At 38.9% G+C, this 72089-nt stretch overlaps 3 protein-coding genes and 2 pseudogenes across 3 annotated transcripts; 3 read left to right on the plus strand and 2 right to left on the minus strand.

The window, feature by feature from the left end:
* The first annotated feature begins 3368 nt into the window (after window positions 1-3368).
* Window positions 3369-4315, plus strand: LOC124225431 (olfactory receptor 2AG1-like; annotated as a pseudogene).
* Window positions 4316-9696: 5381 nt separating this feature from the next.
* On the plus strand, window positions 9697-10617 carry LOC124225825 (olfactory receptor 2D3-like; annotated as a pseudogene).
* A 13311-nt stretch (window positions 10618-23928) lies between these two features.
* On the plus strand, window positions 23929-24858 carry LOC124225148 (olfactory receptor 2D3-like). Its single transcript, XM_046637612.1, has one exon. It carries the CDS (start codon window positions 23929-23931, stop codon window positions 24856-24858), a length of 930 nt encoding a protein of 309 aa, XP_046493568.1.
* Window positions 24859-32433: 7575 nt separating this feature from the next.
* Window positions 32434-33384, minus strand: LOC124225147 (olfactory receptor 2AG1-like). The gene has a single exon (XM_046637611.1). The coding sequence runs from the start codon at window positions 33382-33384 to the stop codon at window positions 32434-32436; it is 951 nt and encodes a 316-aa protein (XP_046493567.1).
* A 16692-nt stretch (window positions 33385-50076) lies between these two features.
* LOC124225446 (olfactory receptor 2AG2-like) lies at window positions 50077-51027 on the minus strand. The gene has a single exon (XM_046638122.1). The coding sequence runs from the start codon at window positions 51025-51027 to the stop codon at window positions 50077-50079; it is 951 nt and encodes a 316-aa protein (XP_046494078.1).
* Between the last annotated feature and the right edge of the window lie 21062 nt (window positions 51028-72089).

Raw genomic sequence — 72089 nt, forward strand, 5'->3', positions numbered from 1 at the left:
GGCTCTCTTTGGTGGATTCTGATCACTCCACAACACTCTACTTATCCAGGGGTTGAGAGGTGGGCTTGGCATTCTCCTTGTCTCCCACTAGCACTTTCCAAACCATTACATCTCTATTCTCATATAATGTTTTCTACTCCTTCAGGCAATTTTATTCCTTGTCATTTTTAACTCCCAGCCCTCTGGTCATTCCTTCATATCTTTTGAAGACTTTGGCACTTAGATCATAGTTTTCTGATTCCTTACTGCTGTCATTTGTCTTGGCTATAACAAGTAACTTTTATGTTTAGACAATTTAAGTTACCCATTCCAATGGATTCACTATGGCTTTGTCCCCACTGAATACTGCTCCACCTCTGACTTTGAAGAACATGTTCAGCTCTTCAATTATAACCAGCTGCTCTTCCAATTCTCACATGTCTTAGTTTTTGCCACAATTTTTCAACCTCAAAAGTAGTAAATGTTTCCTGATCCTTCTATTATTTCTTTTACTCAATCTTCTCTAGATCATTCTTCATCCTCATCCAGCCTGAACTCAATGGTTGAGTTTTGAAGGTTCTCTCACTAATTCTCTCAGTTCCCTTGCACTTCTTGTCTCTCATACTACCTCTTTTACAAATCTCCAACTTTACGTCAGTGCCACCCACCTTCTCTGATTCTATACCTAGGATTAAGAAAAAAATATCTGCACACAACCCAAAACATTGGTGATATTTCCTGCCTTTCAAGCTTAGTTAATCTCTCAATTCCATCAAGAAATCCTTTTGATTTTACTTATTTAGCAACATCTCCTATTCTTCTCACCAAGCATTCAAAACTTCACCCTCTTCTCATGCTTCACTTTTGCGCCTTTAGCAGATAATCATGTTTCCTTCTTAACTGAGATTATTGAGTTCAGATGTAATCACTCTCAAATCCACCAGCCCTGCCTTACTAGCTTCCCTTGATCTTATTCCTCCTTTTATTAATTGATAAACATTTGTATCCATCCTCACCTCCTTGCCTCCAGTCTAAACATAAAGTTCCCATAATTTTATCTGATTCCAACTTCTCAATTACACTCCTTTAACACATTCCTCCTGCTTCCTCAACTTCACAAATTTGACGAAAGAAATCAACATCCAAATTCAAGAAGCCCATGGATCCAAAATTGGGCTCATTGGAAATAATCCAAAGAAGTCCTCACTGAGATACATCACAATCAAATTGTCAAAAGTCAAAGACGAAGAGAGATTTTCGAAGGCAACAAGAGAATTACTCATACTTAGCAAATTAAATACTTAAATTAAGATTCTACTCTGTGATGACAGCCATAAAAGTAAAAAATTTAAAAATTAAAAAAATATGATGACAATTGTGTAGAACTTCTATAAGAGATCTCCGAGATAGTCATGTAGGGTTAATATTATTCCCATTTTATAGGTGAGAAACTTGAGCATCAAAATGTTTAGATAAGATCATGTCATCTGTGGGAAAGATATAATATAAAGCCCAGGGACTTTGACTACTTGAATTGTGTTTTATTCACAACATCTTAGATAAGTCAAAATATGAGGTATAAATCATTATCACAAAATTTCAACAAAAAGAGAATGAGGGCTAGGATGGTATTAGTAAGAAGGACACAACGATGTAGAATCAGCAAACTATGCATTTTGCAAGAGAAAACAGCCCTTGCATTCCATGCTTTCCCACTAAGTCAGTACCTTGTGCCCTTCCATCTATCCCATTCATCTACTCACGCTGAGCAAATAATCTTCATCCTCTTGAGAGTTTCCAGTTCCTTAAACACTCTCAATTCTTGTATTCATCACCTCCCAAACTGGCTTCTTCTGCCTGATTTCCATTGAAAATATCTAGTCGATCAGATCACCAATTGTTGATTCTACTTCCAACATGTATCTTGAATCCATGATACCTGTGCCATTTCCCTGGTCCATCTCACTTGGATGACCACAATCATCTCTGCACATCTCTTCCTCTGTGTACTCTTGTCCATCTTCTACCTTTAGTACTACTTCTACCTATTACCTATTACCTATCTACCTATTACCTATACCTACCTACCTTCTACCTATTACTTCTCCACACAACTGTAAGACTTATCTTTTTAAAATATAAATTCCATGATGTCACACCTGTATACACATATGTATTAAATAGCTTTGCATTGCACTCCGTATACCCTAAAAGGCCAAGCATGATTTGGAGCATGTCTCTCTCCAAATTTATCTCAAGTAGTACCCACCTCATCAGGCTTCCTTTAGCTCCTCAGAAATTACAAGCTCTTTTCTATTTTGGAGACTCTACACATGGTGTATCCTCTGCCTGATATCTCTTCACCTCTCTTCATTTGGATAATTTATGCTTATCTTTCAAATTGAGCTTAAAATTCACACTCTCAGAGATTTTCCTTAATTACCAATCTATGTGAGAATTACTGTCTATTCTTTCCCTTTGTGATACATTTTACAATTTGTAATTACACCCATTTTTAAATGTTCCTCACAAGAGTGTGACTGGTATCCCACTGTACTTGGGAACTATCATAGTGCCTGGCACACAATAGGGGTGAGAGGGGATGTAAGATACCTAGTCTTGACTCTCCCCTTATTTCTTCCCAAGGGAGGGGGAGGAATATAATCAAATTGGAGAATAAGCGGGAATAAATTTCTCTCTTTTGGGGGGAAAGACAATAGACATTACTTGGCTTGTTCTCTTCCCCTGTCCCACTAGCCCTTCTTTGTGGGAAGTACTGACTTGGCCCTGCATTGCCTTGATTGCAAAGATAATTATATCCATTTGGGGGTTGGTATTAGGGATCCCATTGTCCGCTGACTTTTAAGCTACATTCTTCAGTTTTTGCTTTATGAAAAAAAGAGATAATATTTGGGTCTGCACAAATAACTTTCTCAATTGGTTCAAAACCTGGGGGAGAGAGATGGGGATGTGTATCAAGCCTCCTTAATGACCTTTCAACTCTCAAAAAGAAGAGAAAGAGGCTGCATAGTATTTGCCCAGATTTTCCCTTTAATATTTCCCATTAATTTGCTCCCTGTTTCTCAGAAGAAGTGAGTGGGATGATGAGGCAAAGACAAGTCCAAATTTATTGCACAAATGGTACTCCTTTAACACTGAAGGAAATGTCAGAAACGGGGAAGAAATGTGCTGTTTTAAAAATAAGTGATCAGTACATACTTGGCGAGTTAACTGATGAATGAAAGAGTATAATATGGTGCCATAAACTGAGCAGTTAATTCCTGCTGACCAAAGGCTGTAACACTGTAAATCCAGGGAGTCCCCAGTGATCACATCAGACCTACCTTACCTAGATTTTGTAAAATCTCAGATAACTAAAGAAGCACAGAATGGAGCTCTGGAACTCCACCTTGGGAAGTGACTTCATCTTGGTGGGGATTCTGAATGACAGCAGGTCTCCTGAGCTGCTGTGTGTCACACTCTCAGCCCTGTACATTTTGGCCCTGACCAGCAATGGCCTGCTGCTCCTGGTCACTGCAATGGCTGCCCGGCTCCAGGTGCCCGTGTACCTCCTGCTCAGCCAGCTTTCTTTCATGGACTTGGCGTTTGCATCTGTAGTTACTCCCAAAACACTTGTGGATCATCTGCTTGGGGAGAACGCCATCTCCTTTGGGGACTGTGCCTTTCAGATGTTAGTAGACCTCTCACCTTGGGAGGTGCAGAGGACCTCCTACTGGCATTCATGGCTTATGACAGGTATGTAGCCATTTATCATCCTCTGAACTGCATGGTCCTTATGAGGCCAAAGATCTGCTGGCTAATCATGGCCACATCTTGGATCCTGGCACTCCTGAATGCTGTGATACACACCTCATATACCATGCACTTTCCTTTCTGCATGTCCCAGGAAACAAAACACCTGCTCTGTGAGAACTCACCCTTGCTGAAGTTGGCCTGTGTAGATACCTCCAGATGTGAGCTCATGGTGTACATGATGGGTGTGACCTTCCTCATACCCACCTTTACTGCTATCCTTGCCTCCTATACTTTTGTCCCAATTGCTACACTCCACATGTCCTCAGGAGAGGGAAGGCAGAAAGCTCTGGTCATGGCCTCTTCTCACCTGACTGTGGTAGGAATGTACTATGGGACTGCCATGTTTATGTATATCCAGCCCAGTTTATACCATGGACCTCAACAGGACAACATCCTCTCTCTATTTTATACTATCATTACTCCAGTACTGAATCCACTTATCTATAGTCTGAGAAACAAGGAGGTAATGGAGGCCTTCAGGAGAGTACTGGGGAGATTAACTTCTGTCCAGAGACTGTAGATGCCAATGTCATATGGAAGCCCTAGTGCCTCTAGATGAGGCCCCATATCTGCTCTTCGTCTTAAGCTATCTCCTTCCACATTTTGATAATTCTGAAAATCTAACACACTGGAGGTAAGTCCTCATTTGGCCTTAGAGACAAAATTTTGTCTGCATCAGCCATCTGTTTCAATAGCTAAGGATGTATTCATTCCTCTGATCAACATCCCAGGATCTGCTTGAAATTCTCATTCAGAGATGATCTTATTTTTCACTTCATATTTTTCTTTCCTCTCCCTACAACAATCCTATACCCAATCACATAGGAAGTTTGCTAGAATGTTTTTTTGATAGGTCTATTTAAAGAAGGAAATAAAAACTCAAGAGAAAAATGAAGATATTGAATAAAGACACAAATGTTAGACTTTACTACTAGTTGCTAGTGGCAAAATCTCTCAGTTCGTATCTCTTTCTTATTGTGAACTTGTAGTCATATAATATTAGACGCTTTACTGTGCACAGATCTTCCCAGATCCACACCAGAGTTCCAGACTCTGGAAAAAATTCCTATCAGATATCTATGTTTTGGATTCTAGCATCAGTCCCTCCAGTGGCCCATGTTACATTAAGACAGGCAAGCGCTTTCTATTGACATATTATTTACAAATAAGCTTCGTTACAAAATATTAATGCCTTAAAGCTGGTGTGTGAAAGCAGCCAGCACACTTGTTAATGAGGATCATAGTACACGAGTTCTCTGCGGGGAACCTGCTCCTTTAACGCCTCTGCCCCAATTATTATTGCTGAATGTGAACAAGTGTTCAAAATTGACATCTGAAATGGAAGTGGTCTTTCCCGTTCCTTCCATAGGTCTTTCCCATATGTGCTAACTCTGGATATATGACAAAGGTTCCAAAGGGGTCAACGTAGTTGATTACTCACAGCACAAAGAAGAACTTTTCTCTATAAAACAATCACATAAAGGAACAAACAACTCTATTCCACTAAATATCTTTTTACTCATCTTTTTAAATCTCTGGACAGGGTCATTTTTATCACTATTCTACTGTCAGCACAACAAAAAAATCCTTTCTATTACCTATTTTATATTACCTATTTTTATTACCTATTTTCTTGCAGCATCAGAACACTAACTTCCCTTGTAGATACTTACCTGGAGCCAGGCTCACATGCTGGGAAATGGTACAGCACGAGGCAAGAGAGAGAGCCCTAGGACTAGACCAAGGATAGAGTCGTAGCTTAGTTCAACTCTGACCTCAGATTAGTCACTAAATCTATGCGAATTCCACTATACTTTTCTATAATATGGAAATAGTAATAATAGTTAGTAGCACTAATTCTCTCCGTATAATTTATCAGGACAAAAGTCACAAGCATCTACACAATCTTCCAAATTTGATCTCAATCTTTCTTGATTTTTTTTCTTTCTCATCCATCCCATTCTGTGGACATGTTACTAAATCTTGTAAATTATAGAGAAAAGTCTAATAATCACTAAAGAGTTAAGCAATTAGGAATTAACTTTTGAATCCAATTAAGTGGAAAATATAAAATGTTCTTTACAATATACTAACAGATTGAAAATATATTTGCGGCAAACTGATTTGAATAAAATAAAAGCAACAGCAACACAGTAGAGAGAACTTGAATGGGCAAATTAGTCCCATTCCTCTGGATAGTTGTAAGAACATATGAAATCCCAACTCAACATTGTTCATTAGAATAAATAGCAATTTGATAGACAATCCAAAAAAGAAAAAAAATTGTAATAAAAGTTAGGTTATATTAAATATCTATAATGGAAAGAATGGAGTTTAGATTCAATAGAAACTTCATATTAGGAAATATAAAAAAATTAAATGATAGAATTTTTAAATTACTTTTGAGCAATAAATACATAATTATATTAGTGCTACCATTAAAAGAAAAAGTGGATGGAGAAAATTTAGTAACCAATATAATAAAGTTACAATATTTTTCATATAAAAAGAAATAAACATTGATGAGAAAATATAACATTGAGTAATTTCAACCTAGCATCCCTCAGAAAAATATGGATCTGTCCTTGTATTTTCATATGGTTCAAACCCTTAATTTCTACAGAAATTTTCTCAAACCTGTTATTTTTTAGGACCAGATAACATTGTTTAACAGTGACCACTACATCCTCAAAAGAACAATAATTGTAACCCATTTTAATAGAGAAATACTGAAGAAGGGTGAAAATTTCCACTTTTCTGAGGATTTAAAATAAAGGATGCACAGATTTCCGCTTGAATGAAGTTTACACCCTTGATTCTGCTCTAAAAATGAGAGAAGGGACAGAATGGATGAATCCTTGGGTCCTTCTCAAGCTCAGAGCCTAGAAAATTTTTCCTTTGTGTAGGGAAGGATTCTGAATTAGAGAAGATTCACAGAATTCCATCTATGATTGCAAAAAAATTACACAATGTCCCATGGTATTTCACTGTGAGTGGAGATAATACAAATGAACTGTGCCCAAGGAGAACCCTAGGGAATTTTCTGTTTACGTAATCTCTCAGGGCCTCATCTTTCAAGAATCCTCTCAGAAAAAGATTTGGTTCAGTGCTGGCACTCAAAAAATAAGTATTTAACTCATTCAAGAATACAGTCCGAGCTTGGAATGGAATCCACTGAAATGTCCAGTTCCTGCCCAGCTGTTAGGAGAGAGAGCTGAGAATCACCAGGAATCCAATACCCAACTCTGGATCTGCAGCTTGGATCTCTGGATCTCACTCTGCTATACTCACTGTGAAGTCCCCTCACTTGTACTTCCCCATCTTTAGAACAAATTCATCTCAGGCTTCCAGGTAAGAAAGGGGAAGATGCTGAAGGGACCAAGTCTCTCCGGAACCAGAAATCATGAGTCCGTCCTGGGAGAAGCAACCTCCTTATTTTTACACCCCATAGTCTATTTGGGCGAGGAGATTTTTCTTTTTCTTTCTTCTCTAGGTTCCTCAGTCTTAGAAATCTTGCCACTGGGCTCAACCTGAGGGCGTCAGTTTGTGCGCTGAGAGGCCCAAGAAACCCAAAGCTCTATCATCTCTCAATCTAGCTACATCCTTTAAAACACCAGAATCTTGCTGTACTCTGACTTTTCATCCCTCTTAAAACACGTGTTCTCTTCCTCTTTCACTCATAGCATATTCTCTCTTGGTGACACTCACTGGGCTCAGGGAATACCTGGGATGCAAGATAAAAGCTTCTTGAAATTCACCACCCATTTTCTGGGAGGTGGGAAGGATCCAGAGCTCCATAAATGCTAACACTGGGTGTGTGGGCACTCCTTGACCCAGTACCCTCGTATTCAGCTTGGCACCACATTCCATATATTCTCTCTAGGGCTAAGAATGAGAAAGAGAACAGGATTGCATATTGAAGGCCTGTTCCTATTTCTACTGGAATAATGACTGCCATTGATGCCTTCTCACTTGCACCATTAGTCCAGGTGATCATACCTTGTGTTTCTCCTTCTGATTGGTCACAGGATCTCCTCATTCCAAGGATATCATGAAGCTGGACTTTCATCTGTTGTGCCTTCCAAATTTTATACTATGCTTTAGATAGGATGATTAGTTCTCAGTAGTATTTGAGTGTGTATGAGTGCCAGTGCCTGTGTGTGTGAATGCAGACTGCTTATTGCAGGATGCATCCAGTTGCTCTTTCATTAATTCCATCAGTCAGTGAATATTTCTTGAAAATTTACTCTATGCTGAGTGATGCAGACATATGGAGTGAGGTAGGGCTACTACCCTGGAGAAATGTAGAACCATGTCAGGGAGATAGCTTGTAAACAAATAATCGTAAATAAACTAATAAGAATCTTATAAAGCTTATTATTATATACACATGTCAAAACTCATCAAATTGTACACATAAAATATACACAGTTCATTACATGTAAGTTTACCATGATAAAGCAGTGAAAAAATTGCACTTATCAAAAATTATTGGAAAATGAGATCAGTAATCGATTATTTTGTTGATGTCCTTAAGTATATTTTACCTATATCAATATTCTTTTTAAAGATTTTATAATGACCATTAATAAGAAAAACAGTTTACATTGTGACCCAGTACACACAACACACACACAAATAATATATGTACAAATAAAATTGAAACAAGTATTTTCTAACTATAGTTATATTATTACAAGAGATGATATTTTGTTTTATTTAAGTTTTAATAAATACAGGTGGCAACTGTCACCCATTGGTCTTGAAATCAAGTCATACTTGGCAGCTCATGAGTCAGTCGTCCAACTACAGCTGATGTGACCACACTTTTCCTATACTGCCAGCTAGATCTATGGTCTTATATATGAAAACAAATCCTTATATGTTTGCAGTCTTTGACTTCCCTCTATCTCATGAAGGCCCTGCCAGAGGGGCTGACTTTTGGCTCTGACATCTCCCTTCTAATCAGCAGTTCTAGGACTAGTACTTCAATCCTTCCCAGGGATATCAGACTCTAGCCCTGAGTCTCAGCCCTTTTCCTGGGACCCTGCTCCCTTCTCTAACTCTTTCAAATCTCTTTCCCCATTAGCTTGGATTCAGCCATGTTATTCTCTGCTTGTTCCTGATGTACTGCAATGCATAGACTTTGAATAGTGTTTCATGCTTGGTTTCAAAGCATTGGACCATTGGCTGATTTCCTACTGATGCACCTATTCAACGGATTGGATATTCTGATACAAATGGTGGCATGAATGAGTTCAAACTCTGTTGTGCCAGATAAGACATTGCAGCTATGCAGACAGCTATTGTGGCTGCATTTGGTCTCCCTGAAGGGCACTAGATACTTCCACAGTGTGTGGTGCTGCCTAAATCTTGCATCGTCTCGACTATCTTGGCTCTGTGATGATAAGATCCCATCATGACCTACTCTTGAGTACTGCCATCCAGGCTTGATTCTCTGATCCAGTGAAGAATTTAGGAAACGACCAGGACTTGGATTATAACATGATCTAAAATGATCTCTTAAAATTCCCTTTGTACTTGGAAGGATGATAAAGGATCCCTTGGAAACATAAATGAAAAGTTAATTATTTGTTCTGCTCCTTGATGAAATGAAAGTGAAAGTCTGCTGAATAAAAAGTAAACTAGAAAAAAGAAAGCCCTAGGGTTTCTTCTAAAGACAGAACTCTATATCTTTTCAAATCCATATAACATGTTAGCATCCTTTTTCAGATAGTTTCAGTAGGAACATAGAGATGGAAATTTAGAAAGTCAAGTGTTTTAAATGTTTACAAGAATTTGTTCTTCCAGTGAGATCTTCCCCATCAGGATTTGGTGCTTCATCATCGTCAATGTTTGATTGCTCTATTTATGCTGACATGTGGACAGAAATAAACATTAATGGGCACAGAAATCCAAACCTATTTGACTGAATTCATCTTGCTGGGGCTTTCTTCAGATCAGCAGACCCAGATCCTGCTATTTGTGATACTTCTCACCTTATACCAACTGACTGTGTTTGGGAATCTGCTCATCATACTGCTAATTCATGTTGACTCTCCACTTCATACACCAACGTACTTTTTCCTTAAAAACCTGTCATTTACTGGTCTCTGTTTCTCTCCAATGATCATCCTACAGATGCTATTCTATTTTCCAGTAACAAGACAGGCTATTTCCTTTGCCGGGCGCTCCATTCAGATGATTGTATTCCTAGTAGCTTGGTGTACAGAGAGTTCTATCCTAGCAGTGATGTCCTATGACCACCATATGCCTGTCTGCAAGCCCCTTCGCTACTCCACCCTCATGACCCACAGGGTTTTTGTCCACCTGGCCACAGGATCTTGTGCTAGTGGAGCTGTGTGTCTCTAGTAGACACGACATTTACTTTATGTCTTTCATACCACAGACAGAATGTAATTAATCATTTTTGTAAACCTCTTGCACTCTTGAAGTTGGCTTCAGAAGAAACCTACAAAGCTGAGATGGCCATCTCTGCAATGGGTGTGCTAATTCTCCTTGGTCCTCTCTCCTTCGTCCTTTTCTCCTACTGGAATTTTATCTCCACTGTGGGTTGGATACAGTCAGGTGAGAGCAAGTTCAAGGTCTTTTCTACCCGTGGTTCTCATCTCATGGTTGTTGTCTTCTTCTGTGGCTCAACATTATTTACCTACACAGTGTCCAAATTCCAATAAAACGAATGAGAGGGATAAGATAATCTCCATGTTCTACTCAGTCATGACATCCATGATGAACCCATTCATTTACAGCCTAAGGAACAAGGATGTGAAGGAGGCATTTAGGAAAGTATTTGGAAGGTAGAGCCTCTCAGAGGCAATGAGATTTATGTTGATATACAATTGTGGGGATGAAAACATTCCAAGGTGGTTCAACATCTTTAACAGCTTTCTCTCTGAACTCTCTCTAAGCAGATATATCAGTAAGGGTCGTAGAGTACCCTTGTACATCTAGGATGTTTTCAAATTTGTCTACTGAATCTTGCTCAGTCTTTTTCTCTGTGGTTGCAATTTGCTTGCCTCATAACAGCTTTTTTGCTATTATATTATATATAAATTATATTTATAGTATATCATATAAATATTTTACAATATTGAACACAATCTTCATTTATACTGAATTATTGGTTCACATCATCTACAACCACCCACAGATCTTGGAATTCTACCACATGTCAGTATGCTAGAATCTAGAATTTCCCGTGAGAAAATATCAACAATTTTTTTTACCTTGAAACTCTGATAAGGAATCTTGTTTTTAGTTTTGTTTTTTTCTTTCTTTTCTTTTGTTTTCTTTGCTGTGGAGTCCCAGCATACTGTTATAGCCAATTCAACCACATATGGGAGAGCTGTTGGCATAGACAATAATGTGTGGGATTTCATATTCCAGCAAACATCTTTCAAACGTCACACACTGCTACCCTATAAGGACAATTGCGAACTTGAGTGAACTGGAACTGAAAAGCAACCTGCCTACATCAGAACCATCAGGTTAGAAACCCTTGTGACACCAATATACCACAACTGACCCTCCTCAGACATGCTTTCCCCTCTTCGCAGATTTGATTGTGCCAGTACCCATTAAGTTCTTTTTGGGAAGAAGAAGAGAATGGATGACATTTGAGAAGCAATCCCAGAAGGTGGAGATTTTTCTGTGAGATGAAACGGGCCCTTTAGTCTTTCCTAATTACTACTATGTTCCAGAAGAGGCACCACTGGTGACCTACCTGTAGCTTCTCACCAATGTTTATCAGGAACACTGCTCCTCCCATGGAAGAAAATCCACTGTTGTCGTCTCGCTAACCCTCAACTAAAGGTCTAACTCCAGGTATTATGTGGAATTGACCCAATGCTTTATTTGTATGTAGGGACACTACCAATTCCCATCCCTGGTTGCAGGGCCTGTGAGCCATGAAAACATAGCTGGGGACCATCACTGGCCTGCCCATTTCCCCCCATGTTTCTTCATAGCTCCTGACAGAAATCCCATGACACAAACATACTTCATTTCTTTGTACTTCATTTACCAGACTTACATATAGCCCCTGACTCATTCCACCCTGTCTACCTTGGAGCCGTTTGTAGGGATTTTGTCATGTAAAGATGGTGCGGCTAACCATACTCAAACTCTCCTTTCACGAAGTGCGACGAGTATGAGAGCACTTTTTTACTGGGGGCAATTTCAACTGGGAATTCTGCTCTTACTTCGTGACCTTCTCTTAGGGCATCTACAAACAAACTGATTATAGGTAAGGATGACACGTGCCAGAAAATGAGCCCTGATGAAAGTCAAGCTTGCCGCATCCACTTCTGGCTGCTCCAGCTTCAGTGTTCATAGCCTGTTCTGAGTATCTAAAGGTGTTCATTTTATGTGATGATGTCCATATTGAACTGAATGCATTGTGTATTGAATGATTTTGTATACAAGAATAAATGTGTAGCAATACTAGATTCACTGTATACATGCTATGTATATTATTTTAGGATTACGTGGACTAACATCCACCTATGCAGGGAACCAAAAGATTAGTCTTGCACTAAAGATTCTTTGAAAAGCTATGTTATAAATAACAGCTCCTACCTTAGACATACTGTTGCCTCATGACCATTCAAAAGCTCACCTTACCACTTCCTCTTTGCTTGCTATTTAGTATAAGAGAAGTCATATCACATAATTGGAATGATCACTGAAAAAGTGGATGGATCACTTTGCTTTATATAAAAACATATAACTAACCTCAATAAGAAACTGGTAGAGTCAAGAGGGTAAGAAAATACAGATACTGACATATATTTTTAAATGAAACACAAACTTCTGATTGGATGCCAGACTATCAATGACTGTGCAGTAAAGGCTAGACGACTAATAGCATGTGAGAAACTAACAAGATCCCGAAGTCACCACATTCTGGGAACTGTCCATTTTTCTAGAGCAAATATTCAGGTTTTTATTTTTTGTTTTTTGGAGGAAGATTACTCCTGAGCTAACCGCTGCCAATCCTCCTCTTTTCGCTGAGGAAGACTGGCCCTGAGTTAACATCCATGCCCATCTTCCTCTACTTTATATGTGGGACACCTACCACAGCTTGGCGTGCCAAGTGGTGCCATGTCTGCACTCGGGATCCGAACTGGCGAACCCCAGGCCGCCGAACTGGAACATGCGCACTTAACAACTGCGACACCTGGCTGGCCCTAGTTTTTCAGCTTTTAAAGGAAATAAGTTTTCCTTCATTTATGTCACTGGTGTGTAATTGTTGCTTTTGTTTTAAGTCAATCCATACAACATTGATTTCAATAGCACAGTTTATATAAGTTCATTTATTGAATGAATATCTAATTCATTTATTAACTAAATATTCTTTTCACTTTTATTCAAAATAAGGTCACTTTCTGAGGTTCCAAGTGGATATGTCTTTTTGAGTGACACAATTCCACCAATTACAGTCTTAGAAGTCTTGAAAAGGCTATTGATTTTGTTTTACATTCAATAGAAATTCATCCTTACATTATGCTTTTAAAAGGTCACTTTGAGTGTATATGGAGAATGGACTGTAAGTGGACAAGCAAGGTAATAAGAAAATCAGTCAGTAAGATTGAGCTCTATCACAGTAGCCAATGGGAGAGATGGTGGTCTTAACTAGTATTGTGCCAATGGAGAAGAAGGGAAGATGGTAAGAGAAGTGGGTAAGTAAGATGTACAAGATGAAAAAAGAGAGGAATAAAGTATCCCTGATAAGTCTTAGACCTGAGCAATGCTGTGGATAACGGGGACATTTAAAAAGGAAGAAGTTTGGTGGGGAAATCAAGAATTCTCTTTTGGATTTGTTTTTATGGCCCTGTGTTATATGCTGACTTAGTTATCACACCACTCTTCTGTATTTGAATAGCTATGTGAGGGAGGAAGAAATATTCCTCGACCCTTCCAGGTTCTTCTGGCTAGCCTAAAAATTAAATTAATATGTGACAGGATAACAGGAGAAAATCAAATAAATTTAATAACACGTATACATAGGAGAAGCCCAGGAAAACTGAGTAACTTGACAAAATGGCTCAAGCCACCACCTTAAATACCATCTTCAGCTAAAGACAAAGGAGAATATTGGGAATAGTGGTTTTGGACTTCAAGGGGAAGGAGGGTAATTCACACAGAAATGGAAATGGAAAGGCAAATGTCTGGTAAACAAATATTTGCAGTGCCTTACAAAGACAGTAAGACATAGAGAGGGCTTTGATCAAATGGGCCTTGCTAGATTCCTCCCTGTCTACCATGTCTAGTTCATATTATGGTATAGTTATCTACGATGATAGCTCCTTTCTGGAAAAGGACTTCTATCTTAAATTCTGTTAGGCAGTTGGGGGAAAGTCAAATTTTCTTCCTGAGTCTTTTGTTCTTAAAAATAATCAAGCCAAAGAGACACATTTTAGGGTATCAAATTCTTCTCCCCTACAGCTACAATAAAGCCTTCATTGAAACAGTCATGACATCTTATGCTGCGTCATGTAGCTGTAGTTTAGAGTTGTTTATTTTTTCCTGTTAGTAGAAGACAATTAAAGCATTTCGAGTACAACTGCAGACAAGGGTTTTGAAATCCCCTGGCAGGTCTTAGTTCAGGGGCCTCATCCTGATGATGCAGAATATACTTATATCAGCTGCCTTTTATGTGAACATATTATTGAAACCTCTATTTTAAAAATTCTTACAGAAAATTTGGAGACCTCAGAGGTCCTTAGACTGGTTTGAGAAACAGTAGTACAGAAACTGACATCAGATGAGATTCAAGTATTTCAGTTTGTGATTACAATAAAAAAATGCCCCAGGGTATTTCTCTCCTTGTAGAAAGGTTTAAAAAAGTTAACAGCACTGATTTCTCCAGGGAATGCTCTGTTTCCAACAGCCCTTAGGACCTCAGGTTTAAAGACTTTCTTCCAGAAAAATCCTCTAAACTGATTGCTTGGTGAATTTGAGATTTTAATAAAATGGTGCTCCTTGGCTTGGGATAGAATAAGACTCATATTCCAGATGATGTTCCAACCTTCAGACTATTTGGTAAACTGCAGAGGAGGCTGCCTATTAGGAAATGGATTAGCAGATTGCAGAAACAACACCTTCCTCCATTCATTAACTTCTCTCTTCAGCACTGACCCCCTGTCCTGTGTTTGTCTCAAGCCAGTCCTCCAGGTGAGAGTGAGTAGGGTTATCCGGGGGATTAAGCCTCTTAGGAAGTCTGAAGTCTTGATTCCGTTCATTGGGTGGGCTTTGCCTTTCACTCTCCTGCCCCTCTCTCTTTTCCATCTGGCTTCTAGGGAGAATGTGTGCTCTTCTTTTTAGCTGCTTCTCCTGAGTAATAGCCTCATGAATCCTCTTCTTCAACTCCTCTGGGGAGGATTAAGCTATAGACAAGGGATACTAGAGTGACTGCAAGGGCTGTGAACACCCACTGCCTCTCCTTTCACACCAAAAGCTAATCTGCCAGACTCTCCTTTGCCCCTCACTTTTTCCATGCTCTCCTTTCTGGGATTCCTTCCATAATCCTTTTAGCCACTTGGGTTTGGACACTGGGAGTAGGCAGGATGGGGATGAAACCTGAACCTTCTGCCCCAGAGGATACAGACAGGATCTCTGTGTGGTCAGATGTCCCTGGATGGCCACACAAGGCTGTTTGAGTACGCTAATATGTGCAGGCAAGCACAGATCCTGGTGTCTTGGCTCCTGTCACATTGAACTCATCCTTCTTCATCCAGATGTGGCTGTCAGTCAGTTCATTCACTCTCTTTAACCTGGTGATCAGTCCTGGGATTTTCAGTCAAGATCTTCCCAAACCCAGATCAGAGTCAACATCTCAACAGCCAACATAGCCCCCTCTTCTCACTTAAATTTCTCTTGAGAGATGAATCTGTTGGTGTGCTAACGTGTTGGTATGGAGTGTTGGCATGTGTCTATTTATTCACTCGTTAAACTCACTTTTAAACTTCCTCTCTCTATATGTATGTATATGTGTGTGCGTGTCAGGTGATATTGATATATGTGTATGTAGTAGAGATAAATGATATATGTTTTACTATCTTGAAGAAATCACTCAGTCCAGGCAGACAAACATTTAATCAAATACTTAAAAGACAGTGTAACAACTATATGAAAAGAAATATGTACAAATATTTTCCTGGACTTTGTGAAGATAACAGTCAACTGTACCTTGTGCACTGAGTAAAGAACTTTAAGAACGCAATTATATTGATACTGATTCTAAGCAAATAATAGATGGTGAAAGTCAGAGGGACCAGAATGCTCCTGTGAAGGAATGTGAAGTTTAGGAGAACTGCAGATTTTTTTTTTTTTTTTTTTTGCTGAAGAGTAGGATAAAAGATGTGGAAGAGGCTAAATTTATGACGTATATGTTGGCAGAAGACAGACCACTCAGAGAATTTGAAAATAATTGCAAGAATGATAGGAAGCTAAGATAAGGATGCATAATTTTGTAGTAGTATAATTTGCAATTTTTTGTAATTCTTTTTCCTATATGGGATGTAGACAACCAGAAGAAATCAGAAGTAACAACCTGGGGATGTTTAGAGAACATAATTAAGATATAGCAGAAGAGAAGACGGAAAGTAGTGAGATACAGTCTCCTATAATCACAGAAAGGAGAGATTTTAAGAAATATTTATGGTTAAATTATGCCAAATGCCATAGAGACTGAAGGGGATACTGGATGAGAAAAGTCTATTGCTTGGATAAAAGAGCGTCTTTGGTTTCAATACAGTCATGGAAATAAAAATGAGATTGAAAGGATTAGAAGAGTCAATGATATGACAAGAAGTAGGTGTAGTAAATGCTGAGCACGTACTTGATAAATTGGGTAATAAAAGCATAAGCAAAAGTTAGATAATGGATAACAAAGAACGGTACCATCAAGGGAAGTTGTGGCTGCTTTTCTCACTTTTCTTCTCCTGTGGAAAATATCATTTTTTTAATAGTAGTAAAAAGCCAAATAACATAAAAATTTCTATCTTAACCATTTTTAAGTGTACACTTCAGTAGTGTTGACTATATTCACATTGTTGTGTAACAGATCTCTAGAACTCTTTCATCTTGCAAAACTGAAACTCTCTACCCATTGAACAACTGATCATTTCTCCCTTCCCCTAACTTCTGGCAATCACCATCCTACTTTGTCTCTATGAGTTTGTCTGCTCTAGACACCTCATATAAGTGGAATCATACAGTATTTCTATTTTGGTGACTGGCTCATTTCACTTAGCATAATGTCTTCAAGGCTCATTCATGTTAAGGCACGTGACAGGATTTCCTTTTTAGAGGCTGAACAATATTCCTCTGTATGTATAGATCACATTTTGTGTATCCATTCATCCATTGATGGATACTTGGATTGCTTCCACCTCTTGGCTATGGTAAATTATACTGCCTTTTTCTCTTTAGAATAAAAAGTATTGAGAATACTTAGTAATGAAATTAAAGAGATGAAAGCAAAATTAAGAAAAACAGAGAAAACAAGAAAATAATAAGTCTCAAGAAAGGCTAGTGTTCATGTCAGTGCACAGCAAAATGGAAGTCTGCTTGGTTTCACTCTTGCTCTTCTCTATCACATTAATTGTTATTTTGACATTTTTAGGTTTTGAAAAATAGACAGTATGTGAAGTGGTTAAGAGCATGGAGCTTGGATCCAGGGACCTGGATTCCAATCCCAGTTATTGAAAATTTACTTGATTATTCTAAGGCTCAGTTTCATTATTTACGTAAAATGGAAAGATGATATTACCAAAGAGTAAGGTCATTCTAAAGATTAATGAGATAATGACTCTAAAGAGTTTAATGCAGGACCTCTCAATGAATAGCAGCTTTTAGAAAAGGATATTTATAATGTTCCAGAACATAAAGTCAGAACATAGGAAGAGGCAAGAGACGAGAGTGAAGAAGTAGGCGGGTTCCAGATTATAAAGGATTGAGTGAAAGATTATTTATTTTCTGATCACTAAACAATGTTTTTATTATAGAGCACTTGGAAACTATAAAATCACATAAAGATAAAAAGAAAAAGTCACTTATAATCCCATCACTCAGAAAAACACAACACATGCACACTTCGTGTGAGACAAATTTTAATATGAGAATTATAGTGTAAAATATTTTTATAACCACTTTTCTATCTTAAATATAATGCAAACATTTTTGGTGTCATAAAATAATTTTACATTTTTTCAGTGGTTGCATTGTATTTCATCATTTAGATGTTCTATATTTGTTTAAGAATATTTGTCTTTCTTCAAAGCTATATAATTACAATTGATATTGTGATAAACATCCTCACAGATTCATTTTGCCATATTACTTTTTGACCAAATATTAAATTTATTTATGACAAAATAATGTTTGAAATTTACTTTATCAAAGTATATTGCTCATTTTAATGCACTTTCTATATATTGACAAATTACCCCTCATGCAGGTTTTAGTAATTTATATTGCCAACAAAATAAGAATCTCATTACCATTGAATATTATACATTTTTAAAAATCATGCCCATTTGATTACCAAAAAAAGCATCTAATCTTATTTGTCACTGTTTAATTTTACTGATATTGAATTTTACTCATTATGAATTGTCAATTCACATTTATGCTTTTCTCCTGTAATATTTATAACATTTTCTCATTAATTTATCTTATTAATTTATATTGCCACCAAAATAAGAATCTCATTACCATTGAATATTATACGTTTTTAAAAATCATGCCCATTTGATTACCAAAAAAAGCATCTAATCTTATTTGCCACTGTTTAATTTTACTGATATTGAATTTTACTCATTATGATTAATATCAGTTACTGATATTGAATTTTACTCATTATGAATTGTCAATTCACATTTATGCTTTTCTCCTGTAATATTTATAACATTTTCTCAGTAATTTATCATTAGAGTTTCTATGCTAAGGATATTAATCCTTGATCTGCTGTGTATGTTACAGTTATTTTTCCATGTTTTTAACTTTAAAATTTCAGGTATACAGTGTGATGTTTTGATACACATACACATTCTGAAATGATTACCACAATCAAGCTAGTTAATATATCCATCACATCACAGTTACAATTTTTTTGTTAGAATAATTGAGACCCACTATGTTAGCAATTTTCAAGAATACAATACAGTATTATTAACTATAGTCACCATGCTGTACATTAGATCTCCAGAACTTATTCATTCTGCATTATTGAAATTGTGTTCCCTTTTACCAACATTTCCCCATTTTCCTTATCCCCCAGTCCCTGGTAATCACCATTCTACTCTCTGCCTCTATGAGTTCAGCTTTTTTAGATTCTACGTCTAAGTGAGATCATACAGTGTTTGTCTTTCTGCATCTGACTTATTTCAGTTAACATGATGTTCACTAGGTTCATCCATGTTGTTGCAAATGGCAAGATTTCCTTCTTTTTTAATGCTGAATAATATTCTATTCTATATATGTATAAAATATGTAGTATGCATACCACAGTTTCTTTATCCGTTCATCCGTTGACAGACACTTAAGTTGTTTCTCTATCTTGGCTATTGTGAACAACGCTGCAATGAACAAGGGAGTCCAGATATCTCTTCAAGATACGGATTTCATGTCCTTTGAACATATACCCAGAAATGAGAACTACTGGATCATGTGGTAGCTGTATTTTTAATCTTGAGGTGAACTTCCATACTGTTTTCCACAGTCTGTGTACCAAATGCATTCCTACCAACAGCGTGCAAAGGTTTCCTTTTCTCCACATCCTCACCAACACTTGTTATCTTTTGTCTTTTTGATAATAGCTCTTCTAATGGGTGTGAGGTGATATATAATTGTGGTTTTGATTTGTGTTTCTCTGATGATTACTGACGTTAAGTATCTTTTCACATATCTGTTGCCCATTTGCATGTCTTCTTTTGAGAACGTTTATTCAATTCCTTTGCCCACTTTTTAATCACGTTATTTGTTTTCTTGCTATTGTGTTGTTTGAGCAAATGTGTAGAGATTTAAAGTATTTTTGCAGTCAAATGTATCAGTGTCTTCTCTCATAGTTTATACTTTTGTTGGTATGCTCAGATAAAATTCTACCAGGAGATCAATGAAAAATCACCTTATTTTTAAATGTCTAAGGTTTTTGTATATGTGTGTCTTTACGTTATACACAGACATACATCCTTAATCCCTCTGGAATGTTTTTTTTATAATGAATGAGGTAGGCAAACTTCATTTGCTTGCCAACTATTTACTCAATTTTTCTAGCATGATTTATTGAATAATGTGCACTTTTCTGGCTTATTGGAAGCATTTACATAATTTTTACACAGCCTTTGCTGGTTCTAATGTCTATTCTGATCCAATGATTTATCTTTCTGTTTTTTTCACTATTCTAATATTATTTTCATTGCTATAATTTGTGCTGTCTCCATATTGTATCATCATTGTTATTCCCTCATGTTTTCATTTTAAACAATTATTTAAAAGAATTTTTATTTTCTTTTTTATGTAGAAAATTCAGGCTAAGTTGTATAATAACTCAAACAATAAAGGTTGGCATTAAAAATGAAAGTCTCCCCTCAGCTGCTTGCCCTGCTCCCACTGGAATCCCACTTGCTGGGGATAATCACCATGAACAGACCATTTCCTCTGGATTCACAAACCATATATACAAACTATCCTGATATGATGCAGTAGCTTTCCTAAGAATCCTTACATATGCTTAATTTTGGTTTTTTAAGTTTTAACTTTGGGGAAAGGCTAGGTTCTAATTTCAAACTTACATGACAATAATTTATCTTTTAGACTTTCAACGATAAAGGAGTTTTTAAGTAGTTTTAAGTATATTTTGTTATTACAATCAAACTCTAATAAATTAAATGATCAATAGATCAAAATTGATTAATAGATATGAATCTTATTGTTAGATACTTGAGATTTTATTGTACTATTCTCTTTTATATGTGTTTGAAAATATCTATAATAAAAGAGTTTCAAACAAAAGAGAGAATAACATGATTAAATCAAACTAATGCTTGTCTTTGTCCTTCATTCCACAGACTTAGAAACCTCTCATTATCCCCTATTACAATTGGCCTTGACATTGAATTTTGCTGGCAACACAGTTCTGGTCATAAAGGATGAACAGAGAGCAAAATATTGCAAACAGTAAAAATAGTGGAATAAGCCTCTTCCCCATCATATACAGCAGCCATGTATTCCTACGCTTTGTCCTTAACAGCCATTTTCCTAATCTTGCAGTTGATTCCAGGTCACGATCTCATTATTATAATGGGATGTTATATAATATTATGAGCTACGCTTGTTTGCTGTCCTAGATTCTTTAAATAGTTTATGCTTTATTTAATGTTTACATAAATACTATAAGATATGTATTATTTAGATCACCATTTCACAGATAAGGAAAGCCCAGCACAGAAAAGCTTAGTAATTTTCTGTGGTCACACATCACCTAGAAAAGCCCTGTATTCAAACCCTGCAGTTTAGTTGAAGAACCCCGACTGCCAACCAGTGAGCTATGCAGTTTCCTTGCAAATGACAGCAGTCCATGACCAATGGACTCTCACTGCAGGAGACATACCTATGGAAATACACACATACCACAAATACACACATCCATTCACACTCCATTTAAAAGATTAAAATGATATCATATATAAAGTCTTGTGGCTTACTTTCATTGAACAATCTATCATAGTCACCTTGCTATACCACGAAACCTGGATGTTATATTCTTTTAAATTCTACTTGAAAGGCAAAATATGATATCTTATTTGTTGTTTTAATATTCATCTTTTTGTTTCATGTTTATTGTTCAGTTTTACTTGTTTTTTGTGAATGGGGTATTTAAATCCTTTCCCCATTCTTCTAATGGATTATGCTTTTAATTATTGATTTTTAAGAGGTCTTTATGTATTAGAAATAATGAAAAATTTCTGTTCAATTCTTTGCAAATATTTTCCCAGATTCATTTTACTTTGAAATTTCATTTATAGTGGTATTTACTACATAGAAGTCTGATATTTTTATGTTGTCCAGTTTGTTAGCATTTTTGTTTATGATTGTGTGTGTGTGTTTAGGAAAGCTTTTATCACACAAAGATGGATAGATAGACAAATAAACACACTACATAATTTCATAGAAAACTTAAATGTTTTTAAAAATTAGATGCATTTGGGATTAATTATTGTTTATACTTACAGTATATGTATGTATAAACATACATATGTATACATCTGCATAATAATGTTCTAAAATGATAAGCACTTGTCCCATACCTTTTGTAAAGTAATATACTTATTTAAGATGACATCTTTAAGTTAAATTACATCCATACTAGGATCTGCCTCAGTTCTATAATATACTTATCAGTCAAATGTTTTATACCTGCTCAGTATACACTAGTAGTAAGCAAGGGAAATTTATTATCTATTTTATATTTGGTAGGATATGTTTTCTCTACTCCCTCATTTTTCTTTTCCACACCTTGTTTACTATCAAAATTACTCATCTAGATAAAATTTATAATAAGCTTATTAAATTCCCTTATAAAAGTCCTCTGTGAGCTTGGTTGGAATTTCAGGGAATTTATGGATTAATTCAGAGGTAATGAATAACTTTATAAGACTATGTTGTTCTAGTCATAAAATCAGTGTCTATTCATTAATTCAGGCATCATGTTTCAAAGTTGCCTTCTAATAGGTCTTGAATGCTTCCTAAGTGGACGTTTTGTTAAGTTTAGCGATTGTGAAGGAATTTTTTTACTAAAATTTCAGCTTGGTTACTTTTGGTATTTAACATGAGAATGTTCAATTACTCATCTTGTACCAGACCTCATTTCTTTGCAGTTATCACAGGATTGAATTGGCTCTTTTTGATTTTTTTTTAAAGATACGCAGTCAAATTATCTGCAAATAATCTTTATCACTTTTCTCAACATTTGTTCCTTTAATTCCTTCTATTGTCATTTGGGCAAGACCTCCCAAAAATGTTTTAAAATATCTGTTAAAATATGCCTGACTGTTATTTTTGTGCCTACAGATAGCTCTGCCATGGTGGTTTAGTTCTAAACTCTTAAAATGGAGAAGGTCTGTGGGTTTGTCTTCTAAGCGGTGGATGTGGGGAATAAGTGAAGAGAATTGGGCAAAAGTTGAATCTCTACAATGAGTTTTTGACTAGAAAAAAGATTTTCAGGATTCAGAAAGAGTGGGGAAGGCTTAGGGGAACTGATTTGAAAATTTCTCTGCGGGTTGTTTCATCGTCTGTGTACTGGGGGCAATAACAACTATCTCATATGGGCTTAAAAAGAGGATTTAAAACAAAAAGTGAACGTAAAGAAGCTATTAATAATTACTGGCACCAGAGGAGTGTCCAACACATGATAGTTAGTATTATTTTGGCCAAAGGACCTTGGTGAAGAGAGGTAAAAGAGTGTGGAGGACAGATTAGGGCACATTTAAAGGATGCTCCTGAGTGCAGAATGACCAATGAGGCAGCTAATTTCACTGATGTTCTCCAGCACCTTCTTCAGATTGAAGAAAAATGACAGAAAAATTTATTTAAGGGCCAGGATCACAGACTACTACATTGTCCCTTAGTTCCCCTTCCTTGTTCAGAGTGCTTTTTTTTTTTTTTATTTTGTAAATAGAATAATGAAAAAAATCAGCCTTCATAAATGTTATCAGACAGTTTGCAGCGTAAAAATCTAACTTAAAAATCTAAGTGGCGTCCATTTGTTTGCTTCCCAAATCTACATAAATGGAAGGCTGCACTGTGAGCTCTGCTCCAGTCTTTTCAGGACTATGCACAGTCCAGTCAAGGTTTGGTCATACAGCAGATTCAGGACAGCACCGCCCCTTTGGTGCTACCAAAAGATTCAAGGAGAGGGAAAATCAGAACTCGCTTTCAATTTTCAGAACTACTGAGTAAAGAGAGAGCTCTGTCTTCTGATAGGTGAAAGCTGTTAGGAGATAGAAATCAACAGCCCAGTTTTATTAATAACACCTAAGTTATTTTTTTATAACTGACTAATATGTGTTTCTTTTCTTGGTGCTGACATATAAACAGCAGTAAATATTCATGGGAGAAGAAAACCAAACCTCTGTGACTGAGTTTGTCTTCCTGGGCCTTTCGCAAGATCCCCAGATACAAGTCTTGCTCTTCTTCCTTTTTCTGATCCTCTACGTGCTGACTGTGTTGGGAAATCTGCTTATTATTGTGCTCACTCACATAGACTCCAGGCTCCACACACCCATGTACTTTTTTCTCAGAAACTTATCCTTTGCTGATCTCTGTTTTTCCACTACCACAGTCCCCCAGGTGCTGGTCCACTTTCTGGCAAAGAGGAAAACCATTTCCTTTGCTGGATGCTCAATACAGCTAGTTGTTTTACTTCTAGTTGGGGGTACAGAGGGTGCACTGCTGGCAGTGATGTCCTATGACAGGTATGTGGCTGTCTGCAAGCCCCTGCACTACTCCACTATCATGACACATGGGGTATGTGTCCAGCTGGCCATCGGGTCTTGGGCCATTGGAGCACTTGGGTCTCTGGTGGACACCATATTCACACTGCATCTGCCGTACCGAGGGAACAATGTTATTAACCATTTTTTTTGTGAACCTCCTGCCCTCATGAAGCTGGCTTCAGCAGATACCTACAGCACAGAAATGGCCATCTTTGTAATGGGTGTGCTCATCCTGCTCACTCCTGTCTCCCTGATCCTTGTCTCCTACTGGAATATTATCTCCACTGTGATCCAGATGCAGTCTGGCGAGAGTAGACTCAAGGTCTTCTCCACCTGTGGCTCCCATCTCATTGTCGTTGTCCTCTTCTATGGGTCAGGAATATTTGCCTACATGAGGCCATACTCCAAGATAATGAATGAAAGGGATAAAATGATCTCTGTGTTCTACTCAGCAGTGACACCCATGCTGAACCCCATCATTTATAGTCTGAGGAACAAGGATGTCAAATGTGCTCTCAGGAGAGTGACTACAAAATCTTTTTGAAAGTGGGGATCTATGGTTATGATGACAATTTCAGAGATGTGGAAAGAAGTGATTTTCTTGTAAACTTTTCCCATTTTCATCCCATTCCTCCACTTTTTTTTTCTTCTCCTATCTTTTCTCAGATAAATTCATCAAATTGCCTATTCAAAGCAAGATACCTTGTTAGACACAGGAAAGAAATATAGAAAGAAAAGGAAAGGGATAAAAAGAAAGGAAGGGAGGGAGGGAGAGAGGGAGGAAGGGAGGAATGAAGGGAAGAAGGAAAGGAATGAAAGGTAGGTAAGTAAACAGTCTCTACTCTCTAAGCCCATACAAGCTAATAAGGAAATTAGGATGAGTAGACCTACAACTATAACTAAAGAAAACAAACCAAGAACCAAATAAACAAATAAAAGTGTCACAAATACGAGATTACATTTCTGGCAAATGGAACATTTCCTTCATTTTTGCATGTATTCATCAAATATATATTCAAAATACATTTGATGAATACACATAATAATATATAATATAATAATATATTATATAATAATATATATAAAATATTGTGAATATAATATATTCATTATATATTATATATAATATACCCCAGGTACATGTCTAGAAGCTGGGGATATAGACATAAAAATTAAAGTCTTCCTAGTGTTTATTTCTAACATGACCTTAAACTCTAAATTTAACACTTTCTGAAATTTAAAATAAAGCACAGTTAAGGAACAACAAATGGTAGAATTTTTCTAAAAGTATGTGTAACATCAGGAAAATAGTTAGATATAAAGCTGAAAAGTAAGACAAAGAGTCTAGATTGAGAAATGCTTCGAAGTCAATCCTAAAGAATTTGCCCATCATGTAATTCTAAAAATGCTGAACATTGGGGATTTATTGGACAGTGATGGAAAATGAGGATGAAGGTAAGAAAAGGAAGGCTGGAACACCATTTTATGCCTTGGTGGTAAGACATTTATAATGTAGACCACAGTTTTGCTATCATGATTTGAAATGGTCTCTGAGTTGCTGTTTGAAAATATTTCTCAGTACAGCATGGATTAGGACAGTCGATCTCATTTGTAACAAGCCCCAGGTGATTCTTAAGTACACCAAAAATTGTACACTGCTTTTTAGGCAATGAGATGGCTTTTACATAAATGAATTGTATGATTATTTGCTTAATGTCTGACTCCTCCATTAGACTTTAAATACCATGGCGTAAAGACCGACTGCTTGTTGATCTCTGTATTATCAATTGTAATAAAGTGCCTAGCCATTGCTGTTGCTCAAGAAACGTCATTTTGAATGGATGAATAAAGCTGGAGTTTAATAGAGAAATATGGACTGGAGAAATAGATTTAGAAGTTTACTGCAAATAAATGCGAGTGAAGTTTGACACACCCAAGGATGCATGCCAAAGGTTTAAACCAGAACACCAATTGTACGCCTTGCAGTCTTGAGAGAGTTATATTAAAATGCATGTACCTAGTCCTACTCAGACCATAAGGGGAGCAAAGATGGAGGCACTACATATGTTCTGCAAAGGTATCCCAGGGTAACTCTGACGTGCAATCCTGGATGAGACCAGGTTTTAGAGAAAGACAGCGGGAAAGAATCAAAGACAGAACCGTGGAGTTACCAACATTTCAAGGTGGATGAAGAATAACCAGTCAAGCCCAGAGCATTCAGAATCAGAGAAAGAGAAGGAGAAACTGAGAAAGGGTGTGTCAGAAGTGGTGAGAAGAGAGGCCCTCCAGGAAAGATTTCTCAAATGTCTCGGAGTTTTATGTCTTGGTAAAAGGCTATTGAATTTGCCAGTTCGGTATTGAACTTTGCAAAAATTGCTAGGGCAGAATAATGAAATCACATAGTTACAGATTTTTAGAAAACATACAGAGTGCCTTCCTGAGGAGGTGACTTTTAAGTTAAAACTGAAGGATGAAAGAGGTAACCAGGTAAAGGTGTGGTGGGGGCAAGAGTCAGGAAGGCAGAGAATAAACTAGGGGGAGTACACAGATTTTCGTTTTTACTAAGACAGGCTTTTCTCACTCCTAAAGTAATAAAAATTGTCTTCTGTGTTATGTTCTAGTACTAGTTCTAGTTTTTCTTTACATAAGGTAACACTAGTTGCTCTAACATAAAGATCAGAAAACTTTTTCTATACAGGACCAGATAATAAACATTAGGCTTTTGGGGCCATGCTGTCCCCATCACAACTACCCACCACTGCCACTGTAGCAGGAAAACAGTCATAGATAATACAAAAATAAATGTGTTACAATAAAACTTTATTTGTAAAAGCAGGCAGTTCAGATGTAGCCCCAGGGACATGTTTGCTGACCCCCAACTCTTAACAGATAAATCTGAAATCTCAGTGGCTTAGAGGGTAGAAGTTTATTTTTATACTAACATTAAATTCTAGTTGAGGGATGGAGTGGCAAATACATGGGCCCAAGCTGGAGAGCTCTGCCATTTGACGTTTTCAAGGTCGTCCTGCATGCAAATATCCATGAGATGAAGACAAAAGTTGTTCACTGAACAGTTTTGTAGCTTAGAAGGAGCACATCACATCTGCTCACATTCCATTCATTGAAACTCAATTAGAAGGCCCCATGTCAATGCTGGGAAACAAGTGGGACATGAATCTGAGGTAGGCAGTCTGACACTGGATTTTGTTTTTAACCACTGGATCCCTAAAATATCTGAAATTTTTTTTTGCAAGAATTTGTGTATGTGAGATAGTATGGTACATTTTTTTTCTAAATATTTAGCCATGTTAAGTCATTCTTTTTCCCTTAATTTCAAATGCTGCCACAATATATACTAAATTTCAGTACACATATTGGCATATTTGTCAATTATTGCACTTGTTTAGCTGCATTTCAATTACTGTAGCTTTAGCTGGTAGGGCATAAGTTTTATTTTCTTTCTATTTCACAATTTTCTTGATAGTTTATAAGCTTTCTACTCCTCGGTTTGTTGAAATCTACATTTTTTTTGTGTGTGTGAGGAAGATTAGCCCTGAGCTTACATCTGCCGCCAATTCTTCTCTTTTTTGCTGAGGAAGGTTGCCCCTGAGCTAATATCTGTGTCCATCTTCCTCTACTTTATATGTGGCTCGCCTGCCACAGCATGCCTTGATAAGCGGTGCATAGGTCGGCACCCGGGATCCCAACCGGCGAACCCCAGGCTGCTGAAGCAGAGCATGCGAACTTGACCTCTGGGCCAACAGGCCAGCCCCAAAACCCACTTTTCAAAATGCCATTAGAATTTTGATGGTTATTACATTGAATTTATAGAATATTTAGCAAAAGTTAAGGTATTCAAATTAAAATATTAAATCTTTTCACCTAAGAACGTAGCATATTCCTCTTTTCCTTCAGTGAAGATATACACATGCATGCACTTTTTCACATTGTTATTGTAGAGACTGTTATATACTTTCCTAGATTTTATGGAGAAGAAGCTATGAGACACACATAGCATAGTTCATGCTCTCATGGAGCTTTCATTTTGGAAGGTGGAGACAGAGAGTAAGCAAGTAAACTAAAGTATAAATAAGAAAGTTTCACATAATGATAAGCACAATGGAGACAAAACACAGCGTGTGATAATGCTATTCGCTTTAGGTTCATGCCACTTAGCTTGGTAACCTCTTCGAGAAGTTAACATTTTTAAGATGGGACCTACTAACGTCCCTACTAAGCCAAGCAGATTTGACAGAAAAAACATCATAGGCTAGGAAAATAGCTACTAATTGAACCTAAAGCAGGAACAATTTTGGACTGTGTGATGGATTTGGAGTGTACTGTATAGATGAAGCCAACAAGATTTACTTGACAGGGCAGTAAAGCAAAAAGAGAAAACAATATTTATATTTAAGTTTTAGTTTGATCAGTTGTGTAAAGGATGATGTTATTGATTTAGATGAAAAAGAATGAGGGTAGAACAGATTATCAGGAGGACTAATCAAGATTTACGTTTTGGATTTAGTTGAAATTCCTACTAGACATAGCAAGTAGGTAATTAGATATATGAGTCTGTGGTTTATGGAAGCAGTCATGTGCTTTTAAACCTATGCAACTAGATGAAATTATTCAGGAAGAAATTATGGAATGAGAAGAAAAAGAAGTTCACATTAGTACCGTGGGGAACTTCCAAATTCAGAAAGAGAAGGGGATTCCATAAGGTGAAAAGAGTTAAAGGAGGAAGGAGGAAAGCTAAGAGTGGTTGGTATCTAGAAGCCAAGATAAGAACCAATTTCAAGAGGAAGGGAGTGGTCAACTGTGCCAATGTTGCTGAATGGTTGAAGGAAGAGGGAACAGAAATTAGCATTTTATTTGGAGCATCAGTGATGATTTTGACGAAGAACAGGTCCATGGAAAGAGACCAGAGCTTGATTGGCTGTGGATTAAAATACGAATAGAAAATGAGCAGAGAAGAAAGTGGACATAGACATACCATTTGAGATTTTTTTTCTCTGAAGAGAAGCTGAAAAAAAAATGGGTCAGTATCTGAAGGGCATGTGGAGTCATGGAAATGGATTTTTATGATGGGATAATCAGAGCATATTTGTATCCTTATGGTTATGATCCAGAAGAGAGGGAGAAAATGACTAAAGAGATTCTGATCAAAGAAATTAAAGAGACTCTGCAGGAGCAAAATCTTTGGTAGGTGAGTGAGATTGGGATCCAAATTACTAGTGGAGGGGTCACCCTTGGATAGACAGTTGTAAAAGGGCAAAACAAGATGTGAATGTGCAGACACATACAGGCAGGTGAAGATGGGAAGATGGGGGCTGCTCTTTTTCACCTCCCCTTCCCCTTCTTGCCCTACACTTCACTTTCTGTTCCAAGTGAAATATGGGGTAAAATCCTCAGCCCAGACTGAATGTGTGAAATCATCATTCCGAGAAAGGAATCGAGACTGGGTTTGGGAAGTGTAGCAGTACACTGTGTTCTGGAAGGCATAGCTGAGCACTGCAAAAAATGCCCAAATGACAAATTAATTTAGAAGTTGAATATATTGATAATCAAATTATTGATAAGTTTTTAACATGTGGATGAGAGAATCAAATATCTTCAGAAAGCGTCAAGAAGAGAATTAAGCTGAACTGAAGAGATAGCCAAGAAATGTAGCTTAATACCACATTTATGAGAACACAAAATGTGATAAAAGAAATAGAAGAAATTAGTGGAAAACGGAAAGATCACTGTAAAATACTGCTAGGAAAGTGACAACTTAGAAAACAGTTAAAACATCACTATATCAAGATAAATTAGAAATTAATTTAAAAAGTTAAACGCAAATTATGAAATGATTAAGAAAAAATAAAATTTATAAATTGTTTAGTAAAGAGAAAGTGAAAAATTACATCCTAACAGTAAAATCACTGAAAGAAAACAGAAAAGAAAAGATGGATAAATTTCACTATGCAAATAATTTTAATACCTCTCAGTCTAAACATTTTTGCCATGGAGACACAAAAGGTCAAATAACAAATTGGAAAAAGAGTCATTAACACAAATAAAACAAATTATCAGTATCCCTAATCTGTAAGGAATTCCAACAACTCAATAAGAAAAAAAAAAGTTAATTTATGAAAATTAAAATAGTACATTTAAATATTATACCTAATAAATTAGTAAAGATATTTATACGTTAAAATTAACATGCAAAAATGTGTGGTGGATTAAGTACACATATGTTGCTGGTAAAAATCCAAAAGGTTTAACGTTTAAAAAAAATCAACTTGTATTTTTATATTGAGAATGTTAAATAGATTTTGACCTTGGTTTTACTAATCCCATTCATGAGAACTCATTCTGAGGGGAAAAAATCAGTCACACACAAGAGATCAAGATGGTTGTTTTTACACAAACCCACCACCAATGTTAAACGTATAATGGTGATGAAATAGCCAATTCTATTACAAAGCATCCACATAATGTAATATTGTCACCGTGTGAAAGTATTTTGAAGGCTACTTGTTCAAGTGGGAGTTAAGATTTATTAAGTACTCGTTATACGTCAGGTGCTCTTCTAAAGCACTTATATTTACTACACTTATATTTACACTTAAATTTGTATTTACTAACTTTTATTTAATCCTCACAACAACAACAACTATAAAGTAGGTCCTACTATTACTGCCAATTTACAGTTTATAGATGTACAGAATTAGGTACAGAGAGGCTGAGTAACATCCTCAAAGTTAGATAAGTAAGTGGGGGTGTATTGAATTCAAATCTCAATACTCTGACAACTGACCCCAGGCTCTGTGTCACTGCTCTATATGTCACCATATAATATGGGAAAGATTCACTATACATTAATAAGTAAAAAAAATCTCTATCCTACATGTACACATCAACTCAGTGAAATACATGCCTGCACTAAAAAAGGAAGGAAACACATCTAAATATGTGTAGTGGTTATCCCTGGGTAAGGAGAATTTAGTTGGTTGTTGTCCATTTCTAGAATTCTTAATCTTATTAATTTTTTAAAAATAACTTCTTTTAGTGTCAAAGAAGAAACAGTGCGGTTTTACTTTTGAAAAAAAAGAGAAAAAGTGTTAGCCAATTTCCAGAAAAAGAAGCATTCCCTAAAATAGTGCCACTCTGATGAACCATAATCTTCTGAAGCTTCAAGACAACTTCCAGCTTTTGTTTAAATATTTCCAGACTTGTAAACAAATGGTAGTAGAACAGCATATTTAAGCTACTAGAAAACGAATTTATGTGTTGTCCTCTCCTTTCTCAGCACAAATACACATCCACAGATTCACACATCCACACATAGCAATCATATGATCCCTTTGCAATTGTAGGGACGTGTGAAGACAGCCTGGAAATAATGGGAAACCAGTTTTGTTTTGTTTGTGTGTTTATCTGTTGACAAGGAAGAAGCATAGTTGTTTACCATGGATCTTACTTATGAGATGCCTTAATTTTCTATTTTATTCATTTCAGTAGCAACTGAATTTTAGGCAGTATAAAATATTCCCACGTCAAAAACAAATAAACAAACAAAAAACCCCACACACGAAAAACACTTACTGGGTATCCAGGTGGGGCAGTTTCCATAATGGGTGATGGTTACAAAAAGGAGTGAACGTGATGCTACTAGTTTGGGCATAAAACCAGATTGGTCCTGATCTTTTAACGAGGTCACTTAGCATAGAATTTGTGCTACGCTATGTGAATAGAAGTCCCCTCCTCTGATGTATGGGCCTTGCTTAGGCCTCCCACTTGAAACTCTCTTTTCTTTGGTCTCATGTTTGTCCAATTGGACTCCAAAAGTCAGAGGTCAGGTCCCAAGCTGGTGAAAATCCCTAATCCCGTTTAACTCAGAAGCCACTAGGGCAAATAGAGAGTAAATTTTAAATAGAGTATGAATCGTACCTTATAAATTACCCCCTGGAAAGAAGAATTAAAAGATCATTTGACAAGTCAAGGTACATTCCTTCATTTTTCTACCAAAAGATATATTCTGCAATATGGTGTTTATACTCTGAGTATTTGACTCTTAGCAGAAAACTCCTGATGTTGAGGAGGAATGAATTTTGAGGGAAGCCATAAGCTCCTCCTAGATGGTAGACTGTGTCGGCAGCATGTATTTCCCCAGGACCCTCCTCAAGGCCCCCATGACCTCCTCATTCCTGAGGCTGTAGATGAGAGGGTTCAGGGCTGGGGTGACAATTGTGTAGAAAACAGAGATGATGTTGTCCTGCTTGGGGCTGTGGAGGGAACTGGGCTGGACATACATGAATGTGGCAGCTCCATAGAACATCCCATCCACGGTCAGGTGGGAAGAGCAGGTGATGAGGGCTTTCTGCCGCCCGTCATTTGAGGGCATATGGAGCACAGTAAATAGGATTAGTGTGTAGGAGGCAAGGATAGCAACAAGAGGGGGCATCAGGAAGGTGACACCCATCACATACACTGTGAGTTCATATCTGGAGGTATCTGCACAGGCCAACTTCAGCAGAGGCGGGATCTCACAGAGCAGGTGCCTGATCTTCCGGGCTTTGCAAAAGGGATAGTGCATGGCATACCAGGTATATGCAAGGGCACTGAGGGATGCCAGGATCCAGGATGTGGCCATCATAAGCCGGCCGACCCTGGGCCTCATAAGGACCATGTAGTTCAGAGGATGGCAAATGGCCACATACCTGTCATAGGCCATGAAGGCCAGTAGGAGGTCCTCTGCACCGCCCAGCATCAATGCCAGGAACATCTGAAGGGCACAGCCCCCAAAGGAGATGGTGTTTTCACCACGCAGAAAATCCACGATGGCCTTGGGAGTGACAACAGATGTGAAGAGGAGGTCCATCAGCGAGAGCTGCCTGAGCAGGAGGTACATGGGCACATGGAGTCGGGCATCCATTGTGATGACCAGGAGCAGCAGGCCATTGCTAGTCAGGGCCAACATGTACAGGACTGTGATTGTGGCACACAGCAGCTCAGGAGAACCACTGTCATTCAGAATCCCCGTCAATATGAAGCCACTTCCCTGGGTGGAATTCCAGCGCTCCATTCTATGTTGTGTCTTTACTTGCCTGGAACCAAATGGATTCTCCGTGAGGTTTTGCTAAGATGGTCCCCTAGTTTTGTAATATCAGAGGCCCCCGAGGATGGCAACATGCATCAGATGAGGTGTTGTGCTTCCCACGGCTAACTGACTTGAACTTTGATCTCTGAGTTTCTGACTCTTTTAATTGTATCTCGGTGCAAAAACCATCTAAATAGAGAACAAGCATTATAGTAATAGCTACACATTAAGAGATGACTACATGAAAATACTATTCAGGACATCAAACCTGAATGTCATTTTTCGGGAAGATGAAATCATGTCTCTCCTAAGAGTAAAGCAGTGTTCTGGCACCCTTGATCTTGATTACTTTTGAATCTATCTTTTAAGACTAATATTTGACTAATGATTTAAATAGCCAGTTAGTGTTCTGCATAGACCTATTTTTAATATGAAATTCTAAAACAAGTACAGAAATGTGATTTCAGTAAGACATTCCACTTCTTTTACCATATAACTTATGCCTACATTTGTTTGCAGCACTCCAGGCTGTAGACACAAGTCTCGTTGGAGGACCTAAAGTGTGTCCATCTTAGTCGCCTCTCTGGACCAGCCCCACACTCTCCATGTGCCTGAGAGAGAAGGGATTCTAGACTGTCTGAGACTAGGAGACGGTATGTTTGACATGATGTTGCTTTTAGAGGCAAACCTTCAGGATAAATGGCAAGCATAGTTTTCTGTTTTTTGTTTTTCTTTTTAACAGGTCATGGTAAAATATGAACTTGGCAGGACTCAGAAAAGTAGCAGCCAAGGCCCTTACCAGAAGGAGCAGAGTGTTTGTGTTTGGGAGAAATGGTGAAAGTTGTAGGCAACAAAGAGCATGTGCTGTATGTTGTAATTAGCCTCAATAATCCTACCTTCTCTCTCTTGCACCTTCTCCCTCTTGCAGGGCCAGAGTATCCACACTGGGTTGAAGGGTCACAGGGACAGGGAGAAAGAGTCCCTGTTCTGGAAGCCTCTATTGAAGTGTGGTATCCAATACCAGAGAGAAGCCAGAAGAAACAAGGGACCTGAGATGGACAGAAATCAGTGTCATGCATCATGGGTACGGGACTGATAAAGCCAACTCTGAACATGTGTTAGGGAGTCTGTAAGTGAAGCATCTTTCTCTAAATCATTTCCCTATGTTGTGGCTTCTATATTTTTGCATTTCACTGGTTTCTACTAATCTCTTCTGAGGCCACAGGATTTTAACGGTAAAAAGATATTAGAGCATATGACAGCTGTATCATCTGCTCTTAGATGGCACTTTGGAGACATTTATTATCATATAGTTGCAAAAATGCCTTATCAGAGGCCAGCAAAGCCCATGGGAGTCTAAAGGCAAGCACTGCTACTTCCACCAGGAAACAAATAAGCAGGCCTGGGATGTAGCCCAGATACGTTCATCATTCTCCCTGATTTCTCTTCGTGCTTAAAACACCAAGAATAGAGGGAATTGGGAGGAGTCTAAAGCCCAAAGCACTAGAGAACCTGGAAGACTCTGTAGCTTGAGTCTTAGGATCTGCTTTGGGCTCTGTTTCTCAACTCAGCATTCCTAGAGGCTGCACACTTCCCTAAAAGGAAGACAAAGTCCTTACCTGAGGTGATGAGAAGCCCAGCTCCCTGACCATGCAGACTGCCCTGGGGGTTGTGTGAGGGTCAAGGATGTGCCTGTGGAAATGGGGAAGGAAGATAGAACTTTTCCAGCAGTATCCAATTTGGTTACTTTTTGCTAAGTTGAGTTAAGAGTCTGGGGAGTCTGACTAAGGTAGGTGTCAGGGCCCCGCCTGCTCTTTCTTTTCCTCTGCAGGTGTTCTCTGGAGATGCAGTAGACACATAGAGAGATAATACAGTCCGTGGGTCCTTTCTTTGGAGCAAGAAGATGGTTTCCTGTTCTCCCACCTTAGGAGAATTAGGAGAAACTGTTTCTGTCACACAGTTTCCTTGGGAGGGAGCCCATCTAGCTCTGGAGCAGTTGTCAGACTGCGCTCTTGGGTCCAGATGCTCAGACATTCATTTCCTCTTGCTAGGTCCTGGGAGCAAAGATGAAAGCAGCAGGAATCTGGAAGAAGTAGATATTGGAAGAGCTGCCCAAGGGAGACCCTGCCCTGCCTGTCCTCACTGTCCCTGGGGCAAGAGTGAACCAGGGCCCTCTCCTGAGGGAGGCTACTCTGTCTTCTCATCCTGTGACCCCACCCTTTGTACTTTATTCCTCTCTAAGTTCAGAGGCACTTATCTTCTCAGCTGAAATGGTCTCCCAGGGAAACGCTGGTCCAGGAATAGGATGTTAATGAGTCCTCTTGGGCATATTTCCTGGCCTGATATCCCTGCTTTCTTCTCTCACTAAATGAGCTTATAGACTCTAGTTTTCTATTTCACTCTAAGGGAGGTACTGATGGCAAATTTCTAGACTGGTGACTAATAGACCAGGAAGCAAGCACCCTTTTCATGGTCATCCATCTGCCCCAGATCTTACGGTGGGTTTTGTGGTATCTGTGGGACCCTGTTTCCCACTTCCCTCCCTCCGGTTCCTTTAGGATCCTCTTAGCTTGGACTATTTCCAGTTCAATATGACTGTGCTCTGTAGAGTCTATAATTACAAGATTTTATTCACTGATCTTTGGCAATCCACTGCATCCTGTGCATGAGTTTGTGTGTCTTGGAGTTACTGTTGTCTGCCACCAGTGATTTTTGAAGAAAGTGGACAATTTTCTAACTATTGAGCAGGAAAAATAAAAAGAAATACACATTGTACTGAAGCTGTAGAATGTCAATGTTAATGAAAACTGTTAAATGCTCCCAGAGGTAAAGGACAGATTACCCACTAGGTAAAGACAATGAGATGATAGTGGACTTTTCAATGACAGTAATAGAGCAAGGAAGAAAACCTTCAAAAGTGCTGATGGAATATAACTGCACAACTAGAATTCAATGCATAGCTGAACCATCATTAAAGAGTGAGGACAAATTATAAAAAAACTAAAGAATTTATTTTGAAAGACCCTCCAATAAAATAATTTCAGCAAGATGAAAAGTGATGTCTAGGGAATATATATAATACAGGGAGCAAAGGCGTACACAGAAATTGGTTCAATAAACGAGTTGACCTGTTTAATTCATGAGAATAAATATATTTGTATCTTTAAAAAAGTATAAACTAAAATTCTTTTAAAAAATAACAAGACAGAAATGAAATTTTTCTATGGGTACTTAAAGAAAGCTGTAGAAACATAATATTAAAAGCCTCATATTAATTTATTAAAATGATTATTTCCTATTTTAAAAATTTTTTATTAAGCTATAATTTGCATACAGTAAAATTCACCTTTTTTCATATACAGTTCTGCAAGTTTGACAAATGTATATAGTCATATAGCCACTACTAAAATCAAGATATAGAAATTTCATCCACCCACACATTCTCTGATGCCCTTTTGTAATCATCTCCTGCCCTCACCCAAGCCCCTGCCCACTGTCTGGTCTGTTTACTGTCATTTTTTTCACCTTTTCAAGAACATCATATAAATGACGTAATTTTGAGTCTAGCCCCTTTAACTTAGCATAATATGTTTGAGATTAATCCTATTCTTGTGTCTATTAGTAGTCTGTTTCCATTGATTACTGAGTAGTATCCAGTTGTATGGATATATAGCTCATTTATCCATTCGCCAGTTGAAGGACGTTTGTGATGTTTCCAGGTTTGTTGATTGCAAAAAAAGGCTTTATAAACATTCATGAATATGTTTTTGATTGAACGTAAATTTTCTATTCTCTTGGGTAAATACCTCAGAGTGAATTTGCTCAGTTGTATGGTAAGTGTATGTTTAAGTTGATAAGAAACTGACAAACTGTTTTCTATAATGACTGAACCATTTTGCATTCTCAGATTACTCTCATTTTGCTTTTATTAAGCTGTAAAACATAGGCTCTTTAAATTCTGATTAAAAATGAAGGGAATATTGCCTGAAGCTTTAAATTGCAAGTCTTCCCAATTAGCATTTTTTTAAAAAAAGGGTTTTGGGAAGTAAGTGGGATTATTTATGCAATAAAGAAAAAGATACAATTCAAGTCAGAAAGTCATCTAGGGACACACACACAAACACACACACACACAATCACAAACACTTAGAGTCCAAGAGACTAAAAATATTAATGACAATTAAGTCCTGTCTAGTTAGCAATGATGGAAGTATTCTTACAAAACTGCTCTAAAATTTTTTGAAATATGTGAGTTATAAACATTTGTTATATTTCACTAAAATGTAGCTTTCCAATCTTAAGCCCTTTTGTGCTCATTGACCATTATAGGCAACGATATTAAAATTCACATTTATCATTTTACACAATATGTAAACACTCATTTTCTTTGTCTGACAGGTGAATCACAAACCTCTGTCTTTATTTCTTCTTCCTTTGCTCATATCAAAGTACAATTTTTTCAAAAAAGCTAAAAATATAATGCATATAAATATAGAATGACATATTTATTAACTTTTGCAAGATGTCAAAACTGATTCAAAAAGTATGAGGAACAGGGATTTATATATTGCATCAGTAAAGGCATTTTTAAATGTTAAAAATAAGATTGTCAAGTTGAATACAAAATTGATTGAAGTCCCAGTGGACAATAAATCACAACCCTTGTGGTTAGTGGTTTATATTTTTTACTATTTACTAATTTACTGAGAAATTATTTGCAACCCATAGGACACAAGACCACAAACTAAGATACAACTACAAAAGTCTCCACCTTGGGACCAGCCCCGTGGTGTAGTGGTTAAGTTCGGTGCACTCCACTTTGGCGGCCCGAGTTCACAGATCAGATCCTCGGCATGGACTCACACCACTCATCAGCCATGCTATGGTGGCAACCAGACCCGTATAGAGAGTAGAGGAAGATTGGCACGGATGTTAGCTCAGGGCAAATCTTCCTCAAAAAAAAGTCTGCATCTTTAATTAATAGTAAGTAGCAAGGTCAAATAATGGTACATTCTCCTAGAAAATTACAAAATCCTGGGTGGGTCTACCAAATAATGTGAGAGACAGAAAGATGTGCTGCCCAGCTCCTCTTTTAAGGAAGCACACAACTGTTGGGAGTGTGCTCAGCAGACAGCTTCCAACTCTTGGGACGTGTCTGAACTGCAGAGAGCATCTCCTTTCAAATCTCACCTTTCTGGGGCAATCAGTATCCCGTGACCAATCTAGGTGGGAATATCAGAAAATCCCAGCAAATTTAGCCTGGTGCAGGACAACTCTGACTGGCAATTCTCACTCCAGAGCATTCCACCAGGTTGGCCAAACTTTGTGGAGCCTGCATTGTAATTTCTGCTTTTCCTGTGCCCAATCCTGTTTCCTCTCCCTTCTTTCACAGATGTTAATCTCTAGTAAACATCTCACACACATCTTAAATCCCACTTCAACGTGTGCTTCTGGAGAATCAACCTGTGACCAACTGTGTTTCCATATGACATTTAAAGACCAAATGACTGGCCTGGATTGTGCCACTCAAGAGTTTCAGCAGAATTGATGACTGTGAGAAAAAAATACTTACTGAGAGCTTACTACATCCTAGGCACTGTGTAAGCACTTTACATACATAAACTCATTTAAACCTTGCAATGACTCTATGAGATAGGTACTATTTTTTTAATTTATTTTTTTTATTAAGGTTATGATAGATAACAACCTTGTGAGATTTCAGATGTACATTATTGTTAGTCATGTTGTGGGAACACCACTTCACCCTTGTGCCCTCCCCCCCCGCCCCACGCTTTTCCCTGGTAATCACCGATCAGTTCTCCTTGTCTATATGTTAACTTCCACCTATGAGTGGAGTCATATAGAGTTTGTCTTTCTCTGTCTGGCTTATTCCACTTAACATAATACCCTCAAGGTCCATCCATGTTGATGCGAATGGGAAGATTTTGTCCTTTTTTATGGCTGAGTAGTATTCCATTGTGTATATATACCATATCTTCTTTATCCAATCATCGCTTGCTGGGCACTTAGGTTGGTTCCACGTCTAGGCTATTGTAAATAATGCGGTGATGAACATAGGGGTGCAGGGGACTCTTGGAATTGCTGATTTCAGGTTCTTAGGATAGATTCCCAGCAGTGGGATGGCTGGGTCATAAGGTATTGCTATTTTTAACTTTTTGAGAAATCTCCATATTGTTTTCCATAGTGGCTGCACCAGTTTACATTCCCACCAATGGTGTATGAGGGTTCCTTTTTCTCCACAACCCCTCCAACATTTGTCACTCTTGGTTTTGGATATTTTTGCCAATCTAACTGGTGAAGGTGATATCTTAGTGTAGTTTTGATTTGCATTTCCCTAATGATTAGTGATGATGAGCATCTTTTCATGTGTCTATTGGCCATCCTTATATCTTCTTTGGAGAAATGTCTGTTCATGTCCTCTGCCCATTTTTTGATCAGGTTGCTTGTTTTTTTGTTGTTGAGCTGTGTGAGTTCTTTATATATTATGGAGGTTAACCCTTGTCGGATAAGTAGCTTGTAAATATTTTTTTCCAATTAGTGGGCTGTTTTTTTGTTTCAATCCTGTTTTCCCTTGCCTTGAAGAAGCTCTTTAGTCTGATGAAGTCCCATTTGTTTATTCTTTCTATTGTTTCCCTCATCTGAGGAGTTATGGTGTCTGAAAAGATTCTTTTGAAACTGATGTCAAAGAGTGTACTGCCTATATTCTCTTCTAGAAGACTTATTGTTTCAGGCCTAATCTTTAGGTCTTTGATCCATTTTGAGTTTATTTTTGTGAATGGTGAAAAAGAATGGTCAATTTTCAATCTTTTACTTGTGGCTGTCCAGTTTTCCCAGCACCATTTGTTGAAGAGACTTTCTTTTCTCCATTGTAGGCCCTCAACTCCTTTGTCGAAGATTAGCTGTCCATAGATGTGTGGTTTTATTTCTGGGCTTTCAATTCTGTTCCATTGATCTGTGGACCTGTTTTTGTACCAGTACCATGCTGTTTTGATTACTGTAGGTTTGTAGTATGTTTTGAAATCAGGGATTGGGATGCCTCCAGCTTTGTTTTTCTTACTCAGGATTGCTTTAGCAATTTGCGGTCTTTTGTTGCCCCATACGAATTTTAGGATTCTTTGTTCAATTTCTGTAAAGAATGTCATTGGGATTCTGATTGGGATAGTGTTGAATATGTAGATTGCTTTAGGTAGTATGGACATTTTAACTACATTTATTCTTCCAATCCATGTGCATGGAATGTCTTTCCATCTCTTTATGTCGTCATCAATTTCTTTCAAGAAAGTCTTGTAGTTTTCATTGTATAAATCTTTCACTTCCTTGATTAAATTTATCCCAAGGTGTTTTATCCTTTTCATTGCAATTGTGAATGGGATTGAGTTCTTAAGTTCTTTTTCTGTTAATTTATTGTTAGTGTATAGAAATGCTACTGATATATGTATGTTGATTTTATTCCTGCAACTTTGCTGTAGCTGTTGATTGTTTCTAATAGTTTTCCTATCGATTCTTTGGGGTTTTCTATATATAAGATCATGTCGTCTGCAAACAGCAAGAGTTTTACTTCTTCATTGCCTATTTGGATTCCTTTTATTTCTTTTTCCTGCCGAATTTCTCTGACCAACACCTCCAGTACTATGTTGAATAGGAGTGGTGAAAGTGGGCACCCTTGTCTTGTTTCTGTTCTCAGAGGGATGGCTTTCAGTTTTTGTCCATTGAATATGATGTTGGCTATGGGTTTGTCATATACGGCCTTTATTATGTTGAGGTACTTTCCTTCTATACCCATTTTATTGAGGGTTTTTATCATAAATGGATGTTGGATCTTGTCGAATGCTTTCTCTGCATCTATTGAGATGATCATGTGGTTTTTGTTTCTCATTTTGTTAATGTAGTGTATCACGTTGATTGACTTGCGGATGTTGAACCATTCCTGTGTCCCTGGTATAAATCCCACTTGATCATGGTGTATAATCTTTTTAATGTATTGCTGTATTTGGTTTGCCAGAATTTTGATGAGGATGTTTGCATCTATGTTCATCAGTGATATCGGCTTGTAGTTTTCCTTCTTTGTGTTGTCCTTGTCAGGTTTGTGGATCAGAGTGATGTTGGCTTCATAGAATGTGTTAGGGAGTGCTCCATCTTCCTCAATTTTCTGGAACAGTTTGAGAAGGATAGGTATTAAATCTTCTTTGAATGTTTGGTAGAATTCTGCAGAGAAGCCATCTGGTCCTGGACTCTTATTTTTGGAGTGGTTTTTGATTGCTGTTTCTATTTCTTTACTTGTGATTGGTCTATTCAGATTCTTGATTTCTTCCTAATTCAGTTTGGGTAGGTTGTAAGAGTCTAGGAATTTGTACATTTCTTCTAGGTTGTTCAATTTGTTGGCATATAGTTTTCATAGCATTCTCTTATGATCCCTTGTATTTCTTTCATATCTGTTGTAATTTCTCCTCTCTAATTCCTAATTTTATTTATTTGAGATTTCTCTCTTCTTTTCTTAGTGAGTCTGGCTAAGGGTTTGTCGATTTTGTTAATTTTTTTGAAGAACCAACTCTTTGTTTTGTTGATCCTTTCTACTGTCTTTTTTGTTTCAATATCGTTTATTTCTGCTCTAATTTTTATTATTTCTCTCCTTCTACTGACTTTGGGCTTTGTTTGTTCTTCTTTTTCTAATTCTGTTAGGTGTCGTTGAAGGTTGCTTATGTGAGATTTTTCTTGTTTATTGAGGTGAGCCTGTATTTCAACGAATTTCCCTCTTAGGACTGCTTTTGCTGTGTCCCAAATGAGTTGGTATGGAGTGTTTTAATTTTCATTTGTCTCCAGATAATATTTGATTTCTTCTTTAATTTCTTCAATAATCCATCGTTTGTTCAGTAGCATGTTGTTTAGTCTCCACATTTTTGCACCTTTCCCTGCTTTATTCTTGTAGTTGATTTCTAGTTTCATAGCATTATGATCAGAAAAGATGCTTGATATTATTTCAACTCTCTTGTATTTATTGATGCTTGCTTTGTTTCCCAAGATATGGTCTATCCTTGAGAATGTTCCATGTGCACTTGAGAAGAATGTGTAACCTGCTGTTTTTGGATGAATTGTTCTATATATATCTATTAAGTCCATCTGGTCTAATTTTTCATTTAATGCTATAATTTCCTTGTTTATTTTCTGTCTGGGTGATCTATCCATTGGTGTTAATGGTGTGTTGAGATCCCCTACTATTATTGTATTGTTGTTGATGTCTCCTTTTAGTTCTGTTAAGAGTTGCTTTACAAATTTTGGTGCTCCTGTGTTGGGTGCATATATATTTATAAGTGTTATGTCATCTTGGTGGAGTGTCCCTTTTATCATTATGTACTGTCCCTCTTTGTCTTTCTTTATCTGTTTTGCTTTGAAGTCTACTTTGTCTATATTAGTATAGCGACACCTGCTTTCTTTTGTTCATTATTAGCTTGGAGTATTGTCTTCCATTCCTTCACTCTGAGTCTGTGTTTGTCTTTGGGGCTGAGGTGTGTTTCCTGGAGGCATCACATTGTTGGGTCTTGTTCTTTGATCCATCCTGCCACTCTGTGTCTTTTGGTTGAAGAGTTCAATCCATTTACATTTAGAGTGATTATTGAAATGTGGGGGCCTACTGCTGCCATTTTATCTCTTGTTTTCCGGTTCTCTTGCATTTCCTTTGTTTCTCGTCCCATGGTTTTTGGATTACTAATTCAGGTATGTAAATTTCTGTACTGGGTGTCTTCTTATTTGTAATTTGTGTCTTTGTTCTTGTTATTTGTTTAGTGGTTACCATATGGTTAGTATAGAACATCTCATAGATGAGATAGTCCATTTTCTGATAGCCTCTTATTTCCTTAAATTAAAACCTTCTATCCCTTTTCTCTTCCCCTTCTAGGTTGTTATTGTCAGATTATTTTTCCCCCTTCTTTCTTGTGTTGTGAGTTTGTTGTTAAAATGACAGGGTTATATTTATTCTTGGTGTTTCCCTTCCTTTAATCTTTAATGTTTTATTTGACTTTTGCTAACCTGTTCTGATGGAGAGCTGCTACTTTCTGTTATTGTCCTTCTACTTATCTCCTTTGCTCTTGGTTTTGTAGCCCCTTTCCTTTTTTTGATTTTTCAGGTATGAGGGTTTTCCTGAGCATTTCTTGAAGAGGAGGTTTTGTGGCAATGAACTCCCTTAATTTTTGTTTACCTGGGAAAGTTTTTATTTCTCCATTGTATTTAAAGGATATTTTCGTTGGGTAGAGTATTCTTGGCTGCAGGTTTTTGTCTTTCAGAGTTTTGAATATATCATTCCACTCTCTTCTAACCTGTAAAGTTTCTGCTGAGAAATCTGCTGATAGCCTTATGGGGGTTCCTTTGTAGGTTATTTTCTTCTGCCTGGCTGCCCTTAGTATTTTCTCCTTGTCATTGACTTTTGCTAGCTTCACTACTATATGCCTTGGGGTTGGTCTTCTTGCATTAATAAAGTTTGGAGATCTATTGGCTTCTGTCACCTGAAGATCCATCTCTCTCACCACATTTGGGAAGTTCTCAGCCATTATTTCTTTGAATAGGCTTTCTGCCCCCTTCTCCTTCTCTTCTCCCTCTGGTATACCTATAATCCTTACATTGCATCTCCTAATTGAGTCAGATAATTCTCGGAGAGTTTCTTCATTTCTTTTTAGTCTTAGTTCTCTCTCCTCCTCTGCCTGCAGAATTTCTATATTCCTATCTTCCAAATTGCTAATTCTTTCCTCCATATTATCAGCCCTACTGTTCAGTGCATCTAGATTTTTCTTAATCTCCTCTATTGTGTTCTCCATTTCCAGTATTTCTGTTTGGTTCTTCTTTATAGTATCAAACTCTTGTGTGACATAGCTCCTGAGCTCGTTGAGTTGTCTATCTGAATTCTCTTTTAACTCATTGAGTTTTTTAATGATGGCTGTTTTGAAATCATCATCATTTATGTTATATATTTCATTGTCTTTGGGATTGTTTTATGGGTATTTCTCATTTTCCTTCTGTTCTGGAGATTTAATATATTTTTTCATATTGCTTGATGGTGTAGATTTGTGCCTCCACATAGAGATAGAGTTTAGTTACTGCTTGCACTTGTTTCTACTGGTGTGGTGGGGGAACAGCTGTTTATACTGCACCAACCAGGAACCCTATCAGCTGTTGCTAACTGGGCCTGGGTCCCTCCTCATAGTCACAGTGGTCCTGTGGAGTCCCTCTTCAGCTGTGGGGGCAGTCACAAGGGGGCTTCAGGCTGCTGGTGCCTACTTTTGCAGACCACCTAGACGTGCTCCTTCCTTAGGGTCTGCAGCAGTATTATAGGCTTTCCCAGTGGCCAGGGGCAGGATCACCTATATTTGCAGCTCTGTCACTGTCGGTGCCCACAAAATCTCACTTGTCCACTATAGGTCACAGCAGAGCTATGGGCATCTTCTGCAGTCTGTGGTTAGCTCACCTAGCTATGCTACTTTTGTTCCAGGGTCTTCCAGCCTTGTGTTTGCTGGGTGAGGGGTCTCTACTAGTGCTGTGCAGAGGTTTTCACTGAGGCTGCTGTGAGACTGTAGTGTTTCCCCCTGGGCCATGAAGCCAAGCTGCTGGAACTCCACTCAGCCCCAGTCCTCTCCCCCAGGATCTCTGGGAGCCCCTTGCCCTGTCTGGGGGACAACCAGAGACCGTGAGCTCAGTGGTGGCTGGCCAGCTGCTGCCCTGCCTGGGATTCTCCTCTTCGGGACCCTCCCGGTGTTCTGAATACTGGGCGGGGTCTCTCCGCTAATAGCGGGTAGAGGCCTTGCCTGCTGCTGGGGCAGAAGCCTGAAGTTTCCCCCTGGGCCATGGATCTGGCCACTGTAACTCCACCCAGCCCCAGTCCTCTCCCAGGAGATCTCCAGTAGCCCCATGCCCCGACTGGGTGACAGCTGCAGTCTGGGGGGCCGGCAGTGGCAGCTGGCGGGCTGCCGCCCTGTTTGGGATTCACTCTGGGAGCCTCCCAGTGTTCTGGATGCTGGGAAGGGCCTCTCCGCTAATGGCGGGTAGAGGCTTTGCCTGCTGCTGGGACGGAAGCCTGAAGATTCCCCCTGGGCCGGGGAGCCAGCCGCTGGAATTCCACCCAGCCCCAGTCCTCTCCCAGGAGATCTCCGGTTGCCCCGAGCCCCCCAGGTGACAGCTGCAGTCTGTGAGACCAGCGGCGGCAGCTGGCGGGCAGCTGCCCCATTCAGGATTCTCTGCGGGAGCCTCCCGGCATTGTGGATGCTGGGTGGGGCCTCTCTGCTAATGGCGAGTAGAAGTTTTCCCTGCCGCCTCCGGTGCGGAACTCTGGAGTTTCTCCCTGGGCTTAGGTGTAATCGTGGGGGGCTTAGGTAGGGCTGTGGTCACCTGTTTCCACCATCGCTCCTCTGGTGTGCGCACCCTCCTGCCCTTGGTGTGTGGCAATGTTCTGGGGTCGTCCGCTGGAAGAGAGCCGCTTGCAGGTACTAGGCTGTTAGGGGTGGGGGTCGGAGAGTTTCCACCTATCTCCACTTCCTCCTGGGGTGAAGTCTGTCTGCCTTCCAATGTATAGCAGCACGGGTCTCTCAGGCATCCTGAGATGCTATATGGATATCCTTTGTGAAGCGATGAACGTCCAATTAGTTGTAGAATCGAAGGGGGAGAGACAAAGAAGACTACTCACGCCGTCATCTTGGTCCTAACTCAGATAGGTACTATTTTTAACCCCACTTTACAGATAAAAATTTGAGGAAAGGAGAGTTAAAGTGTCTTGTCAAAGTCTCACAGTTAGAAGAAAGCAGAGCTGAGAGTTAGACCCGGGCAGTCTGGTTTCAAAGTCACGACTAGACTCTAGTGTCGGTCTCAATCCTAGCATAGGAGTTTGTACCAGAAGTTCAACTGGGTGAGTAGATTTAGCAATTTTACTCAGTAGTAGTAATTAAGATGGAAGGAACTAAAAGGATTTGAACTATGTTGGAGAGGCAGAGTTTAAAGGGCCTTCTTGTTTGGGAGCAGTAAGGCAAAAAAGAAGAAACAAAGATTATATATAAATTTTTAGCTTGAGTAAGTGTGCAGATGATAATGCTGTTTTTTAAAATGAGAAAAATTATGGGAAGAAGAAATTTTAGGGGAATGAATCAAGCATTCCGTTTAGGAGCAAATGTGAAATGCTTATTAGTCATCGAGGCAGAAAGGTCCCATCAACAGTTATCTAGATGAGTTTGGGCTTCAGAAGGGGCCACATCACTCGGAGTCAAAATGCAGTAGATGAGAGGCCAGCCTGGTGGCATAATGGTTAAGTTCAGCATGCTCTGCTTTGGCAGCCTGGGTTTGCAGATTTCAGTCCCCTGTGAAAACTGACAGAATTCATCAAGCCATGCTGTGGTGGCCACCAACATACAAAGTAGAGGAAGATTGTCACAGATATAAGCTCACGGCCAAACTTCCTCACCATAAAATAAAAAGAATCAATAGTTGGAATTTAAACTCATGAGACGATGAAATAACCAAGGCAGAAAGTGCTGACTGAGAAGAAAAGGAGGCTTGCAATGGAGCTATGAGGCAATTCAATATTTAGATGTCATGTTGAAGAGGAAGAGTGCACCAAGTGAAGACTGAGTCCAGTGGAGTACTTGGAAAATCTAGTGTGTGTGGTGGCCTGGAAGTCAGAGAAAGAAGGCATTTCAAGAAGGAAAGAGTGGCCAATTGTGTTAAATGTGGCTGAAAGTTTGAGTAGGATGGAGACATAGAATTGATATTGAATTTGCAATATTAATATTATTGCTGACTTTGACAAGCACAACTGCAGTGCGAGGGGCAAGGAGGGAGACGGATTACAGTAGTGTGAGTCATAAATGGTAGAAAATGGTGTGGAAAATATGAGTATAGACAAATCTTTCAAGAGAAAGAGAGTATATGTGCGGGGGGGGGGGGGGGTTATGGTTCATGGAAGTGTTCTTTAAGATGAGAGATACGAGAGCATGTGTGTAACCTATAGCAATGTTCCACTAGAGATGGAGGTGATGCAGAGGAGAAGCATGCAAATCCAAGATCAATTTCTTTGAGAAATAAGAGAGCTAAGTATCAAGAATACTAGTGGAAGTTTTGGTCTCTGATGGGCTCTTTTAAAAGACACAGTAAGTTTGGTAGTGGAAGATGAAGAAGTCCTATAGGACTCCTCTTTTCTCAAGGGTATATAATGCAAGGTCGTAAGCTGAGTGAAGGTGTAAAATGGTGTTTTCAAAGAGTAGCAAACAGATTGTATTAGGGTGGTGCAATAGGATACTATGTTCCTGGAAAGTAAGACTGAGGATTGCAAAGAGTCAAAATTTCCAGATCAATTTATGAGTTAAATAGAATCACAATGAATATACCAATGGGATTTTTGGGGGGCATATAGCAGATGATTCAAAAGTTCCAGGAAGCATAAGTCAATGATAAAACTTAAGGAAAAGTTGGTGAGAAGAAAATGGCAGAAAGAGTCTTAATAGACCACTAGAACTAGAGAAACAAGCCCAGAAATACAGCCTATTGCCATTCTTATAAATATTTATAAGAAGACAGTATATAGTCAAGTGATTGTAAAAATAATCATAATAAATAAATAATATGGAAGGATTATTAAGAATGCTAATAGGAAATCAACTATTTGGAAACAATTAACTTAAAGCCTCACCATATATCATATATGAAAATAAATTGTAGAGAGATTTAAAAGTTATTTTTATATTTTTATAAATTACAAATTATATTTTTATAAATAAATATAAATATCACTTATTGCTAAATTACTAAGAAAATCTAAAAGAAGTATATAAAGATAGTTTTCTGAACTAAAAATGGGAATTATAAGGCTACAATTGCCTGAAAAATACAAAGGAAGAAATGGATATAATATGTAACTACATAAATACCGTAACACTTCCTATCCAACAAATCCTACTAGTACCAAAATATAAAGTGAAAATAAATGTTGCCACATATAACTGTCAAACAGTGCATGATCTTCATCTGTAAAGAACTATAGAAAATCACTAGGCTAAAATAAAAAAAGTAGTATAAATGAAAACATCTGCTACATTTCATTAATACGCTTAATAAACTGGCAAAGAGAGGTCATATGATAAGACAGGACTAGAAAGAGTCTAGTGGGGCAGGTACTCCCACATAATGCTCCCAGAATGCAAAATGTTTCTAACTTTCTGGAAAGCAATTTGACTCTTCGTAACAAGAATTTTAAATAGTGTCATTGCCTATGGCCCCCTAATTCCCCTTCCAGAAATTTGACCTAGGATAAAATCAAACCCTCTCATAGAAAAATTGGGAGGAACGAAAGTAAATGTAAGTAAATGCCTAACTATATCACAGAGGACTCACATGATGGAAAATTATCTAGTCATTTAAAGTTAAGCTTTTTCCTTCCAATTATAAAATAAATAAGTCAGGGGGATATAATATATGCATGGTGACTATAGTTAATAATATTGTATTACATATTTGACAGTTGTTAAGACAGTAGAGCTTAAAAGTTCCCATCAAAAGAAAAAAATTTTGTAAATATGTGTGGTGACGGATGTTAACTATACTTACTGTGGTCATCATTTTGCAATATACACAAATATCATATCATTATGTTGTACACTTGAAACCAATATAATGTTATATGCCAATTATACTTCAATAAAAAAATTGTTTTTCAAGACTATTTACTGTTTATTCATATAGTAGTCAGCAGGTTTTAAGCACCATTTGCCAGCCTCTGGTCTAAGCACCTGACATTTATTTTCTTATTCAATCCTCGCATAATTGAGTTTTCTAGAAAGTGAATTATATATTTTACCCCACCTTTCCTGTGGACACTGACATATACATGTGCTCACCTCAAGAACATAAGCTCCTTGCAATGGTTTTGATGTTTCATAATGTGTTTTTGGACATCTAAGGTCACATTTTTTAAAGATTCAAGCAGTACACACAACAGTTGTCCCTCACTGTTGTTGTGTCCCTAATCATCACTTCAAATTTAGGTCCTTTACATTCTCTTTTATTCATTTCTCTATTTTAGTTTTAATTTTAGGCAATATAAAAATGCGCTATTGGCCTTTACCACTATCTCAACATAGGTGTCATCTTTATTTATGTATTTAATATGGACTGATTCTTAAGCCTGGAGGACAAATACAGTCACAAATCTATTATTCTGTCCTATTAATTTGCTCAAAAAATCATTTCCCTAATAAACAAGAAGACCAACATATCTTCTAAGGATCTTCCTCTAATAATTGTCTAAGAATCTAGGTCAACTGAGACCGGTCCTCCTCTGATGTTAAAAGGCAATTGGAGTTTGGTCAGCTTAAACTTATTGCTGTTTTTCACTGTTGCTTGGATTGAAATGCAAAATTAGGCCCCTACTATCTCTACTTGGTAATTATGTGAAAGTGATGCACTCCCATGCATTCCATTCTAGTTCTTTCACAACATGGACCTCCAAGGACAGAGTGATGTGTCCCATGTGAGTGCAGCTTAAGGTCTCTATGCTCACAACTACAAGGAAGAACCTAAAAATAAATTTTTTGAAGGGTTTGTATCATCTCAGCAGAGTGTCATGTACAGACCAGTTGTGTATAGCATTTTGATTTGAAGAAGAAATGGTGAGAGTCAAGCCACGAATCCTCCTTAGATGTTAGAATACGTCAGGAGCACGTTCTTTGCCAAGACTCTTCTCAAGGCCCCCATGACCTCCTTATTCCTGAGGCTGTAGATGAGGGGGTTCAGGGCTGGGGTGACAATTGTGTAGAAAACAGAGATGATGTTGTCCTGCTTGGGGCTGTGGAGGGAACTGGGCAGGACATACATTAACATGGCAGCTCCATAGAACATCCCAACCACAGTCAGGTGGGAAGAGCAGGTGATGAGGGCTTTCTGCCGCCCCTCATTTGAGGGCATGTGGAACACAGTAAGTAGGATTAGTGTATAGGAGGCAGCAATGACAGAAAGAGGGAACAACAGGAAAGTAACACCTGTCACATAAACCAGGAACTCATATCTAGAGGTGTCTGCACAGGCCAACTTCAGCAGAGGTGGGATCTCACAGAGCAGGTGCCTGATCTTCCGGGATGCACAGAAAGGGAAGTGCATAGTATACAAAGTATGTCCTAAAGCACTGAGGGATGCCAGGATCCAGGATGTGGCCGCCATGAGCCAGCAGATCCTGGGCCTCATGAGGACCATGTAGTTCAGAGGATGGCAAATGGCCACATACCTGTCATAGGCCATGAAGGCCAGTAGGAGGTCCTCTGCACCGCCCAGCATCAATGCCAGGAACATCTGAAGGGCACAGCCCCCAAAGGAGATGGTGTTTTCAACACGCAGAAAATCCACGATGGCCTTGGGAGTGACAACAGATGTGAAGAGGAGGTCCATCAGCGAGAGCTGCCTGAGCAAGAGGTACATGGGCACACGGAGTTGGGCATCCATTGTGATGACCAGGAGCAGCAGGCCATTGCTAGTCAGGGCCAACATGTACAGGACTGCGACTGTGGCACACAGCAGCTCAGGAGAACCACTGTCATTCAGAATCCCCGTCAATATGAAGCCACTTCCCCGGGTGGAATTCCAGCGCTCCATTCTATGTTGTGTCTTTACTTGCCTGGAACCAAATGGATTCTCCATGAAGTTTTGCTAAGATGGTCCCCTAGTTTCACAATATCAGAGGCCCCTGAGGATGGCAATATGCATCAGATGAGGTGAGGCCCTTCCCACCACTAACTGACTTGAACTCTTGATCTCTGAGTTTCTGACTCTTTTAATTGTATCTCGATGCAAAAACCATCTAAACGGAGAACAAGCATTATAGTAATAGCTACACATTAAGAGATGACTACATGAAAATACTATTCAGGACATCAAACCTGAATGTCATTTTTCGGGAAGATGAAATCATGTCTCTCCTAAGAGTAAAGCAATGTTCTGGCACCCATGCCCTTGATTAATTTTGTACCTATCTTTTAAGACTAATGTTTGACTAATGATTTAAATAGCCAGTGTTCTGCATAGACCTATTCTTAATAGGAAATTCTAAAATAGGTACAGAAATGTGATTTCAGTAAGACATTCCACTTCTTTTTCCGTATAACTTGTGCCCACATTTGTTTGCAGCACTCCAGGCTGTAGACACAAGCCTCATTGGAAGACCTAAAGTGTGTCCATCTTAGTCGCCTCTCTGGACCAGCCCCACACTCTCCATGTGCCTGAGAGAGAAGGGATTCTAGACTGTCTGAGACTAGGAGGCGGTGTGTTTGACATGGTGTTGCTTTTAGAGATAGACCTTCAGGATCAATACAAACGTAGTTTTTTTGTTTCTTTAAACTGATTATAATAAAATGTGAGCTTGGCAGGACTCAGAAATATAGCAGATGAGGCCCTGCCCAGAAAGATCAGAGTGTTTCTGTTTGACGGAAATGGTGAAATGTTTAGGCAATAGAAGAGCATGTGTTGAATCTAAATTTAGGCTCTATAATCCTATGTTCCCTCTCCAGCAGCTGACCCAGATTTCAACTCTCCTTCCTGCAGGGACAGAGTATCCACACTGGGTTGAAGGGACACAGGGACAAGGAGAAAGGGCTCTTGTTCTGCAAGCTGCTGTTGGAGCGAGGTACCCAATCCCAGAGAGAAGCCAGAAGAGACAGGGACCTGAGATTGACAAATATCAGTGTCGTGCATCATGGGTACTGGATAGATAAAGCCAACTCTGAATATGTGTTATAGAATCTGTAAGTGAAGCATCTTTCTCTAAATCATTTCCCTATATTGTGGCTTCTATATTTTGAAATTTCACTGGTTTCTATTGGTCTCTTATGGTTCCACAGGATTTTAATGGTAAAAATATATTAGAGCGTATGACAGGCATATCATCTGCTCTTAGATGGCCCTTTGGAGGCATTTACCACCAGATTGGTGCACAAATGCCTTATCAGAGGCCAGAAAAGCCCACTGGAGTCTAAGGACAGGTATTAATACTTCCACCAGGAAGCAGATACACAGGCCTGGAATGTAGCACAGACCATTTCATCATCCTTATTAATTCCTCTTCATGTTTAGAACACCAAGAATAGAGAGAATTGGGATGGGTATAGAGCCCAAAGTGCTAGAGAAGCTCGAGACAGAGTAACTTGAGTCTCAGGGTCTGCTTTGGGCTCTGTTTCTCAACTCAGCATTCCTAGAGGCTGCGCACTTCCCTGAAAAACAGACAAAGTCCTTACCTCAGGTGGTGAGAAGTCCAGCTACCTGACCATGCAGACTGCCCTGGGAGTTGTTTGAAGGTCAGTGATGTTCCCATACAAAAGGGGAAGGAAGATAGAACTTTTCCAACAGCATTCAATTTGTTTAATTTTTGCTATGTTGTGTTAAGAGTCTGAAGAGTCTGACAAATGTTGGGGTCGGGGCCCCACCTGCTCCTTCTCTTCCTCTGCAGGTGTTCTCTGTAGATGCAGTAGATACACACAGAGAGCTAATATAATCCTTGTGTAGTTTCTATGGAACAACATGGAACTGTTGTCAGACTGAGTTCTTGGGTCCAGATGCTCAGATGTTCATTTACTCTTGCTAGGTTCTGGGAACAAAGATGAAAGCAGCAGGAATCTGGAGGAAGTAGATATTGGAAGAGCTGCCCAAGGGAGACCCTGCCTGGCTTCACTCTCCCTGGGGCAACAGTGAGCCAGGGCCCTGTCCTGAGGGGGGCTTCTCTATTCTTCTCCTAAGTTCAGAAGAACTTATATTCTCAGCTGAAATGGTCTCCCCTGGAAATGCTGGTCCGGGAGACAGGATGTTAATGAATCCTCTTGGGCATATTTCCTGGCCTGGTATCCCTGCTCTCTTCTCTCACTAAATGAGCTTCTCGACTCTAGCTTTCTATCTCACCCTAAGGGAGGCACTGATGGCCCATTTATAAATTGCTGACTAAACAGACCAGGAAGCAAGGGCCCCTTTCATGGTCAGCCTTCCTGCACAGAGATTAGGTGGTTTTTGTGGCATCTGCAGGATACTCCTTTGACTTTCCTCCCTGTGGTCTCTTTTACGATCCTCTTAGCTTGGACTATTTCCAGTTTAGTATGACTGTGCTTTGTGGAGTCTATAATTGCAAGATTTTATTCACTGATCTTTGGCAATCCACTGCATCCTGTGCATGAGTTTGTGTGTCTTGGAGTTACTGTTGTCTGCCACCAGTGATTTTTGAAGAAAGTGGACAATTTTCTAACTATTGAGCAGGAAAAATAAAAAGAAGTACACATGGTACTGAAGCTGTAGAATGTCAATGTTAATGAAAACTTTTAAATGTTCCCAGAGGTAAAGGACAGATTACCCACTAGGTAAAGACAATGAGATGATAGTGGACTTTTCAATGACATTAATAGAGCAAGGAAGAAAACCTTCAAAAGTGCTGATGGAATATAACTGCACAACTAGAATACAATGCGTAGCTGAACCATCATTAAAGAGTGAGGACAAACTAAAAACAAAAACTAAAAGAATATAATGCCAAAGACCTCCAATAAAATAATTTTAGCAAGATTTAAAGTGATGTCCAGGCAGTGTATACAATACAGGGAGCAATGGTGAACCCAGGAATTGGTTCAATAGATGAGTTTTAAAACTTAATTCATTATAAAAGGAATAAATATATTTGTATTTTTAACAGTAAAACTGAAATTCTTGACAAACATAACAAGATGGAAATGAAGTTTTTCTATGGGTTCTTAAAGAAGACTGTAGAAGCAGAATACTAAAAACTTCTGGTTCACTTATTTACAACTATTACTTCCTATATATTTTCCTCTTTATTAAGGTATAATTTACATACAGTAAATTTCACTTTTTTTTGTATACAGTTCTGCAAGTTTTGACAAATGTATATAATCCTGTAACCACCATCAAAATCAAGATATGGAAGTTTCGTCCACCCTACACATTCCCTGACGCCCTTTTGTAATCATCTCCTGCCCTCACCCAAGCCCCTGCCAACAGTCTAGTCTATTTACTGTCACTACTATTTTGGCCTTTTCCAGAATGTCATTAAATGGTATCAGACATTTGGAGGCTAGCTCCTTCCACTTAGCATAATATGTTTGAAATTCATCCGTGTTGTGTCTATTAGTAGTCCGTTGTCATTTATTACTAAATCCAATTGAATGGATGTATCATAGTTCATATATCCATTCATCAGTTGAAAGACATTTGGGTGTTTTCTTGTTTTTTTGTTGATTATAAAAAAAAACATTTTAAACATTCATGAATAGGTTTTGGAGTGAGTATAAGTTGTCTATTCACTTGGGTGAACACCTCAGAGTGAATTTGCTCAGTTATATGGGACATCTAAAGTTGATAAGAAAAGGACAATCTGTTTTCCGTAATGACTGAGCCATTTTGCATTCCCAATTTTATTCTCATTTTGCATTTTATGAAGCTGTAAAAAATGGGTTCTTTAAATTCTTATTCAAAATGAATGAAATACTGCCTGAAGTTTTAAACTGCAAGACTTTCCAAATAGCATTTAAGGAAAAAAGCAAGACTTTCCAAATAGCATTTAAGGAAAAAAGAGGAATTAGGGGAAGTGAGCAGGAATATGTATGCAAGTAGAGTAGACAGTGCAATTTAAGACAGAGAGTCATCCAGGGAAACACACACACAATCACATACATTTAGAGTTGGAGAGGAAAAACATTAATAACAAGTCCTGTGTAGATAGCAATGTTGGAAGCATTCTTACAAAATTGTTTACAATTTTTTTGAGATATGTGGATTATAAAGACTTATTGTATCTCCTATGTAACATAGCTTTAATTTAAGCCCTTATATGCTCATTGGTCATCCTAAGTAATGATATTAAAATTCATATTTAGCATTTTATAAATATATAAGCTATCTTTTTTTGTCAGATAGATGAATCATAAACCTCCGTCTTCATTGACAAACACAACTGCAGTGCCAGGGGGTGGGCTGAGGGTTGATGGGCGAGGGGGAGCCTGATTACAATCTCATGAGTCATGAATGGTAGAAAAGGACGTTGAAGCTATGAGCATAGACATGTCTTTCAAGATGATTTGCTCTGAGAAATGGGGTCTACCTGGAGGGGGAATGTGGTTCATGGAAGGGTTCTTTAAGATGGGAGCTACTAGAGCATATATGTAAGCTATAGCAAGTGTTCCAGTAGAGAGGGAGGGGATGCAAAGAGAAGCAGGCAAATCCAATCCTCTGTTCCAAAGTTTGGCCTCTGATGAGCTCTTTTAAAAGACAAAAACTATGGACAGATGTGCCGGTAGATTTGGCAGTAGAAGATGAGGAACTCCTGTATGACTTCTCTTTTCTTAAGGATGTATGACTCAAGGTCATAAGCTGAGCAAAGGCGTAAAATGATATTTTCAGAGAGTAACAGACAGATTGTATTTGGGTGGTGTAATAGGATACTATGTTCCTGGAAGGTAAGACTGAGTATAGCAAAGAGTCAAAATTTCCAGGTCAATTTGTGAGTTAAATACAATCACAATGAATGAACCAATAGGATTTTGGGGGGCATTTAGCAGATGATTCAAAAGTTCATCAAGAAGGTTAAATAGAAAAGTTTAATGAGGAAACATGGGAAGGGAGAATCTTAATAGACTACTGTGACTAGAAAACTAGCCCAGAAATATTCCCTATTGCTATACTTATAAGAAGACTACATAGTTGAACAATTGTAAAATATATGTTTATATTGGGAATGTTTGTTATTTTAAAAATGTAATTCAAAATTTCTACATCTGCTTTACATCTACTGCATTTTTTTCTTTTATGTTTTTTGCTTCTTGACCCTCTTAACCAATTTCTTCCACCCTCCACCTCCCTCTGGCAACCATCACTCTGTTCTCTGTATCTATGTGCTTGGTTGTTTTTTTTTTTTTTTTTTATATTCCAAGTATGAGAGAGACCATACCATACAAACACCAGCAAACTGGTATTGATTAAATAATGACAATTAACAGGTGAAATTTGGGGGACAGGATGCTGTTGGTTTTATATTTGTTTTACCATAATTAACCTGAAAGCTGCACATATTTTGCAGATAGTTTCATTGTACACAATGAAATTTTGCCAAAGAGTGAAACAAAAGTGCAAGGAATATTGTGGAATTCATGAGGGAAGCATGGTAATTGTTTATTTTACAGATGTTCAAGTCCAGACATTGAGACCTCAGCCCCCACCCCCACTCCATCTCCTTCTGTTAGGTCCCTGAAGAAAATAAGTAAATAAATAATATGAAAGGATTATTAACAGTGCTCATAAGAAAATCGCCTATTTGGAAACACAATTAACTAAAAGCCTCACTATGCATCATATGCCAAAATAAATTGCAGAGAGATTAAAAAGTTAAATATCACTTATGACATTATTAAGCAAATGTAAAAGAAATGTATGGAAATCTTTTCTGAACTAAGAATGGGAATTATAAGGGTACAATCACCTGAAAAAGACAAAGGGAAAGATGGCTATATATCAACTACATAAATATTGGAACATTTCCCTATCCTACGAATCCTATCATGTGATAAATAATAAACTGAAATAACCAGCTCTTGGTTTCGTTGATCTTTTCTGTTGTCTTTTTAATCTGTTTCATTTATTTCCACTATGATCTTTATTATTTCCTTCCTTCTACTAATTTTGGGCTCCATTTGTTCTTCTTTTTCTAGTTCTTTTAGGCGTAAAGTTAGATTGTTTGAGGTTTTTATTGCTTCTTGAAGCAGGCCTGTAATGCTATGAACTTCTCTCTTAGAAATGTTTTTGGTGCATCCCATTGATTTTAGTGTGTCATATCTCTGTTTTCATTTGTCTCTACATATTTTTAAATTTCTTTGATTTCTTTGATGACCCATTGGTTGTTCAGTAGCATGTTGTTTAACCTCCACACTGTTGTTGTTTTCTCTGGCTTTATTTTTGTAATTGATTTCTCGTTTCATACCGTTATGTTCAGAGAAGCTACTTGACATGATACGTCTTCTTTTTTTTCTCCGCAAAGCACCAGTACATAGTTGTATATCCTAGCTGTACACCCTAGTTTTTCTATGTGGGAAGTCACCTCAGCATGGCTTGATGAGCAGCGTGTAGGTCCACGCCCAGGATCCAAACCAGTGCACCCTGGGCCACTGAAGCGGAGCGTGTGAACTTAACCACTACACCACTGGATCAGCCCTGATTTCCATCTTCTTGAATTTTGATACTTGGTTTTGTGGCCTAACATGTGATCTATCCTAGAGAATGTTCCATGTTCACCTGAGAAGAATATGTATTCTTCTGCTTTTGGATGGAATGTTCTATATATGTCTGTTAGGTCCATCTGGCCTAATGTGACGCTTAAAGTTGATGTTTCCTTATTGATTTCCCGTCTGGGTGATCTATCCATTGATGTAAGTGGGTACATAATACTGCTGTCAATTTCTCCATTAATATTTGCTTTATATATTTTGGTGCCTCTATATTTATAAATGCTCTATCTTCTGGCTGTATTGACTCCTCTATCATTATGTAATGCCCTTCTTTGTCTTTTATTGCAGTCTTTGTTTTAAAGTCTATTTTGTCTGATATGAGTATAGTTATACCAATTTTCTTTTTGTTTCCATTGGCACAGAAGCTCTTAGTTGTTCTCTCACCCATTGCTAGCTGTGCTCCTTAGGCAATATGTTAGCTGACTCCCACTAGGTTCAATAGATAACACCTCCCTGACTCCTGAGTCACCATGGTAACAGATGCTTCAGTTGTTTTTCAGAATTAGGAGTCAACTCTGTCCAGTTCACATCAGTGGAGACCACCAACCCGCCAACTGGATGTGCGCAGGTGCCTGATAATTGAAATCCTGATGTCAGGGAGATAAACCTCCACCTTCAGATCATGCTTGCACTGCCAGTGAACATATGTCCTATGAAGAGGCATGAAGTTTGAGTATGCCTGTGCAGATCATCAAAACACCTCACTCCTCCTTGCTTCCAGTCATCTATCCCCACACTTCAGACCGCCTTATCCTCCTACCACATAAATATCCTTAAGTCCCCATTTTGGGGGAGGCAGATTTGAGGCTTGGTCTCCCATCATCTCACTTGGCTGCCTCATAATGAAAATCCTTGCTCTGCTGCACCCTCGTCATTTCAGTGATTGGTTTTCTGTGAGACAGGCAAAATGAACTTTGTTCGGAAATAGCCAGAGCCATTTCCAGGAAGCACAGTGAGATAGGATATTAATTGGCATTAGCAGCAAACACATTTGAGAGGAGTTCCTATCTAGCTCTGTCACTTCTCAGTTCTGTGAAGTTGGACAGATATTAACTTTTCTTGTCTTCTGTTTCATTATCTTAGAATAATACCCATCTGATACTATGTACAATAGATGTGTATATCCTTCCCTCCACAGAGTAGATACACAACAAATCGTAGCTACATTATTATTCCTCTGCTCCCACTCTGTGTGACTATATTTTCAATTCCAAGAACTTCTATGTGCTGAATCTGATATCAGATGCTTCTCTTATTTTTACTAGGACTTTCATTTCCTCCCAGCTCTGGCTGAATTCACCTGCATTCCTCAGGAAGAAAGACATTTTACCTGTGAAGTGAAATAGTTTGATTCTTTATCAGTATTCTCCCTACTTTTTTTTTTATTTATTTTTTATTTTTTTATTAATGTTATGATAGATTACAACCTTGTGAGATTTCAGTTCTACATTTTTGTTAGTCATGTTGTGGATACACCACTTCCCCCTTTGTGCCCTCCCCCCACCCCCCCTTTTCCCTGGTAACCACCGATCAGATCTCCTTATCAATATACTAACTTCCACCTATGAGTGGAGTCATATAGAGTTCATCTTTCTCTGACTGGCTTATTTCGCTTAACATAATACCCTCGAGGTCCATCCATGCTGCTGAAAATGGGCCAATTTTGTCTTTTTTTATGGCTGAGTAGTATTCCATTGTGTATATATATACCACATCTTCTTTATCCAATCATCAGTTTCTGGGCATGTAGGTTGGTTCCACGCCTTGGCTATTGTAAATAATGCTGCGATGAACATAGGGGTGCAATGGATTCTTGAGATTTCTGATTTCAGGTTCTTAGGATAGATACCCAGTAATGGGATGGCTGGGTCATAGGGTATTTCTATTTTTAACTTTTTGAGAAATCTCCATACTGTTTTCCATAGTGGCTGTACCAGTTTGCATTCCCACCAACAGTGTATGAGGGTTCCTTTTTCTCCACAACCTCTCCAACATTTGTCACTCTTGGTTTTGGATGTTTTTGCCAATCTAACGGGTGTAAGGTGATATCTTAGTGTAGTTTTGATTTGCATTTCCCTGATGATGAGCGATGATGAACATCTTTTCATGTGTCGATTGGCCATATTCATATCTTCTTTTGAGAAATGTCTGTTCATGTCCTCTGCCCATTTTTTGATCGGGTTGTTTGTTTTTTTGTTGTTAAGCAGTGTGAGTTCTTTGTATATTATGGAGATTAACCCTTTGTCGGATAAGTGGCTTGTGAATATTTTTTCCCAATTAGTGAGCTGTTTTTTTGTTTCAATCCTGTTTTCCCTTGCCTTGAAGAAGCTCTTTAGTCTGATGAAGTCCCATTTGTTTATTCTTTCTATTGTTTCCCTCAACTGAGGAGTTACAGTGTCTGAAAAGATTCTTTTGAAACTGATGTCAAAGAGTGTACTGCCTATATTCTCTTCCAAAAGACTTATTGTCTCAGGGCTAATCTTTAGGTCTTTGATCCATTTTGAGTTTATTTTGGTGTGTGGTGAAAAAGACTGGTCAATTTTCAATCTTTTGCATGTGACTGTCCAGTTTTCCCAGCACCATTTGTTGAAGAGACTTTCTTTTCTCCATTGTAGGCCCTCTGCTCCTTTGTCGAAGATTAGCTGTCCATAGATGTGTGGTTTTATCTCTGGGCTTTCAATTCTGTTCCATTGATCTGGGGACCTGTTTTTGTACCAGTACCATGCTGTTTTGATCACTGTAGCTTTGTAGTATGTTTTGAAATCGGGGATTGTGATTCCGCCGGCTTTGTTTTTCTTGCTCAGGATTGCTTTAGCAATTTTGGGTCTTTTCTTGCCCCATATGAATTTTAGGATTCTTTGTTCAATTTCTGTGAAGAATGTTCTTGGGATTCTGATTGGGATAGCATTGAATCTGTAGATTGCTTTAGGTAGAATGGACATTTTAACTATGTTTATTCTTCCAATCCATGTGCATGGAATGTCTTTCCATCTCTTTATGTCATCATCAATTTCTTTCAAGAAAGTCTTGTAGTTTTCATTGTATAGATCCTTCACTTCCTTGGTTAAGTTTATCCCAAGGTATTTTATTCTTTTCGTTGCAATTGTGAATGGGATTGAGTTCTTGAGTTCTTTTTCTGTTAGTTCATTGTTAGTGTATAGAAATGTTACTGATTTATGCACGTTAATTTTATACCCTGCTACTTTGCTGTAGTTGTTGATTATTTCTAATAGTTTTCCTGTGGATTCTTTGGGGTTTTCTATATATAAGATCATGTCATCTGCAAACAGCGAGAGTTTTACTTCTCCATTACCTATTTGGATTCCTTTTATTTCTTTTTCCTGCCGAATTGCTCTGGCCAGCACCTCCAGTACTATGTTGAATAGGAGTGGTGAAAGTGGGCACCCTTGTCTTGTTCCTGTTCTCAGAGGGATGGCTTTCAGTTTTTGTCCATTGAGTATGATGTTGGCAGTGGGTCTGTCATATATGGCCTTTATTATGTTGAGGTACTTTCCTTCTATACCCATTTTATTGAGGGTTTTTATCATAAATGGGTGTTGGATCTTGTCGAATGCTTTCTCTGCATCTATTGAGATGATCATGTGGTTTTTGTTTTTCATTTTGTTAATGTAGTGTATCACGTTGATTGACTTGCGGATGTTGAACCATCCCTGTGTCCCTGGTATAAATCCCACTTGATCATGGTGTATAATCTTTTTGATGTATTGCTGTAATCGGTTTGCCAAAATTTTGTTGAGGATTTTTGCATCTATGTTCATCAGTGATATCGGCTTGTAGTTCTCCTTCTTTGTGTTGTCCTTGTCAGGTTTGTGGATCAGAGTGATGTTGGCTTCATAGAATGTGTTAGGGAGTTCTCCATCTTTCTCAATTTTCTGGAACAGTTTGAGGAGAATAGGTATTAAGTCTTCTTTGAATGTTTGGTAGAATTCTCCAGAGAAGCCGTCTGGTCCTGGACTCTTATTTTTGGGGAGGTTTTTGATTACCGTTTCTATTTCCTTACTTGTGATTGGCCTATTCAGATTCTCCATTTCTTCCTGATTCAGTTTGGGGAGATTGTAGGAGTCTAGGAATTTGTCCATTTCTTCCAGGTTGTTCAATTTGTTGGCATATAGTTTTTCATAGTATTCTCTTATGATCTCTTGTATTTCATTGGTATCTGTTGTGATTTCTCCTCTGTCATTCCTAATTTTATTAATTTGCGATTTCTCTCTTCTTTTCTTGGTAAGTCTGGCTAAAGGTTTGTCAATTTTGTTAATTCTTTTGAAGAACCAACTCTTTGTTTCATTGATCCTTTCTATAGTCTTTTTTGTTTCAATATCGTTTATTTCTGCTCTTATTTTTATTATTTCCCTCCTTCTACTGACTCTGGGCTTTGTTTGTTCTTCTTTTTCTAGTTCTGTTAGGTGTCGTTTGAGGTTGCATATGTGAGCTTTTTCTTGTTTAGTGAGGTGGGCCTGTATTGTGATGAATTTCCCTCTTAGGACTGCTTTTGCTGCATCCCAAATGTTTTGGTATGTCGTGTTCTCATTTTCATTTGTCTCCAGATAAAATTTGATTTCTTCTTTAATTTCTTCAATAATCCATCGTTTGTTCAGAAGCGTGTTGTTTAGCCTCCACATTTTTGCACCTTTCTCTGCTTTTTTCTTGTAGTTGATTTCTAGTTTAATAGCATTATGATCAGAAAAGATGCTTGATATTATTTCAACTCTCTTGTATTTATTGATGTTTGCTTTGGTTCCAAAAATATGGTCAATCCTTCAGAATGTTCCATGTGCACTTGAGAAGAATGTGTAACCTGCTGTTTTTGGATGAAGTGTTCTATATATATCTATTAAGTCCATCTGGTCTAATTTTTCATTTAATTCTATTATTTCCTTGTTGATTTTCTGTCTGGATGTTCTGTCCATTGGTGTTAATGGTGTGTTGAGGTCCCCTACTATTATTGTATTGTTGTTGATGTCTTCTTTTAGTTCTATTAAGAGTTGCTTTACAAATTTTGGTGCTCCTGTGTTGGGTGCATATATATTTATAAGTGTTATGTCTTCTTGGTGGAGAGTCCCTTTTATCATTATATACTGTCCCTCTTTGCCTTTCTTTATCTGTTTTACTTTGAAATCTACCTTGTCTGATATTAGTATAGCGACACCTGCTTTCTTTTGTTCATTATTAGCTTGGAGTATTGTTCTCCATCCCTTCACTCTGAGTCTGTGTTTGTCTTTGGGGCTGAGGTGTGTTTCCTGGAGGCAGCATATTGTTGGGTCTTGTTCTTTGATCCATCCTGCCACTCTGTGTCTTTTGATTGGGGAGTTCAATCCATTTACATTTAGAGTGATTATTGCGATGTGGGGGCCTACCACTACCATTTTGTGTCTTGTTTTCCGGTTTTCTTCAATTTCCTTTGTTTCTCGTCCCATGGTTTAATCTGTTCTGATGAAGAGCTGCTACTCTCTGTTGTTGTCCTTCTACTTATCTCCTCTGCTCCTGGTTTTGTAGCCCCTTTCCTTTTTTGGATTTTTCAAGAATGAGGGTTTTCCTGAGGATTTCCTGAAGAGGAGGTTTTGTGGCAATGAACTCCCTTAATTTTTGTTTATCTGGGAAAGTTTTTATTTCTCCATCGTATTTGAAGGATATTTTTGCTGGGTAGAGAATTCTTGGCTGTAGATTTTTGTCCTTCAGATTTTTGAATATATCATTCCACTCTCTTCTAGCCTGTAAAGTTTCTGCTGAGAAATCTGCTGATAGCCTGATGGGGTTCCTTTGTAGGTTAGTTTCTTTTGCCTGGCTGTCCTTAGTATTTTCTCCTTGTCATTGACTTTTGCTAGCTTCACTACTATATGCCGTGGAGTTGGTCTTCTTGCATTGATAAAGTTTGGAGATCTATTGGCTTCTGTCACCTGAAGTTCCATCTCTCTCACCACATTTGGGAAGTTCTCAGCCATTATTTCTTTGAATAGGCTTTCTGCCCCTTTCTCCTTCTCTTCTCCCTCTGGTATACCTATAATCCTTACGTTACATCTCCTAATTGTGTCTGATAATTCTCAGAGAGTTTCTTCATTTCTTTTTAGTCTTACTTCTCTCTCCTCCTCTACCTGCAGCATTTCTATATTGCCATCTTCCAAATTGCTAATTCTTTCCTCCATATTATCAGCCCTACTGTTCAGTGCATCTAGATTTTTCTTAATCTCCTCTATTGTATTCTTCATTTCCAATATTTCTGTTTGGTTCTTCTTTATCATATCAAACTCTTTTGTGACATAGCTCCTGAACTCATTGAGTTGTCGGTCAGAATTCTCTCTTAACTCAGTGAGTATTTTAATGATGGCTGTTTTGAAGTCATCATCATTTAGGTTATATATCTCATTTTCTTTGGGATTGTTTTCTGTGTATTTGTTATTTTCCTTCTGTCTGAAGATTTAATGTATTTTTTCATATTGCTTGATGTTGTTGATTTGTGCCTCCGCATAGAGATAGAGTTTAGTTGCTCCTTTCACTTGTTTCTGCTGCTGTGGTGGGGGAGCAGCTGTTTATACTGCAACAACCAGGAACCCTATCCACAGTTGCTAACTGGGCCTGGGCCCCTCCTCGTAGTCACAGTGGTCCTTTGGATTCCCTCCTCTGCTGTGGGGGCCATCACAGGGGGGTTCACGCTGCTGGTGCCTACTTTTGCAGCCCACCTAGACATGCTCCCTCCTTGGGGTCTGCAACGGTGTTATGGGCTTTTCCAGCGGCCAGGGGTAGGATCACTTATATTTGTTGCTCCATCACTGTCGGCACCCACAAAATATCACTTGTCCACTATGGGTCGCAGGAGAGCTATTGGCATCTTCTACAGTCTGTGGTTAGTTCACCTATCTATGCTACTTTTGTCCCGGGGTCTTCCAGCCTTGTGGCTGCTGGATGGGTGCTTTTTACTAGTGCTGTGCAGAGGCCTTCCCTGAGGCTGCTGTGAGCCTGTAGGGTTTCCCCCTAGGCTACGGAGCTGGGTCGCTGGAATTCCACCCAGCCCCAGTCCTGTTCCCCAGGAACTCAGGGAGCCCTTTGACCTGTCTTGGGGGATAGCCGGAGATCCTGATTTCAGTGGTAGCTGGTCAGCTGCTGCCCTGCCTGATATTCTCCTCTCCGGGACCCTCCTGGTGTTGTGGATGCCAGGCGTGGCCCCTCCGCTAATAGCAGACAGAGAGTTTTGTCTGCTGTCCGGGCAGAACTCTGGAGCTTCCCCTCTGGGCCGTGGAGCGGGCCTCTGGAGCTTCACCCAGCCCCAGTCCTCTCCAAGATCTCTGGCAATCCCTAGCCCCACGGGGCGGGCAATGGCAGCTGGAGGTCACCTCGCCCTCCGGGATTCTCTCGGGGACTTTCCTGGAGTTGAATGCTGGGTGTGGCCCCTCCGCTAATGGCAGACAGAGAGTTTTGTCTGCTGCCTGGGCAGAACTCTGGAGCTTCCCCTCCGGGGCGCAGAGCCGGCCTCTGGAGCTTCACCCAGCCCCAGTCCTCTCCGAGATCTCTGGCAATCCCTAGCCCCACGGGGCGGGCAACGGCAGCTGGGGGTCGCCCCGCCCTCTGGGGTTCTCTCCGGGACTTTCCCAGAGTTGTGAATGCTGGGCGTTGCCCCTCTGCTAATGGCAGACAGAGAGTTTTGTCTGCTGCCCGGGCGGAACTCTGGAGCTTCCCCTCCGGGGCGCGGAGTCGGCCTCTGGAGCTTCACCCAGCCCCAGTCCGCTCCGAGATCTCCGGCAGTCCCTAGCCCCACCGTGCAGGCAGTGGCAGCCGGGGGACCTCTGTACCCTCAGCAATTCTCTCTGGGACCCTCTGGGCGCCGTGAACACTAGGCGGGATCTCCCCGCCAATGGCGGGGAGAGCCTCTCCCCATGGGCTCAGGTGTGTAACTCTAGAGTTTCCCTCTGCGTTTAGGAGTAATTGCAGGGGGTTTAGGTAGGGTTCTGGTCACCTGTTTCCACCGTCGCTCCTCTGTTGTGTGCTCGCTCCTGCCCTAGATGTGTGTTGATCTTCTGGGGGTGTCCGTTGGAAGAAAGCCGCTTGCGGATACTAGGCTGTTCAGTCAGGGTCGGAGAGTTTTCACCTATTTCCACATCCTCCCAGAGGAAAGTCTGTCCGCCTTCCAATGTATAGTCTCGCGGGTCTCTCAGATGTCCTGAGATGCTGTCTGGATATCCTTTGTTAAGCGATAAGTGTCCAAATAATTGTAGACTCGAAGGGGGAGAGACAAAGAGGACTACTCACGGCGCCATCTTGGATCCTTCACCAGTATTCTCCCTACTTTTTAAATGAAATATTGGTTAACTTTGTACAGCAACCTACAGGAGAAGTAGTTCTTATTTCTGGAAGGGTTAACAATAACAAAACGACAATAACAAAACCCTGTCAAATGTGTTTTTGAAGGAAACACAAGGCAACTCACCTACGAACTAGAATCACTTTTAGACATTAATCCAATGATTGACACTCCACAAACTCCTAGTAATTATTTCCTTATTTTTTCTGGAGCCATTGAAGTTAGCATTTCCCAGTCATGAACCAATCCTTTCCACTCTCAGTAGACTATAAAGCCAGCCGTGAAAACCCCTTCAATCTTCTTTTCTGGGCTTTTTGCTGCCCTAATCCCCTCATCCCCAATTTTAATGCCTTTAGGCTGTACCCTGCTACTGGAAGCATCTGACTTACCTGGAAAGAAACTTGCTTTGATACTCACAGATATCCATGCCCACCCCAATGCCCTAAAGAACTGATTCTTGAGAAAGTCATCAGAGCTAAATAGTATTACTCTCAGCAATCATCACAGTACCTGAGGTGTATTCTGTTGACCTAAAACAAATAAACAGCCAGTTATTTTACTATCAAAATGGGTTTATTCGAGAATAGTAAAAAGTTGCAATTTGGGACATGAGACCTATAGTAAACCATAGGCAAGTCGGAGGAACAAAGAAGAGGAATGTTCTGTTTTGAAGTTGGGAGGGGCTGGTGTAAAAGAAGAGTTCATTGGAGGAAACTGGGAGTTAAAAGTATAGAGGCTTTTCGTTGGCTGAATTATGGCAATCTCTCATTGGCTGAGCTGTTGTTGGGCAAGGAGGAATCTCTTCTTTCATTCTCCTGTGCTAATAAAGAGGTATCCCTTCTGTCAGAGATGCAAGGTGTGTATCTTCTTTTGGGGGTCTGTAGCATGCATTGAGCGGCATGTGCATTTAGTAGCATATGCATGAGAGTTCTCTTGTCTGACCTCCCAACTCCAATTTAAACAAGCTTTCTGTTTATTAATTATCACAATTCTGATCAGAGCACGGGTATATTACTTCTGGACACTTGGACAGCAGTTTGAAATTTAAGATCAAATGAGGCCAGGATGGAAGTGTTGGCTATTGCTACAGTAGTAATCATTTTGCAGTATATAAATGTATCAGATCAATATATTGTATACCTTAAACTTATGCAATGTTATATGCCAATTATATCTCAATAAAGTTGGAAAAGAATCAAATGAGGTTTACTCAACAGGACCATCTGACTTTGGCTCACATGGAGCTGATTTTGTATTGAAATCTTAGTCTTTTGAAAATTACTATTATTTACTAATATTAAGTCAGTTCTCTCCAATTCCATGCTTGTGGAACTTTTTTTAAACCTAATTGCAAGTTTGCAGTTAACCTGGGAAGCATGAGGTCTTGTGTTCCTCAAGCATCATCATACTGATGCTGTCACAAGACCCCTGATGGAATCTGGTCTCAGGGTCCAGGCTTCATCCAAGTTGGCATACATTTCCATCCTTTTCCTCAATGTTGAAATTAAAAAGAGAGAGGAAAGCAAGAAAAGGAGGATTTAAAGGCCAAGAAAAGAGAAGTAGGAGAGAAAATGTGTTGAGGAAAATAAGGAAGTCACAGGAAGATTAAAAAGGTGCTTCTCTGACAACAAAATAATCCCCAGGAAAAAATTAAAAATCTGCTCTGTGAAATAAAGCATTATTATGAGAAAGATAGCAAAACTTTCATAGGCTCACCTTAGGTGACAAACAACACAGTTTTATGTGTTGGGTTTGTGGAAACTCCAAAGCCCTCATCTCAGCACTGAACTTTGCAGGAACAAGGCTGGTGCACTAAGTTCTGAGGATGCAGAATTTTTCAAGGAAGAGTCATACAGTGAAGTGGTTAAGAATTAGGACCACCTCACCCAGACTAAGCTCAGGCTGAGGAACAGCAAGACCTTTGGCTGCTACTTCTCTTGTCGTGTGGGTGAGGGATGCCGAGAAGAAAGGTGGAGGTGACTGCTTGTAAATGAGAAACAGCAAGCCCTCCATGAGTTCTTAAGGTGTTAAAATGTTCTGAATTCTATTTATCAGAGTGAGCTTATCTCCCAGCCTAGATTCCCTAGCAAGTTTTGGCAAGTATAAAAAACTCCCTGGAAATCCCCGAAGCCAGAGAGCAGCTGCAGCTTGTGTGAACATGGGCCAAGATGAGAGAGCTCAAACACACACACACACACACACACACACACACATCACACACACACACACACACACACACCCCGCTGCTGCTGGGAAAGGAGTGATAGAAGTGGAACTGGGGTTGGGGAAAGTGAAGGGAAGCCTGAACACACACAATATCTTCATCCAGAACCACAGCTTCCATTGTCCTTTTTCATTTGTTAAAAGCCCTACTTTCATGCCTCACAGAAAGAAGCTTGATGCAGGGGGAGAAGCTACAGAAGTGACAGAGACTCTCCTTTATGCCTTTTCAGAATTAGCAATGGTTTAGGACACAGAAATGAGAGATATTCAGTCTGAATATAATAGTAAATGCCCCAAGATCATCAGTCTGTTCAGACAGAGAGGGTCTGTACTAAACCAGCAAGACAGGTGCTGTATCCCAGGGACTAAATCCCAAGATCATGGCCATTCAGATTTATCAAATGTTCAGGTCAAAGAAACAATGTTCTTGGAGGCTTGTTTAAAGGAAACACACTCCATCTGCTCTTCCCAATACTCTGGAACCTATCAGCTTCCATTCACAGTTGATACAAGACAGCACCTCAAAACTCACCCATGTGTCAGCTGTGAGATTGTCGTTATTTGCTGCACAGTTAACTGACTGGTCCTAGTAGGACAATAGGTGAGACTCTCCTGAGTGGTTTTAAAATTTCAAGGACACTAAACTGTAGAACTGTAGGCCTTTCTCATTTTTTTAACTGCTAGAAAAATTAGTAATTAAGAACTTGGGCTCAAAAGCCAGACTGCCTCAGTATGAGTCCCAGTTCTGCCATGCCCCCCTGTTTTGAATTTAGGCAAGTTGCTTCAGCTTTCTGTTTGCTTACTCACCTCCAAAATGGTGATATTAATAGTACCTGCCTCATAGGGATACTTTGAGGACAAAATGAATCCTCTATACAAAGTCTTACAGAACAGCAAATGACACATAAAAATTGTTAGCAAATGGTAGCTAATAGTATATCATTATAGTTATTATTCTCACATCTTGAATTGAGTTTTTGTCCCATTCAGAGCAAGTGGATATGCCATTATTCTATGTATTTTTTAGCCTAATTTCCAAAATCTCATAAAATAGCCAGACTCTGGAATGCCCCTTCCTGTGATCCATACCTCCCAGTAATCATGCCACGTGCAGTCTCCTCCCACATCGAGTCATGGTTAGGCCTGTGTGAGCAGTTGAATATGGTGGGAAGTGATGGTATATGACTTCTGAAGCTAGATCATAAAGGCTTTAAACCTGGGTTTTGTTTTTTCTTTTTAACATTCCATCACTCTAATTTGAGCCCTGAGATGTCATGTAAAATGTCTCACTATCCTGAGGTTATCATGCTAGGAAGGACTGAAGCCAGTCCATGCTGAGAAGCCTCATGGAGGGAAAGAGGGATGAACACCCAGCCCCCAGTGTTACAACCCTGATTTGAGCCCCCACAGGTATTCAAGTCATATCATCAGTGTCCGTAAACAGCATGGAGTTATCCTCACACAAACGACAGATCAATGACCCAAATAAATGATTGTTGTTTGGGGCTGGTTTGTTATGCAACAATTGATAACCAAAGCACCACTTGCCCTGTCCTATTTCATTCCTTTTTACTCTACTGTAATTGATGCAGTCTTGTAGATAAAGTTCTCTTTTAAGTTGTCTTAAATTCCCCTTGAAGAAAGTAGAGCACCTATAAAAATAAAGAAATAAAAAAATCAATATATAAATTAATATTAGGTACTTGGAATAGGGCCTCTGATCCCCATCTCATCCACACCACACACTCTATCTCACTCACAGTTAATTGAATAATCCTGAAATTGTGTCTTAAATGACTGATACCTCTTCTTTGTTATGCAAGTAGGGAGTGTGGCCAACATGTTCAGAGATCAAACAAGAATTAGAGCCAGACTCTTTAGAATTTGTTTTTCTGTGTCCTGCTACATCAGTGTACCAATTGATGGTCACAAGAGCTTCACTGAAGCTACTTTGTACTCAAGATTTCAGAAGCAGGGGCCAGCCCCATGGCTGAGTAGTTAATCTTGCATGCTCTACTTCGGTAGCCTAGAGTTTTGCTGGTTTGGATCCTGGGTCCAGACATGGCACTGCTCATCAGGCCATGCTGAGGCAGCGTCCCACATAGCACAAGCAGAGGCACTCACAACTAGAATATACAACTATGTGCTGGGGGGCTTTGAGGAGAAAAAGAAGAACAAAAAAGAAAGATTGGCAACAGATGTTAGCTCAGGTGCCAATCTTTAAAAAAAATAAAAATAGAAAAGGATTTCAGGAGCAGAAAACAGGTAATATCTACTCTCCTCATGATGCACATGTCTTTTCCTTATGTCCTCTGATATGCTCTCTCAAGCTTTCTCTCCTTCCCTGTTTCCTGGATCTATTACCTCACCTCAGGTGCCAAAACTGTGCTCCAGATTCTAGCGGATCTCTATTCTGTCTATTCTGTTTTGTTCCATGCTTGTTCTCTCTCTGTCTAGCAATGAGGTTGTGTTGTCTTAACTGCTTCATTTGGCCAGATACTATCTCAGTTATGCTGGATTTTCTCTGTTTTCCCCTCCATATCCATTCTCAGTCTGCCTCTTCACTTCTCTAAGCTATGGGACACTGACCTCTATAGGCTGCATCACCCAGACTCTCTTACCCTCTGAGTAGAAGCAACATTAAGCTTTGGAAAATGAGAAATCTTTACAGAAAGAGTTTTATAATGGAAGATTCCACAGGAGGTGCTGAAGAAGGATTGGTAAGCCTCATCCACAAATAAGAATGGGGGGCACAAGCTAAAACAGATTCTTTTTCACCTTCTTAGCAGGTCTTGTCTGGTGATCTTGCATCTCACTTTGAAATGTGGTACTGATTGCTTGAAGCATCAGCCAAAAGACCAAAATATTCTATAAACTCCTGCAATAATTCAATCAATACACTTTTGTTAAGGCTCTATTATCTGTGAGTCATTGCTATGCTACAAATACTGCAATGAATAGGATGCAATTCTTACCCTTAAAGAACTCTCAATCTAGGGTAGGAAATGGACACATCAATGAGCAATCCCTGCAGTGCGATAAGCCCTCTGTTGGGCCAGTGCACTGTGCTTTGGCTCATCAGAGGAGAAGCATCCAACCCACTGAGAAGGAACTGGGGGAGACTTCCCAGAGGAGGTAGTGCTTGGTTGAGTTCTAGATGAATAGCAATTAGCAATGTGAAAAACAGGAGAAGACCAATTCAGAAAACAGAAAAGAAAGTCAAAAGTATGGAATTGTAAAACACAAACTAAAGAACTACAAGAATTATCATTTGACTGAGAAAAAGTGGAGGATTGATTGGTGGGAGATGGGAGTGGTAAGGCAGGAAGTAGAATCTGCAGTGATAGATCACGGAGGGTCTGGTATTAAGAACTTTCCTTTGGAGATAATGGAAAATAGTTGAAAGGTTTTAAGCAGGGAAATTTTCCTTTTAGAAAGCTCTCTCTCAGAAATAAATGTGGAGTTGCTCTGAGTAATAAGATAGACAGTTTCATTACAGGAATGGGTGGTTCTACTGAAGGACGCATGAATCAAAATTTCTTAATTTTTCTATACACAACATAAGTTCTGAATTTCAGGCTTAAGTTTGATGAACTGGAAAAACAACTTTAACTTTGGTTCATCCTGGGATATCTCTCTTTCCCCCCAAGCTTATGCCACTATCCCCAGATCTTTTTTTTTTTTTTTTTGAGAAAGATTAGCCCTGAGATAACTGCTGCCAGTCCTCCTCTTTTTGCTGAGGAAGACTGGCCTTGAGCTAACATCTGTGCCCATATTCCTCTACTTTATATGTAGCGTGGCGTGCCAAGCGGTGCCATGTCCGCACCCAGGATCCAAACTGGCGAACCACTGGTAGC

This window comes from Equus quagga, chromosome 14, assembly GCF_021613505.1.
Source record: "Equus quagga isolate Etosha38 chromosome 14, UCLA_HA_Equagga_1.0, whole genome shotgun sequence".
NCBI classification, from domain to species: Eukaryota; Metazoa; Chordata; class Mammalia; order Perissodactyla; family Equidae; genus Equus; species Equus quagga.

What these genes read in the sequence shown, in the direction of transcription:
- LOC124225148 (XM_046637612.1), top strand. Translation starts at nt 23,929, where the DNA reads ATGGGAGAAGAAAACCAAACCTCTGTGACTGAGTTTGTCTTCCTGGGC.
- LOC124225147 (XM_046637611.1), bottom strand. Translation starts at nt 33,384, where the DNA reads ATGGAGCGCTGGAATTCCACCCAGGGAAGTGGCTTCATATTGACGGGG.
- LOC124225446 (XM_046638122.1), bottom strand. Translation starts at nt 51,027, where the DNA reads ATGGAGCGCTGGAATTCCACCCGGGGAAGTGGCTTCATATTGACGGGG.